The sequence below is a fragment of the Helianthus annuus genome, chromosome 16, assembly GCF_002127325.2.
Source record: "Helianthus annuus cultivar XRQ/B chromosome 16, HanXRQr2.0-SUNRISE, whole genome shotgun sequence".
Classification (NCBI taxonomy): Eukaryota; Viridiplantae; Streptophyta; class Magnoliopsida; order Asterales; family Asteraceae; genus Helianthus; species Helianthus annuus.
Window position 1 is genome coordinate 201,279,871 of NC_035448.2, and position 72,089 is coordinate 201,351,959.

Below are 72,089 nucleotides of genomic sequence, written 5' to 3' on the forward strand. Positions count from 1 at the left end.
ATTTGGACTCAAATGGTTAAAGAAAATGCTTATGGGGACTCAGGTCGTTAAACTTTTTGCTTTTGGACTCAACTAGTTAAAACCAATAAAACACAGGGACTCAAAAAGTAATTTACCCTTTTATTTTTATCTTTAAATAAAAATAATTATAAATAAAATATATATACATATACACACATTTATATATTTACACACTTATTTTTTTAATTTTCTTTTTAACTTTGAAATAAAAAATAATAATATATTAATGATGTTTGGTACGACGGGAGAGACTAGCGGTTGTGATGTTTGGTATGACGGGTCGACGAAGGGAAATGAGCTACGAGTGCCAAGATAGACGAGGTGATTGTGGCGGCGGTAGTTGTGGTGGTGGTGATGGAGGTGGAGATGGAGATGTAGAAGAGAGAATGATATAAAAGAAAGAGTGTGTATCGTGTGTATATACAATAGCGGAGCTTGAACAAAAACTCACTAGGAGTGGGGACTCTCAAAATCTAAATCAGTGGGGGCTGGACTCTTAAAAAATCCTATATTTTACACTATAACAAAAAAATTAGAAATTTTCTGTAACATTATCACTACGAACAAAAAACTGGCCTGGGGGTCGGGCTGCCCTCCGGCCAAAGACTCATAATTGACTAAAGTGGTAAAAGTGACCAAACCTCAGAAAAAATTAAATGGCAAAACATCATGTTTACTGTTTGATTAAATCAGTTTTAATATAATTTTAGGTTGAACCAATATCTACCATATTGAAAAATGAAAAACTAAATAGGTTTGGTTGGGAGGATCGGTTGGTTAAACGAACAGTTTTGATGGTTTAGCATGTAATATCCTTACTTTTTGTTCATTGTAATCTTGCGTTTTCATTTTAGATCTTATAATTGTTGATCTTTGAACCAATACAATTGTTTGGAACTAGTTATTTATTCCCGCGCGTTGTGGCGGAGACTTGTTTAATATTGCATTTCAATGCATTTGCTACGGCAAAAGAAAGAGAACCCAAACAATATATAGTTGTAATAAGGCTAAAAGGTATTGACATGTGTTTGGTTTATTGTTTCGTTACATGATAAAGGAAAAAAAAACCTTAAAATTACTATTATTTAAATTTATGTTATTTAAAATAATTAAAAAAAAACAAAACCAAAATATTTAGTGGTTCATAAATATAGTTATTGGTACCGAGTATTGCCTTGCAAAGCTACGGAAGAACCAAACAAACTAAGCTATAAGAACTGAACTGTTTTGTTTTTAGAAACAAAGCATAATTGAAATTTCCAGCTATATAATATAGAGTGATGTAACTCTACAACTTTAGTAAAAAAAAAAAAAAAAGATAAAGTGAAGGACCATGTTTCATTTGTGAAAAAACATTTTATTATCCTCATCTTTACCCTTTCTCCAGTCTCCACTATTTGTTTGTTTCTCGATCACCACTGCACCTCACCTCACCTCACCACCATCACCCAACGACAACCGATGCCACGACACAGTAGCCGCCACCACTCTCTTTAGAAACTGTAACTTTATTTTCTCTCTCTAAAGAACCCAAAGCCACAACCGTCCGTTCACACCTGCCAACCACCACCTGACCATCGCCACCGCCAACACAACTATTCACCAAGTTCAAATATTTCTTTTCAACTTCTCTATCTTCTCTCCCCCCCTAAGAAAAACCCTAACTTTTCTTTCTCTCTCTAAAAGACCCAAACGCGCAGTCTTAGATTCCGTTCAGATCTCAACCCGTCATCACCGATGGCGGTTGTAGTAGTACACAGTTGGTACAGTTATCGTCCGCCATCTGATCTCTACATTTGTGCTCATTGGGTAAAGAAGCATTGCTAACAATTTCCACTATTTGTTCAGAGTTATAGTTGAAAGGTTTGTTGATGAATTGTATATATGAGAAGAGATTGAATGAAGGATGAGTTTTGACTTTTCGGCAGTAAGCAAGAGTTTGAAAGAAGGGCAAAATTGTAATTTCGTCATTTACTGTAGCTAAGACATAAGCAAATTGTTATATATAGTAGAGTAAACTGCTAAATTCGTCCCTGAGGTTTGACTCAAATTGCTAGATCAGTCCAAAATCAAGTTTTGTTGCTAAAACAGTCCCTGAGCCTAGTTTCTGTTGCTATTTCAGTCCAATAAATTAACATTGTTAGAACCTCTGTTAATGAATGGGTAAAACTGCTAAATTCGTCCTTGAGGTTTGATTCAAGTTGCTAGATCAGTCCAAAATCAAGTTTTTTGAATTTGTTAATTATAAACTTATTTAGGTATATAATTTTTCTAGACTTGCATTAATTTTTTGAATTTGTTAATTATGAACTTATTTAGATTATAAACTTATTTAGGTATATAATTTGCAAGTCTAGAAAAATTATTTGTTAGTTATTTTGATTATTATTATTATTACTATTATTATTATTATTATCATTAAATGTTTACTAATTATATACTTAAGTATTTAAATAAGATAATACTTAATTTAAATAAAAATTAGTTTTAAAAATATAAATGTAGCTTTTTTGAAGAGCGCAATTTAACCGGCTCAGCCTTAAATACTGATTTTATTTTGATGTTGTTATTGTTGTTGTTGTTACCATGTAAATATTTAGTATTTATTTAAGGATTTAAATAAGACAACAGTTAATTTAAACAATATTTAGTTATGAAAAATACAAACATTATATGTAAATTTAAATATTAAGAAATTAACATAATTTTTATTTATTTTTATTTAAATCGTAATATTTAATGTTTAATATTTATCAATTATTTTAATTTAATATTTGTATTATAAAGTTCTTTTATTCATTTTTTCTACTTAATTAAGTGGTTTTGTATTTAATAATATTATCATTCAGGTGAGGTCAGACAACATGTCGTGTCAAACCAGTGTTTAAGACAGGTCAAATAAAATTGTGCTCTCCAAAAAAGCTACATTCTGTTTATATTTTTATAACTAAACACAAATTTAAATTATATATTTACGGTAGACTTGTAATTTATCTTAAATTTTAAGACATTTAAGAAAATATATAATGCATTTGGTACAAGTATTGATGCATTAAGAACCTGTCATTTACCATTTTTTTTCTCTTGTGATATTAATGATTTATTCAACGAATATAAATATAACTGGACCCGCCTTAAACTGTATTTGGGTATTATTATTGTTATAACTTTGTAAATATTTAGTAGTTATATACGTAAGTATCTAAATAAGATCACACTTAATCTAAATAGTATTGAGTTATAATTAACAAATTATATACCTAAATAAGTTTATAATCTAAATAAGTTTATAATTAACAAATTCAAAAAATTAATGCAAGTCTAGAAAAATTATATACCTAAATAAGTTTATAATCTAAATAAGTTTATAATTAACAAATTCAAAAAATTACAAGTCTAGAAAAATTATATACCTAAATAAGTTTATAATTAACAAATTCAAAAACTTGATTTTGGACTGATCTAGCAACTTGAATCAAACCTCAGGGACGAATTTAGCAGTTTTACCCATTCATTAACTGAGATTCTAACGGTGTTAATTTATTGGACTGAAATAGCAACAGAAACTAGGCTCAGGGACTGTTTTAGCAACAAAACTTGATTTTGGACTGATCTAGCAATTTAAGTCAAACCTCAGGGACGAATTTAGCAGTTTACTCTATATAGTAATAGTAATGTTTACATATTTTGTTTTAATGATTTTACATGCTTACATATGCATATAAATTCAAAAACGTGGTTAACTATGAGTTTTTAGTTTAAAATAACCATAAAATCAAACTGTAGGGGCCAAACTGAAACTTTCTTGATTTAGTTGTCGTCGCGCGTCAAGAAGGACATTCCTTTCTCCTTCGCGTGGCGCGGAGGCTACCCCTTTGACCAGTTGACTTTTGGATCCCCCGCGTGTAGCAGAGGAACCCTCTTTCCCCCTTGCGACGCGCGACAGAGCTTTGTTTCAGACTAGCTCGTTTCAGCAACGGGTTTCACCATTTTTGCACCAAAAATCTCAATAACTTATCTACTTGATTTTAACCATTTATCTTAACCCCAAACTTTTACCTAATGTCTAACCACTGCATTTAACACTAATTTTACCTGTTTTAATCTCCAACCACCCATTAATTGCAATCTCAGCCACATTTGGGCAGTCAGCCCATTTCAATTGACCCATCCATATCTCAGCCACTACTGCCTCATTCTATAAATTAAAGGCATCACCTCGTTCATTCCCTTTTTCCTCTACATTTCCCCTCAACATTTAAGCTCGATTATTCTTTGTACTTTGTGTATTTTGCGAAATCTTCACAGAAGGTTTGACTCGAGTTAGCCTTATTCTTCTTGCAAGATGTTAGATTTAGTGTAGAGAACAAAACCCATAATAGGGTTTTGGCTTACCCTACTGGAAGTTCTGACCTGAGCTCTCACGGTCTGACCTGAGCTCTCACGGTCTCGCAATTTAACCCAAAAGTCGAGCCGTCATCTCTCTGCTGAACGGAAGTTCTGACCTGAGCTCTCACGGTCTCGCAATTTAACCCCTTTACAGATATCATCTAGGTATACTCACCTGTAAGACTGAATATTGGGATCTGGATACGGGAGTATATTCTGAGGTGTGACACACGATTAAGTGTAAGTGCTTAAGACATTAATCTCGTATCTCGAAACAGTTGAACGTTGTGTGAGAATTTAAGTAGATCAGTATACTGACAATCTACGTGAATCGTTTAGAACTTAAAATGTTTAAAGCTTAACGGTGTTGGTGATCTGTCTCAAAAACTGATATGATCCTCTTACACAAACTCACAAAAATATTGTCTGTAAATAATTCTTTACTGCATTTCATATTATTCAAAAATCCAAAAAGATTTTATTTGTGTTTTAGCATAAATTTTGAAAAGAGTAAAATATCGGGATAGTCCCTGTGGTTTTGTAAAATAACAGCTATAATCCCCAACTTTTGGAAATTACATGGGTGCTCCCTGTGGTTTCACGAGTTGTTACTCGGATAGTCCCTAGAGTGGATGTCCGTTAGTTTTCTCCGTTAAGTTCATCTGAAATTACTTATTTACCCCTTTCGTTAAAAAATAAAAAATAAATATTATACACACTCATATTATTATATTGAAAGTGTGGGGCCCACAAAGTCTTTTGTCTTCTACAAAACAACCGGCCACCATCACTATAGCCATCAGCACCACCACCTGCCACCACCCCACACCACCACCCAACAATAACATGCTGTAAATGTGTAAACAACATCAATTAAAAATCATTATCCATATTAAAGACATGATTGTCCCCATCCCCCATTCAGTTTTACGTTACACACACACATACATCCCCTTCGTTCTCTCTCAATCAGCTCTAATGTTGAAACCCAAATCCATCAAGAATCACCCTCATTTTGTCCTCCTCTTCAACCTGAAAACCCCCCAAAAATCACTCTTCACACCTTCAACATACATCCTCTTATCGATCACTCTCGTACGCGCTTCAAATCCTGTGTTTTACGACAATCAATCCGTTCCTTATCAAGATCCACACATCTATACACTCACATCTGTGTGTCTGGTGTTGGGTATTTCTGCGGTGCCTGTCGGTGGAGCGAGAACGTGACCGGCGATGGTCAGGGGAACGGGTTCGTGATCTGGTGTGGTGGGAACGGTCATGAGCGACAACGTGACCGGCAATGGTCAGGGGAACGGCGGTGGTCTCTGTCTCGTTTTCTATCTCTGTCTCGATCTCGATCTCTGTCTCTTCGATCGGCCATAGTTAGGGCAAATATGTGTGTTGTTACAGAGGCGAATTACGGTTTCTATGAAGACTGCATTGTATATTTGTATGTATGTGTGTGATAATATGTTTTAATTTAATACTGAGGGCATTTTGGTCATTTTACATTGAGTTAACTGAGAAAACTAACGGACATCCACTCCAGGGACTATCCAAGTAACAACTCGTCAAACCACAAGGAGCACCGGTGTAATTTCCAAAAGTTGGAGACTATAGATGTTATTTTACAAAACCACAGGGACTATCCGGGCATTTTACTCAAATTAAAATCTAGAAATTAGAAAATTATGGAGTAAAAATCGAAAACACCTAGAATTGGCGGGGGCTTACTTTAGCACACGACACCCCGGATTACGTTAGACATCGCCGCTGCAAATTTCACACACAAAACCACGTAGTGTGTGTGAATGGAACTTCTTCACTGTCAACATCTAAACATGCGTCGTCGCTCTCAAACTCCTCTCACAAATCTTCTCTTCAACTCTTTCCCCAAATCCCATTTCATCTCCCAGTTCATCAACTCCCATAAATTTTCTAAAAAAAACTCGTTAATTTCTTCATACTTTAGTTCTGTACAGATTAACCCACCTGCAGCTGAATCTAATTCACCAATTAGAAAGAAAAATGGGTCTAAAAGGTGGGATAAAGAGAAGTTAAGATGGTTTTCTGGAAAGTTACGGGATTGTGCCGAAAATCGGTTTCTTGAAGAGGGTAAGATGGTCCATAAGGAGATTGTTGATAGTGGGATTGAATTGGATTCGCATTTGTGGGTGTCGTTGATTAACTTTTACGCGAAGTGTGGGTGTTTGAGCGTCGCGCGCCAGGTGTTTGATGAAATGCCTCAACGAGATGTTGTGTCGTGGACGGCTCTTATTAGTGGGTTTGTGGGTGAAGGGTCTGGGGCCGAGGGTATTCGGTTGTTTTGTGAGATGCATGAAGAAGGGGTTAACCCAAACGAGTTTACGTTGGCCACGGTTTTGAAAGCGTGCTGTTTGTGTTTGAATTTAGAGTTTGGTAAGCAGTTACACGGTGAGGTTGTTAAAGCTGGATTCTTTTCTGATGGGCATGTTGGTTCGGCTCTTGTTGACCTTTATGCTAAATGCGGTGAGTTAGAGTACGCGGAGAAGGTGTGCCTTTGCTTGCCGAAAGAAAACGCGGTTTCATGGAATTCGTTGCTTAATGGGTTCGCTTTGGCGGGTGATGATCAAAGGGTTTTGCGGTTATTTTGCAGAATGAAAGAAACCGAAATGAAGTTGAACAAGTATACATTGTGCACGGTTCTTAAAGGGTGTGCAAGTTCCGGAAATTTAAAAGCGGGACGGATTGTGCACGGTATGGCAATCGTAAGCGGGTCTGAAGACGAGGAGTTTTTGAGTTGCAGCCTTGTTGACATGTACTCAAAATGTGGCCGCGCAGACGACGCGTTAAAAGTGTTTCGGAAGTTAAAATCTCCCGATATTGTAACATGGAGCGCTATGATTTGTTGCCTTGAGCAACAAGGAAGAGAACAAGAAGCAGCCGAGCTATTTTCGATGATGATGTCATCAGGGTTAAGACCGAACCAGTTTACCCTTACGAGCATTGTCAGTGCAGCTAAAGAGCTAGGTGACCTACGTTATTCTCGGTGTCTACATGCTTGTGTTCATAAATATGGTTTCGCAGACGAAACTTTAGTCAATAACGCGTTAATCACAGTGTACATAAAGAATGGATCTTTTGACGATGGATACAAAATCTTTAATACGATGAGTCACCGGGATTTAGTTTCGTGGAATTCTCTTTTAGCGGGATTCCATGACAACAAAAGTAGTGACGGATTAAGAACTTTTAAGAAGATTCTAGAAAACGGTTTTAAACCGAATATGTTTACGTATATAAGTACTCTACGTTCTTGTACTAGTTCGTTAAATAGTGAAGTCGGTAAGCAAGTACATGGTCAAGTAATCAAACAAAGCCTTGATAGTGATTGTTACGTGGGAACCGCTCTGATTGACATGTATGTCAAGTCCAAATGTGTCAACGATGCAGAAAAAATCGTTAATCGGTTGAACGAAATCGACCTTTTCACTTGGACAGCGGTTATTTCTGGTTGTGCACAAGCTGACGAAGGTGAGAAATCGATTTTCTACTTCAAACAAATGCAGAAAGACGGGGTTAAACCGAATGAGTTCACTCTTGCCGGCTGTTTAAGAGGATGTTCTGCGATTACAAGCGTTAATAAGGGGAAACAACTGCATTCTTTCGTAATTAAAGATGGCCACGTTGACGATCCGTTTGTTGCAAGCGCACTTGTGGATATGTACGGCAAGTGCGGGTGCATTAAGGACGCTGAAACAATATTCGAGGCGGTCGAATCACACGATACGGTGTTGTGGAACACGATCATTAACCAATACGCGCAGCATGATCAAGGAGAGAAAGCTATCAAATGTTTCGAGAATATGTTAACTAAAAACGTCCCACCGGATGGCGTTACGTTCATTGGCATACTTTCGGCATGCAGCCGTTTGCGTTTGACGGAATTAGGAAAAAAATATTTTCACTCCATGACTGACGTTTACAACATTCCTCCGACCATCGAGCATTACGCTTGCATGGTTGATATTCTCGGTAGGGACGGAAAGTTTAACGAAGCCGAAAGCTTTATTAATCAAATGACATTGCCGCCTAATAATTTGATATGGGAGACGCTTCTTGGAGCGTGTAAAGTTCACGGAAACGTGGAACTTGGTCAACGAGTTGCGGAGAAACTTTTTCAGATCGAACCCGAAGTCGATTCTAATTATATAATGTTATCCAACATTTTCGCAGCCAATGGGATGTGGGACGATGTGGCTCGCGTTAGAGCGTTAATGTCGAGTCAGGGGGTTAAAAAGGAACCGGGGTGCAGTTGGGTTGAAGTTAACGGTCAAACACATGTCTTCTTGTCGCAAGATACTTCTCATTTGAGGATACTCGAAATCGATGAAAAGTTGCGAGAATTGGAGCGGAAACTTGTTTCGGTCGGGTATGTTCCAGATACGGAATATGTGCTTCGCAATGTATCCGACGTTGAAAAACGTGAAATTCTTTCGCATCATAGTGAAAGATTGGCTCTTTGCTTTTCTCTTATTAGTAAGGACTCGAATAATAAAACGGTTACGATATTTAAGAATCTTAGAATCTGTGGAGACTGCCACAATTACATGAAGCTGGTTTCGAGCGTCGTAAATAAGGATATTGTTATACGTGATGCCAAACGGTTCCACCATTTTAAAGAGGGTTCCTGCTCATGCCAAGATTATTGGTGAACAAGAAGCTTTGTTATTTGGAATGCGTGTCAGGTGAGTAAAATTTCATTAACTTTGGTTAACATTTTAATGTTTATATACCAATTAGTTAATGTAGTGCTTTGCTTACATTCATATATATACCCCAACATCAAAATGTCACTTAGTTGAAATTTGATGAAGTCTTAAAGTAATTTGATAATATGGAAATATATATATAGAGTAAACTGCCATTTTGGTCCCTGAGGTTTGGTTACTTTTGCCACTTTAGTCCAAAACTCAAACCTTTTGCATCTGGGTCCCTGTGGTTTCAGTTTTATTGCCATTTTGGTCCAAAAATGAAATCAGGTCGTACTTGTCTTATAAAATCCTGCAATTTTGTCATCTTCCTCAGGGGCAAATCAGGTCATATTTGTCTTATAAAATATGGTATTTATTTATAAAAAAGAAATGATCATTTTGCCCCTGCAGAAAATGACAAAATAACATGATTTTATAAGACAAATATGACCTGATTTCATTTTTGGACCAAAATGGCAATAAAACTGAAACCACAGGGACCCAGATGCAAAAAGTTTGAGTTTTGGACTAAAGTGGCAAAATTGACCAAACCACAGGGACCAAAATGGCAGTTTACTCATATATATATATATATATATATATATATATATATATATATATATATACATGAATCAGCCTCTCTATTCCTATGGAATAGAGGTAAGGTTGTCTACATCTTACCCTCCTTAGACCCTACCTTAGCTTTGCTATTGGTGGGATTTACTGTAATCACTTGCTAGTCGCCACTATACTCTCTACCTACCTATTACATTTACTGCATTAATCTTGTATACATACACTTAAAAGTTAAGAATGTTAAGAGGGTGGCATGATTCGGTGTTCAGGAAACCATGACCGACTCAACCCCATAGTCAGGACTCAGGGCGGACCCACCCGACGTATCATTGTTGCAACAAATATTGTCCATGCAAAACCCTAATTTGAATGCTGAAAAGTTTGTTGTCTTATAGTACAAGAGTAATATGATTATAGGATTAGGTTCAAGAGTGAACACTAGTGTAGCTTGCGAACTGAGTGAACTAATCCTGGCCATACACGTGTGTAGATCAGTGGCCAGGATTTGATGTTGAAATACACTAGTGTATTTTACGATTTGATGATGAGATCCTGGCCATACACGTGTGTAGATCAATGGCCAGGATTTGTTCACTCAGTTTGCAAATACACTAGCGAGTAAAGGTCAATATCTAGCAGAATTAGATTTAGGCAATTTGTTGCAAGCAGCAAGCGTTTCCATGAAGAATTTCTCCCAAAATTAGGTGATCTTTGTTTGAGGCATTGCTCATTCTGTCGCTTCAAAAGCTCGTTGTGTTGAGTCGCCCCATTTGAAGTTATTTTTGTGTTGAACCGTGTGATTGGTCTTTGTTCACGCCGTCATTGTCATACAAGTCAAAAAAATGTCATACATGTGGTGATGACAACAAACAGAAAGCACAAGAATAAATCACTGCATGCCGTTTGTTACGGAATCTTCATGACTTGTGCCAATTGATTCCAATTTTGCAGAGCCCGACTAACCAACTTTAGTTAATGCTGTGGAGGCGGCAATGGATGCTGTTGAGGGACGGTTTCCAGCCCAGCTCGATCGCGGTTGGGTTTCAGAAGCTACAAGCAAGCGGTAAGCTGCATGGTGGTGTTAAGGAACAAGGCAATGCTTATAGGTATGCACAGGCATTTGGTTGCCAGTCATCTTCAAGATCCATTAAAGGGTACTGATACATATAAATTGTGTATATCCACTTTTTGGTTTTGTTATTTCTCAGTTTTGGATTATGTTGTTAGATTCATGGGAAAGTATATATTCTTTTGAGTTAAATGTCATTTTACTCCCTGTGGTTTGAGCCATTTTGCCAGTTTAGTCCAAAGGTTTCATTTTTAACCTGTGGGTCCAAAAAGGTTTCACAGTTGCCATTTTAGTCCACTGGGTTAACTTCATTCATTTTTTCTGTTAATGAGAAGGCCAATTCGTTCATTTTATATGGCTGAATTGCCCTTTTAGTTAACATAATTACATACAAAATAACCAAATTGGCCTTCTCGTTAACAGAAAAAATGGACGAAGTTAACCAAGTGGACTAAAATGGCAACTGTGAAACCTTTTTGGACTCACAAGTTAAAAATGAAACCTTTGGACTAAACTGGCAAAATGGCCCAAACCACAGGGACTAAAATGGCATTTAACTCTTTTGTTTAAAAGTTGTCAACTTGAAATATTAAATACTCAACTAAAATTCCAAATCTTTAATGATTTCAAGTTCGTAACCTTACAAAATTCAACATATTGTAATACCATAGAGGGAGAGTACATGGTGTCAACTAATTCAAGTCGCATGCCAAAATTGTATTATTGTGTTAAAATGGATGCTAAATTATTAAAGTGAGATCAACTTACAACATAACATAAGTGGGTATGTTGAGTTTTAAGAATGTGTTAGTTTGTGCTTAGATGTGTAATTACAACAAAGCTAGTTATTCATGGAAAAAAATATGTTGTGTAATGTTCATTACTTCTCATAATAGAACAAAGCTAATTATTCATGGAGAAAAATATGTTATGTATGCCGTCCCCGAGAGCTCAAGGGCTCTCGAAGACCCTGTGCGAATAGAAAAAAATTGAAAAAAATGGTCCCTTGTATTTTTAAGTAATTACGTGTTGACTTTAATAACAAATAATATAAATTAATATAAAAAAATCAATTAAAACTAATAAAAAGAAATCAAATAAAAAACTTACAAATGAATATGAATAAACGAAACAAAAAAATAGGAGAAAATAGAATGTTGCCACTCTCGAACCAAGACCCCGTGTATTGACAAGTAAGCGCAAAGCCATTATAGAGAACACAATATTAATGTTTCATTTGAGACTATTAATATTTTATATATGTATAAAGAAAGAAAATTTTTTGGACCCCATAAATTTTGGGCCATGTTCGGTGACATATTCTGCACACCCTCTAAGACGGTCATGTTATGTAACGTTCATTATCTCTCATATCATCTAACAATATACATCTACTTCTACTATACATAATAAACAAAAATAATAGTTATGAGCTTATTATTATTTAACTTCGGTTACTAAAGGGCAAAGTCGATGTACCCATGGCATTATAGCCTAGTGGTATCTTGGGGGTGGGATAAGGCTTATGACCATTAGGTCATGGGTTCGATTCTCACAAAGGGGGTTTTCCCAGATTTATTGGGTTTCCTCCTGAATTGGTGTATAGGCATTATTGCCTAGTGGAGATGGATATGATCGGGTGGTTCTGCTGGTAGCACGATGATACTCTAGTGGTCCGTCAGTGATCCAAATTTGCCGTTCAAAAAAAAAAAAAATACAAGAAAACATACTGACCTAATGTGGAACAACTCTTCAATTTTATTAAGCCAGAAAACCACACAAAATACACAAGGAAACAAGACTCTAACCCTACTCTAGTTCCTACTAATAAGGAAACAAATAATAAACAAATGTGCAAACGATTATCTCTATATCTTTAGCGCATCTTCCTTTTGATTTATCTCTCCCCATAACCTTATTTTTTAACCCTTAACTTTCATGATTCACCCATATAGCCCATTCAATCAAGGTCACATACCACAACCGTAGCAATGTTCCAAAGTTCACCACTATCTAACTTTAATTGTTGCAATTGTTCAATCGAATAAATATATGACTACTTATTGCCTAATTTATTTGATGTATTTAAATAGTATATTTTGTTATTATAATTTTTTTTTTTTGCTTATTAGGTGTCACAAATCAAACGCACAATTTATGCATAATTGTATTTTTTTTTGGAGTTAATTACACAGATAGTCCCTGTGGTTTACTTAGAATAACACTTTTAGGAACTAACTTTTTTTTTTGTAGTAGGTTCAAGTTCTATGATTTCAATTTTATAACACGTTAAGATAATAAGACCAACTTCCACTAGATTTTCTGTTAAATTCGAGGAAACTGACTAAAATAGCCTTTTAGTTATAAAGTAAAAAATAACGAGGGGTTGTTATTGTAATATACTCAAATAGTCAAACTTAATTTCTTCTTCCTTACCAAGAAGCCTCACCACTTCACTGCAAATCCATCACCGGCAAACACCACCTTCCGATGTCAATCAAATAAAAAACAGAAATTCTAAAGTTCACCTTTGTCCAACCGCCCTCCAACCGTTCATTCCATCCTTTCAAATCGTGCACTTCTGTCCGGCCGCAGCACCGCCATCCCTATCGCCCCCCTCGCCTTTAATCACCATAACCTCGTGAAAACCCCACCTCATATTTGCATTACTTGTGGTGGTGGTCACCAAAGCCAGTGGTGTTCAATGTTATCGGACATCTGATTTCAGGTGGGGTGGGGGTTGTTTTGTTTTTATATTTTTTTAGTAATTTACACAAGTCCTGTGATTTAAAGACGATTTGTTAAATAAATGGTCCTCTGGTTATAAAAGGGTACTTTTTCATTTTATTCAAAGTTAACAGAAATGGACTTACTACTACCCTAAAGTGTTTGCAAAATTGAAATCATAGAACTTGAACAAGTTACGAAAAAACAAATTAGTACCTATAGAAACTAACTGTGTAATTAACCCTTTTTTATTATTTGTTTTGGGTGTATAAGCCATCAATATTAAATCCAAGAATCCATATGCCGTGCCCTATTTAAAGGGTAGGATATGGAAATTTAAAAAAAATCTAATAAATATAAAGAATATAGAGAACAAAAAGAAATCCAAATATGAATTACACACTTGAAGACATATGTTGGTCCCAGTTGGACTTAAAAACTTTCTTTTCTCGTAATATGGCAAGTGATTTTAATAGATGTGAAAATAGTGTGCGGAAATAGAAATCAAACTTTCAAGAAACAAGAACTACAGAATTTTCATGATTAATGTGACAACCCTCGTAATTTCATGTATCCGTACGATTATTTAATGATAATTAAAGTGCTTGGTGATTGTGTTGAATTACTTAACTGTTTCCTGATTTCTGTGTCATGTTTACATGTGTTTGTTAACCTACTAGTCATGTGCAGAAAATTTACTAAAATGTCCTGAATATTTTCCTAAGTGTTAGGAATTAATTGTGCTACAGAAATATATATATATATATATATATATATATATATATATATATATATATATATATATATATATATAAGACACCTTACGGAACAATTAAACAATTTAACGGAACAGTATCCGACCGAACAACCGGACATTACCCGGGACACCAAATACTTGTCAAACCCATTGTTTAATTATTTTTGGCTAGTCATGATCCCCGTATACCATAACACCCCCTAAATATCAACGTACTAATATAAGGAAGTATTAGACTTGGATTCTAACTAGTTCTTACCTACTAGTTGCAAAAACAAAAAAAGTTTCATTCAACCTCCCCCCCCCCAACCGAAAATTGGTCCCCTTGTGGACCCATAAATCATCCTCCATACTTCATATATTTGATTAGATTATATGCCAATTATTTTATAAGATTGGTTACTTACAAGACTTGCCAAAATATTAGAACTATCATTATAAGTATGGCACCCTTACAACATATCATTCCATAGATTCACCTCTCTCATTCCTCACTCTCTCTCTCATTTTCGGTCACCCCAAACCGCCCCCATCACCACCACTGAACCACCATCATTTTCCATTTATCAAGTTCCATTTAAGCTTCAAGGGTGATACAAGAAGGTTGCAACTTGTGGAAGCTTCAAAAGGACTTGGTTCTTGCTTGTTCATCATCATTCTCATCATCTTTTCACCATAGATTCTCCCCTAGCCTTGTGCTAGTTGTAAGTCTTGATCTACCTTAGTTTACTTGCATTTCGAGTAGGTTAAAAAGTGTAGTACGTTGTATTTTACTAGAACACTAAAAAGATGAACATAAAAGTTACATGAAGATCTACATGATGATGTTGTAGTGAACATGTTGTTGATTACTTGATGATTTACTTGCTAATGTTGATGTCAAATGTCGTTATTGATCTCTAAACATGTTAACGGAACCAATATAACTCGCATTTGAATATTAAAAAGCTGAAAACAGGGGTTGGTTGGTGTTTACAGCCAACTTCAGTTGGCTGTAACCAGACCGTAACTTAACGAAAAACTGATTTTCTGAAGCCTAGATTTATGTATTATGAAATACGGTTCTAATGGCACTGGAATCATAATTTTTGGACTTCGTTTACTATTTTTAAAGACCCGTTTTGTAACAGCAGCTCAAGCTGCATTTTTACTGCTGAAAATAAGCGTTCTGTTTTCCGTCATAACTTGTATTCCGTGTAGAGTCAGATCATGAAATTTGTACTGTAAATGACCACCGATGTATTTGTAATTCTCCCACTGGAATTTCGTAAATCGGACTTACGAGGAATTTTAAATAAATTATTCCGTGGACTGCAATCAGAAAAAGATGAATCTAATTGCAGTCCGGAAAATGATTTTTATAAAATATTGGTGATGAATTAGATCCCAATATTTTTACACAATAATATTGGATTGTTTAAGACCTTCTGTAAAAAGTTGGGAATTTTTGGAACAAGTTAACTATTTTATTAAAATCCCCGAAAACAGTCCGGTTTTGAAGATTAAAGCTGAAACGACATAAGTGGTGATTTGCGTGTCTAAATTTCGGGTAGGTTATCTGAGAATAATCTAACATGTTATATATCAATAAAAGTGTTATGTGCAATGTCGTATGCTTGCTTATGAACGGGAATAGATGGGAGGCTTATATGGGCATAAACTGTTAAAGTGATGCATGTTATGATGTAGATGCGTGTAGGAATTTCGTGCTTATTTGAAGTCACTAATAAACTAGGTGGTAATCATACTAGGACGTGATTGACCGACCTTGACTGTTAGCTATTTTTGAGAGTCAAACCAAGCAAACCAAGGTGAGTTCACACACTTTCTAAGGCATGGGATTCCCGGTAGTTGGGAATGGGTTAAAGAATTTAAAACGAAATCTACATATCCTCCTTGGGTAGGATATGTACGGCCAGCCTCCATAGGTAGGATGCCAATATTAATCCTGCGTATTCTCCTCGGGTAGAATACGTACGTTCGTCCTCCTTGGGTAGGACAACAACCTTAAAACTTACTAGACAAAACTCTATCATGAAGTCCCTCAATTTATATCGACTTAATCGCCGAGGCCAATGGCGAGCGGGTCATTAGTTAATAGCGCTATTAGGTTTAACAAACCTCACACCGTGTCAGTCGGACGGGCGTGTACTAATGGACTATGGCAAACTGTCAGTGATGATAGACACTGATGTAGGGCACAACTTATTTGCGTTAGTAGTCGATATGGTACGGTCTAGTGGTTCACATGGGGAAGCCCCCACTGATTAAAGATATGGTTTGGGTAATAAAAGGAACTGGTTAAACATACTTTCAACTATGGGGTAACCCCCACGACAAATAAGCCAACGAAAGCCAAACCACGTTTTTTCAGAAACAACTTAAAACTAACCAACTAAACGTGAACTCACTCAACTTTGTTGTTGACTCGTTGTTACATGCCTTATAGGTCGTTAAATGCTTAAGGAGCTTGCACGAGGAGGCGGTTGTTGTGGAATATGGATTGTTATGTTCCGTATTAAACATTTAATCCTTATGAACTTATTAAACATACGTTTTGGACTTTAAACTTATGAACTATGAACTTATGTTTTGGGTTTTACCTCTAATGCTTCCGCTGTTCAATTTGAACTTAGTTAACTAGCTTTGGTCACCAATTGTATTGTGGTCGATTTTATTTACTTAGTTACGTTGTTCAATATGATTGGTGGCTCGATCCTGGTCATGTCACGTCTCCAAGCGGTGATACTCCGCATGGTGGATTTTGGGGGTGTGACAATTAAGGTTTTTAGTCATATTTTTAACCAAATAAATCTTTGTTAATCATATCTTAATCAAGGTTAGATTTTATAAAAATTTTGCCATAGTTTCCCTTAAACTATGGACTTTTCTCATGTTTTAAAACATGATTTTTATACACTTTTCAACATCAACAATCTCAATTTTCTCATATTTAACATAAACTATAATTTAACACAACATTATGAACTTGTTTAGTAAACTTGTTTCTTTGTGAAAATAAATTTCATGCATGTTCATTCTTAGTTTATATAAAAATTTATGTAAACTTTTTTTACACAATTTTAAGACAATATTTTGTAACATGATTTTTATATAAAGCTATACTTTACATGCTTCATAAAGACATTTTTAAACATGAAAACAAATTCATAATATTCATGTTAGTAGATCTTGCTAGATCTAAACATACATGTGTTTAGATCTTACTTTTAAACATGAATAGGCAAGATCAAGATTTCTTCATCAAACTAATAACAAAACTACATAAAAAATCATCGTACAATACATTATATGTTAGATTTTTATTTGTTTTTGTTAAGGTTTTAGTAGTTTTTATGTGAGTTTCAAGATGAACACTTGTATTTTTAAGTTTAAACATAAAATTAGAATAAAAATACAAGAGTTTTGAAGCTTACTATATGCACTAATTTAAGATGAAAATGATGAAGAAAAAGTGAAGATTACAAGCTTCCACATCAAGATTTTTAAGCTCCAAGATGCTTCCTTCCTTGCAAATGTCTTCCTTGCAAATGTTTTAGATCTTCAATCCATAGTCATGCATGTAATAAAAATGGAACATTTTGAGATCAAAAGATGGGTGTTTGGGTGTTGGTTTGGCCGAAATCAAGGAGGAGTGTTGTGTTGTTCGTTATTGAAAATGAGAAGTGTGGTGTTGTCACACCCGACCAGCAGCAAAATGGTACGGGGCATGACTGATTGCTTAAGGCTTATAACAACTATTTGCTTAAGGCTTATAACAACTATTTAAAAGTTGTAGTATTTAAAGCATCAATATTAAAATGTCACACATAACATAGAATTCAAATATTATTACAAAGTTCCAAATTCAAATAAATAAAGGAAACATAACATAGTCGGTTCATTACTAAGGGTAAAAGAGTTTTTGGTCAACAAAAACGTTGGTGAATAGATTCGTTTTTTTAATTAAAAACGTTTTTGGTATAATTATTATTATTATTATTATTATTATTATTATTATTATTATTATTATTATTATTATTATTATTATTATTATTATTATTATTATTATTATACATGCATTCTCAAATGTGAAATTATGTCCTTGAGTATGGTGAGAATTCAACACATATATCATAATCAATACAAACATAACAATAATATAACCATAAACACATAGAGATTCAAGCCCCGAAAGACGAATATGCAAGACAATGATTACGATACCGAGTTCATCCCATGGTCATGGGGAACTGGTCAGCCAGGTGAATCCACACGAAACATGTGACACAAATCGAATAACACATAATCCCAATTACACTAAAATATCCAACAAATTAGGTATTTGAGTGCAAGGGCCATGTGCACTTTAAATCCAATAATATACTAAAAACCACATATGATAAATCACTTATATTTTATGTAGTGTATAAAATGTAATCAAAATTCAAAAGCAACAAGAGAAAACATATAATCATCTTACATATCACATTCAAAACAATACTTACAAGTGAATTATACGTATCTTACAATTTTGACATATATTATTGATTCCGAGATGAAGAAAGCTAGGTCAAATTCATTTAAATACGATTTTTTCATTATATATGCAAATTTCTCAAAACCAATAGGACCACACGGTTAACAGACTCGTGAAGACAACGCGGAATAGGTCAACTGTCAACAGTCCCACCCGACATCGTTAAAACCCGGGTTGACCCACCAACCGACCCGAATCATTTAACCATATTTGACGGGTACACCCACATCTCCATTGTCTTCTTCATGCAACTTCGTTCACAATCAGCCTTGATCACACGCCATATCTTTCTTTATACCTACTTTCTTTCTTAATCCAACAACAAAACCCTAAATTGGATCAACCATGAATCATCAAAACTCATCATCATCATCATATTACAATTATCACCAATCAGACTTCCAAAACCCTAATCCCCAATTCGATCATTTCACATCTGCAATCACCGCCTCTGCCCCTCCAGATCCTTCCATGTACTATTCACCCGATTATTCATCTAATTACTTCCCTACCGATCCTCACAATCCAACGCCTCATACTTCTGGTTTGAGTAATCCGAGTTACGATCCCAATTCGATAAGTTATTGGAATCAGAATCAGAATCAGATGGAGGTTAGGTTTGATGATTATGGAAGACCTATAAGTTCTTCTGCTGCTACTGCTGGAAATAATGATAGTGTTGATCATCATCAAGGTGGTTATGGTTATGGTTATAGTGGAGGTCATAATGTTGGGAATGATCGGTCTCCTGTGGTTCGGTTTGATGATTATGGGAGGCCTATAAGTTATGGTGATGAGAGCGGGAAGGAGCGGAGGGGTTCGGCGGATGGTGATAAGGTTTTGAAAGCTGCGGAGGCGAAAGAGGAGTGGAGTGGAGTGCAGAAGTTCAGAGTGGTTCTTCTTTCGGAAGGGGGTGGAGGAGATACGGATGTGCTATGTCAGGTTTGTTTGTTTGTTTGTTAAGTATGCATTGTTGGGTATTAATGGTTTCCGCTGTAGGGTAACAAATGTGAAATGTAGGATCTCGGTGCCTTGCTCGTTAGGTGAATTAATACTTTTTTAGCCTGCAAATGTTTGTGCGGTTACGAAAGGAATCATTGCAGCTTTTTTTTTAAGAAATATCAGGGTTTGTCAATCCAATTACCTTCAAATGCGTAAACCTTTTAAGGATTGCAGGATCAACTAAGGCCGGAGGGTATGGGGGCGCCTTCCCTCCACCTCAGCCATGTATAGCGCCACAGGGGCTCCATCACCCATACCGCCATTTTTATGGGGGGGGGGGGCAAGATGGTAACGGAAGAAAGGGGGGCTCCATCGATTCTGATTGGCTTTAAAGGGGGGCGCTATAGAGCCCCTAGCCACACCCTCCACACCCTTCAAGTTAAAGGAGGGGGCTTTAAAGCCCTTGTGTGACGTGGTGGTGACCATGGCGTTGAGGTGGCGGTGATAAAGCCCCTACCACACCCTCCAGCCTAATAACCTTATGTTCTTGTCTACAAAATTTGTAAGCAAGAAGTTAATTCACATACTAAGTTTTGTTTTTAGATGTAGGATGCAACGAAAACCAAACAATTGGATTTTGGTTAATGCAAGCTGAAGCACAATTAAAAGGCAATCAAATACTAGTAGATTTAGTCTCATTTTTTTTAGTAAGTGTGATGTGTAGCATCACAAAACCGAAAATGTTGCTCTTTTGGGGGATATAGGGATTGGGCAGAGCATGTCTTGATCTTACACATAGAGTTTATGTCAAATATGGTGTCTTTTATTTTATATTATTTTGTTTGTGAAGTGACTCTGGTATACTTAAATTTTTGTTCTATGTTTTCTCTGCAGATTGGTTTAGATGGTATTCAGATACTTGATCCCGCAACAAGTCGAACACTGAAAGTATATTCACTTGAGGCCGTAACAAAGTGGGAGGTAAATATATTGCATTAAACTAATTAAAAAACCTATGTTCCATGTTAAAGATTGATGTATGAAATATAACCTTTAATTCCATCTTGCCTTATAGGTATTGGATTCAAATATATTTGCTTTTTGGACCAAAAGTTCCGTTGACATCAATCCAAGACGTGTTAGATTAAAGTCCAACAGTTATACCACAACCAAAATTCTTGACACGGTGGCTGCTGCAAGCTTTCAGGTTCTGGATTCTCATATTCTCTATGGTTTATCTTACTTGTGGGAAAATTTACTTATAATTCTTTCCTGTTATCTTGACGCAGTTCAAGGAGATGGATGGAGTGACAATCTCCGAACAACAACCAGCCGAGAAGAAAAAAGGCTTCCCCGATTGGATAAACTTGATGAAGCCCACCAATGAGGAGAAAGATCATTGGGTTAGTTAAATCTTCAAATTCGAAGACGTGTCCAAAAGTTCTTTTACCATTGGCTCTTCTTTTCTAATGTAGGTTCCAGATGAAGCATCCACTAAGTGCACAGCATGCAGCGCGTATTTTGGAGCTTTTGTGCGACGGGTTAGTCTTTTAATTGCAATTCTTAATGAGGAATATCACTTGTTTTAATCATGTTTTATACTGTTTTGTGACCTTTTTGTATGACCTTGGTTTTATTATTTCAGCATCACTGTAGAAATTGTGGTGATATTTTTTGTGATAAGTGCACTCAAGGTAGAATTGCTCTCACGGCAGAAGAGAACGCTCAACAAGTTCGAGTTTGTGACCAATGCCTGGTACGCATTAAAAATAGTCTTTATATATCAAAGTCAAACCTCTTTATACACATATATATATATATATATATATAGGGTTGAGTCACAACAAAATAACCTAAAAAAACCTAACCCCCCCCCCCCAAGCTAAATGCTAGAAACTAAACCCCCAAAATAACCTAAAAGCACACAATTTTTTTTTAATATTTTTTACTTAAAAATCGCTACTTTTAGGAGCCAAAAAAAAAAAAAAATTTGATAACGAAATATAGCGAATTTTAAGTAAAAAATATTTTTAAAAAATTGTGTTTTTAGCTATTTTTAGGTATTTTTGGTTGTGTTCACATTGGTTCTTGCGGTTCTCGCAATAAAGGTGGTTTCTAACAGATCCTTCTCCTATATATATATATATATATATTAAAATGTTTCTTATTTTGTTTAAATTTGATGGTGTTTTCTTTTATCTACCTATTTATGGCCTTGTATTTTCCTTTTTTATCTTTTTGTAGGCGGAAGTTACTCAAAGGTTAAGTCATGTAAATGAGGTAGCTGGTAGATCTTCTGGCTTCAATAGACATGAGGATCTTGCAAAGAAACTTCAGGTATTAAATACTTTAAATTCCATGTTTTCACGCGTCAATTTCTCAACCATATAAACAACCTTCTTTTGTTAATGAAACTCAAGTCACAAGGCCGATAATTTTACAGATAGTTTTGTATATTCTCTTCAAAATTTGGTCTAGTATCATATTTACTCAAAAAGATCATAATATCAGATATACCCATTTTCAAATTTTTTTACCTTTATACCCCTCTCTCAAACCTTAAAACTTGTATTGCGATATGATAGTTTGGAGTGTTGAGGAGAAATAAAAGGGTATGATGATCATATTATAAATTGTATTTAATCAAATTTAAGGTATTTTGAACGGATACATATATTAACTTTCTGGTCGGGAAATAGGATATTATGCAAGTTATAAGGGGTGTATATAAAATTGCCCCTATTTTATATATTTGGGCCTCAACTTCCATTGGAAATGCGATTTACCTCATTTTGATTTTTTGGGCTTCACTGATTTTTTTTATTGTTTATTAATCGACAAACATGTGTTTGAAATCTTGTATCATTTTCTCGTTTGTTTGTGGATGACAGGAGGAGATGGAAAAGAAGCGCAAAACAACAGCGGGTATGTATATCTTTTTCTAGTGAAAAAGATACAGAATCGTTACCTTGAATTAGGTTGTTTGTATTTAGTTTCTAGGTTAATTTTGCTTGATTTATGGAATATTAAAGAAAATGAAGATGATAAAGGAGATTATATAAAAATGAGTTCAGTGACTGAATGTGAAAGTTAATTTTTTTAGTGGAAAAAACGGTAATAATTACAGTCTGGTGGCAGAAGTTGTACTTTAACCTTTTAATAATATTTAGTTATGTTGATTTAACTGTCGCTATAGCTCTTGTATTAGATAGCATATTTTATTAGCAGGAATTATTAAACTTAATTTATGATATGTATATGTATATGTATTCGTATGTTTATATGATAACTAGAACTCGGTACAAATGATAAGTCATGGTGGATATTATAAGCGGGTAATTTCAAACTGCCAATGACAGTTTTCCCGCTTGAATTAACCGCCAAGATTATCAAGTATATAAGGGGGTGCACCGGCAACATTAACCGGTACTAAGACTTTCAATTTCTTTCGATAATTGTCTGTCCATTTGATTCATTATTGTTTCGTTCAAGAATATCAAGTATGTCCGCTGCAAACAGAAGTTCATATCATCAGAATGATGATGATGTTCTGATTGAACCATGTTCAACCCCAACATATTTTAGTTACAATTCGACAAAATATATCAGTTAAGATTTGTTACGTAGATAAGATTTATTGCAGTTATTTTTCTCACGATTTGGAATTATGATTCGATTATGTTTCCTTTGGAATTATCGTCATTGTACTCTTATAAATAGTTGGATCGCTGATACACAATACTTTAAAGGTGTTTTTATCATATTATTTACTTTGCTTATCAGTTAAAACCATTATGGTTATTTCTTTACTAACCAAGATACTCGTACAGAATTGAACTCCAATGTGCCACGTCAGCAAATGAAAGATGTGGAATGTCCAACTTGTACAGTCCATTTGCAGGTTCGAGACTCTTGCCATTTTCTCTTATCACAGTATATAAAGGATTATGCAAAAAAATGATATTTTCTAAAATAAAATTAAAAAAAAAATATAAAGCTAGAGCGCATTTAGTTAAAGTGTGTTTGTTTCAGGTTGAAGTTCCTGCTAACGGATCAAAAACCATAGAATGCAGTGTTTGCCAGCATCCTTTCCTTGTGCGTGACTACTGAGCGTCTTTGCCCACTTCGGGTACGTTAAAAGAGGTTACTTTATATAGATTCATTCATACGGAATATGTTATCTTGGTGTGAATATAAACTTGTAATAACATTGTTTATTTGATCCTTTCATAGTAAAATCTATATTGTGTTTATTTGATCCTTTCTTGTGTTTATGCCCAAATGATGTTGCATGCTATTATACATGATTTACATTATATTGTGTATGTTGCATGCTATTATACATGATTTACATTATATTGTGTCACTCTGATCACTTTCTTGGTATGGGTGACTTCTTATTTCTATATTCTTTGACTTGGTGTGTTGGTATGATGTTCGTTTTCGAGCAGAGGGTCTCTCTTGAAGCAGCCTCTCTATCCCTATGAATAGAGGCAAGGTCTGTCTACATCCCACCCTCCCCAGACCCTATAAGTAGCTTTGCTATTTGTGGGATTTACTGGGTACGGTTGTTGTCGTTGTATATAGTAAAATCTATGTTTGTAATGTAATCATCTCTATTGGCATTGTAATTTATATACCCGGACCTCCTCAATCTATAGTCAAAATCTAATTGATTTGACGACATAGCTTTGCTACAGTTTCTAAACATATACATCAAAGCCTTGGTTTTTTTTTCATCCAGTTGCTTTAAGACCTTCATATGAGTTGAGTGTGTAGACTGTAGAGCCCTACAACTGTAATGCCAATTATGATGCTCCTTCATAAAGATGCGTGACAAAGAACTATTTGCATTGTGATCAAATGTGATGCAAACCACACGGATCCAGTCATTTGTTCCTTCAATCTTTAAAATATATGCCAAGTTTCACCCAATCTATCGTTCTTTATAAACATTCTTGTATTTGCACTAGGGATACTGAAGAAACACCAAACTAATCTGGTGATTAGTTTGTGGTTTGTGCCTCGACAAATAAGGTTAATCTTCTTTGGCTCGTCCAAGCTGTGATGCGATGATCCTGCAAAACACTAAACACACCGTTAAGCTTGTTACGAGGAGGGGAATAGGGGGGTTCTCCTCGTAACCACCCTCTGGCGTGAGAATAAGTATCTGTTTTGAGGATATAAGTGTGTGATTAAGAGTGAGAAAGCAAGGAAGCAGAAATCCTTAAACCTAGAGGTGAAGGTCACTATTTATAGCCAGAGTGGTGTAGAAGGAGATGGGATGATGGGCCTTGGGCCTGTAGTCGACAACAAGGAATATCCGTTTTGTCCCCTCTTCCACGACCGTTAGTGCTTCGAGAGGGAAGTTGGCGCACGCTGAATGGATCCACGTGGCCTGACCGTTGTCCTTCTGGTCTCGTCTGTCATCAGCGGCCAAGTGGAGATTGTGGAGCAGATGTCGGCGCACGCTGATTGGTGCCACGTATGCGGCCTTGTGTACCTTCTTGTCTGCTGTACGATTGTTAATTGTGGAGCATGATCGGATACAGCCTGTTGGACGCTCATTAGTCCACTGCTCTGCCACTTGTACCTTTGGTACTTGTCCTTGGATTACCTGCGCTTCTGTCCTCCGTGAGACCATTGGGGATATCCCGTGTAGCCGGTGCAGGGTCCAGGAAGTGATGGTTTTCATCCAAGGAGCTAAGTGTGAAATCTGGTCTTGTGTTTATCCTGACCCCGCGCGCGACCTAGGTTACACCTGATTGGCCGGCGCGAGGTTGGAAAAGATACCAAATTAGTCTGCTAAGGATATGGTCTCGCGCGCGACCTGATTGGTCGGCGCAGGATTTAGGACCATACCCTTTCAGATACTGTACCGACAACGAAATAAGTGAAAGCATCGTACCGTTGTTTTGTCTCATGCGGTTCTGTTAATCTGTTCACATGATTTTGTTCTTCAAAGTTCAATCCATTATGAATTCTGCTAATCTGCTTTCCTTATTCTGTGTGTTTCTTAATTAGTCATTGTTTCTGTTTGCCATTTTGAAATCTAACAACTATATATTTATAGAATTCCGGCAATAATCACCAATAGTCAAGACGGATGGTAATACATGCACTAATTATAACCCACATGATTTTTTTTTCTAATTATGAATTTTGACTATGCTTTTAGAGTTCTATTTTGGAATCGTTAGTTAATTGCAGGTTGCAACTAAGGACATAATAATATTGTGAGCTGTGAGATTAGATTAAAACATAAGTAAAGTTAAACTAAAGCTACAATCAAATTGAATTACTGATGTACATTATAGTTGTTAAAAACAAATCAAATTGAAGAATAAACTAAACCTATTGTCAATTAAAGCATAAATTTATTCCTAATTGTTTGTTTCATGTTTTTTCGTTTATTTAAATGAATGGACATAAACAAATGCAAATGAACAAAAATAAGCAAACGTTCACAATGTAAATAAACGAACAAAACATGTGTTTATGAATGTAAATGAACTTCTCGTCACGAATGGTTCATTGATTGTTCGGTTCATATAAAGAGCTAGTGTTGATTGAAAAAAAAAGAGTTAATGCTAAAATTGTATAAAGAGTTGATCGGTGAAATCAAAGAAATAAAAAATATTGGATATTGATTGAAAAAAATATAAATCATTAACAAGTAAAACAAATAGATACTTGATTAATTCTATAGAAGTATAAAAAAAAGTTTATATGTTGGTTAAAAAAAGAGAGAACAAATACAAAATAAACAAGGAACATTTTTTGATAAAGATTTTTAACACTATTTTGGGAAAAAAAAAAGACCTCCTTGTAAGGGACTCCAAGAGCATCCCTTCAAATAGGGATGCAAACGAGCCGAGCTACTCGTGAGCTACTCGAGCTCGTCTTGAAAAAAAATTCAAACGAGCCGAGCTTAAATGAGCTCGAGCCCGAGCCTAAAAACAAGCTCATTTAGTAAACGAGCCCGAGTTTCGCTTATCGAGTCTGCTCGCGAGCCTAAAAGAGCTTTATGTTTATATATTTTTTATTAATATATTAAATATATATTTATATAATAATAATTACCATTTATATAAATATAAAAACAACTAAATTATCTGTATAATAATAATTATAATTAATATAAATTAATTAACAAATACTAAACGAGTCGAGCCCGAGCCGAGCTCGAGCTTGAAAAATTACTTTCGAGCCGAGCTCGAGCTTTAGAAATAAAGCTTGAATTGAGCCGGGCTTGAGCTCGAGCTTTCATATGTTAAACGAGTCCGAGCTCGGGCTTGGCTCGGCTCGGCTCGTTTGCACCCCTACCTTCAAGAGATGCGTTAGAGATAGTCTTACAAATCCTTAAAAACCTCAATTTCATCTCCAACCTTACATATATTCTTACCCTCCTTAAATTTCTACTTCATCATCTACCAGTTATACACAATATTTAAATAAAATATTTTTCTTTTCTTTTTTACTTTAGGCCCATCTCATCCTATGAACTAAGGCAAATCCATACCCTTTGTAAGGACATCTCATCTAAGAGCTTGATCTCCACAGGCCCATTATATTTTGTTCAACAAAATAGGTACACGAAAATGTTTTGCGTATTTAATGGTTGTAGGGTTAAATCTCTATACTTAGAAAGAAATATTATGATGATACATGCATATAGGATATGTGAAAATGTTTATATATATTTTGAATATAAAGGTGAAAGTTTGTTTGACATGAAAGTGTACCTCAAATTTAGAAATATTCTATTCATTTATTTGTCAAGATATATGATTGAATTGAATTAGAATCCAAGGTCTATCACATGCTTATGCTGTGGGTATGCCAATATCCTAATTTCTCTGTGACTTCTAAAGTTATAGTTGATCAATTGCGTTTTTATATAATTTTCATAAATACATGTTCAACCCCTATATGCTTTCTCCTTCCTTTGTATACACCTACAAGTTTTTTGTAAGGACTTTCATTTCTTTTTTAGATTTTGAAACTATGAAAAAACACATAAGGATAGTGTGTACACATCATATGAGTGAAGTAAACTACCAAGTCTACCTATTGTGGTTCAGGTGAGCACTCAGATTTATCCTGTAATATTGTTTTATCTGACACTGACTGAATACTGACTAGGCACTGGATAAAGCAATTGCTAAAGCCACCTGACCCTGTTGTGGTCGAGGTGAGCAGTGGTTTCAACGAATTTTCTATCACATTAAAATAAAAAGAGTACAACCAACAAATAATACTACTCTAATACAAGATCATTAGGCTGTCTAGCCCACAAATGCTTGACCAACTCATGGTGAAGGTTTCCGTGTGTCTCACGGTTCTTGATATTCTGTATGTTTTGGAGTTTTTGTTCATCGGTGATTGTCGATTCACCTCGTTGGACATCACATTGGTAGTTTTGACAAATAGCCATATATTGGTCCTCCAGAATCATGTTATGTAGATTTAGATAAGTGTAGACGACGCCCATTATTTTCTCTCGTGTCATAAACCGTATTGGGTTGGCAATCAAATGAAATCTTTTCTTTAGAACTCCAAACGCTCTTTCAGTATCTTTTCTTGTTGATTCTTTCTTCTTTGTAAAGTACTTTCGTTTGTCATCGGTTCTAGATGAAAAAGCTTAAACAAATGTCGACCACTCGTTGTAAATATCGTTAACCTGGTAGTCAGCGTACTTGAAATGTTCCCCGTTTGCATAAAACGATTGTGCTGGCTCAATCCCATTAATAATGTCATCAAATATTGGGGATTGATCAATAACGTTTAGGTTGTTATTTGACCCAGCAACTCCAAAAAACGCATGCCAAAACCAAAGGAGTGATCACCTCGGTAGATATGACATCGCCAGGCCGTAGGACACATAGCCTATCCAACATGCATACAGTCGAGGCTACCGATCATTCCGGAAAAAACATATTATTCATCGTGAACCTCGTATATACGTTGAATATCAAACAATGTTGGTTTACGCAAATATTTTTGTGAGTAAATGGATATGATCCCTACGTAAAGATATATAATTTATACATACATTGTCAAATTTAAACTTAAATTTAAAAAAAAAATATAATTTAAGTAAAGATGTATATACCTTAACAAAAAAAAAAAAAAAGAAGCGAATTGTGGCAATTTTTTAGACATTTCTAGATATTCATCAGTTGCGTCTGACGAAATCCCACACGCTAGTTGTCATAGAGCGGCAATACATTTGTGTATGGAGGTGAAGCTGTATCTACCTCTCGCATCTTCCCTTTTTTGAAAAAAAAAGGATATTGCTCCGACAAATCATTCGCTTAACGTATAAATAATTTTCTATTCATTCGAAAATGTCGCCTAAAATGTTCTTCATCGTAAATGGGATCGAGGCTAAAATAGTGACTTATTAATGTTTTGTTAGCTCCCTCTCGATCACGATCTAGTAGTGGTTGTCTCGTTAGCCCCCGTCGCCTTTGAGACCGCTCAACCATTATCCTACCTAGGGGTGTGCAAAAACCGAATTAACCGAACCATAACCGAATTAACCGACAAAACCAAACCAAAAAAACCGAACCAAATAAAAAACCGATGGGTCGGTTAATGGTTCTTTTTGAAAACTGAAAGTAGCGGGTCGGTTAGGGTTATCAATGTTTCCATACCCACCATAATTGAACCGAATCGACATGTAATAAATCTTTGTATGATTTAGGACTTTTCATCATATTTTTAACATTTGATGTTTTTTATTGAAGATTTGTAGTATTTATGGGTTTTTCAAGTCGTTTTATGGTTTTGGTTGAATGTTTATTTGAATTTATAGAATCTATCATATCACTTTATTTGAATATTCAATAATAATTGGTATTAATATTATAAATTATATGTATTTTTTACTACCTCGGCGGTTGGGAGGACCGTGGAATATCCCCCCCCCCCTATACTACTATATACAAATATGCAATAACAATTTATTCAACGTTAAAAAAATTAAGCTATTTTTAGCTAGGCTAAATACACGGTTAACCACCCACAACCGACTTGCTATAACCATCAAGACCGATTAACCATAACCGCCATAACCGATCGGTTATGGTTTTAGGTCAAAACCGACCCATGCACAACCCTAATCCTACCCGCTTCAATAATGAGATTTTTCCGAGATTCTTCTTCAGAAGAATCGGATGAAGAAAATGCATTACATTCCATTTTTTTATGAGAGTAAGAGAGGTTCTTTTTTTTAAAAAATACGAGAGAAATGTGGGAGTTAGAGAGATTTTTTCTAAAAGAATATGGGAGAAATGTGGGTATTGAGGGTTATTTATAGAATTTTTATATTTTTTTTAATTCAAAACATATGGCTCGGAATCCCACACGCCCAACGGTCAAAAAGTCCCGCTACCACACTCACTTGTACTCGCTCGCGCCGGCACTCGCGTGACACCGTTGTGGTGTTTACGAGCCAGCTGGCCTTCAACGTGGCTAGCGCACCTGCTTGAAGGTTCCACAACATACATAGAGTCTAAGCAAGGTTATGATGTGACCAAACCTACGATCAAGAAGTTGTCACATTTCTTGTTTCAAGTTACGGATATCAAACTAGTTTGTTGCTTGTAATTAGCTATGTAAACTCACATTTCTTGTTTCAAGTACGGTCATACGGATATCAAACTAGTTTGTTGCTTGTAATTAGCTATGTAAAAACGCTTTCGTGGTTTAGCTCAACCTAATTTGGCTTGAGCTACTTGGCTCGTATAAACATTAGAGCCGAGTTCAAGACGACGGTAGCTTGCCTTGATAAGTTTTCATCTTTAATTTTTTGTATATTGGTAGTCTGGTAGTGTGCTTTTTATATAATATAATTTGAGATTATTAATTATTTTTTTATCTTTGACTTGTATGAAAATATATACAAAAAGATCACACATATTAAGTAAACAAGTCAGTTTACGGAGTCACAAGTTGAATATAAGCCAGATATGAGCTTGGTTTGTAGTTTATGTTGAAGATTGGGAGTTAAACTAACTAAACCTATATTATTATCAGCTCGAGTCCTAACTTTTTTTTAACGGCCAACTAATTTTATTCATTACTTAAAAGTTTACCTGGTAAGACACTAGGTAAACATATTACAGCCATCAAAAAACTATATCAAACCAAAGTGTTTGTGCGAACCCACACGAAACGAAAAGTTGTTCACAAGTTTCCGGCCATTCTCCACATAGAAAACATACATCAGAGTTAACTGGAATATTTCTTCGGATTAACGAATCTTTGGTAGGGAGTCGGTTCCTTGATGCTCGCAAAACTAGGATGGCCACTTTCAACAGCGCCCAATTGTTCTATTGAAAATGATAATCCGGAGCCGAATAAGTGTGAGCCATTAGCTACTCAGCTAGTGTTTAATACTTTTGACACTAAACTCACCCGCCTCATCCATCTCTCATTTCCACTTGTCCGGATCGGCCGAGACAGCTACTTGAGCGATTGATGCTTGTGGTTGGCCCAGTTCTTGAAATTCTTGTTGGCTCATTAACTGCCTTTTCCAATCCCAAATCCAATTCTGACCCGATACCGTGGACCCAATCCTATCCGCAACTACGGCCCATTTGTTTGATTCCAAGCTAAATAATAGTGGGTATTTTTCTGCTAAAGTTTCAACCCCGTTCCATATATCTATCCAAAAGAAAATAGATGTACCAGACCCAACCAAGCCTTTTATTGTTTTGGATACATCAACCCCCTTTCGTGCCAAGTCGCCCGAGATGTTTTTTATTTGTTTCCAAGGTCCCGGGATTGAAAGTTTTTAAGGGATATAATTCCAAGATCTTGTATTATGATGTATTTCTCAATAAACCTTTGTCTTCGACTTTGAACCTTCACCACCACTTAGCAAGCATTGCCAAGTTTGCGTCTCTAACTTACCCGAAGCCATATCACGTATTCGTTAAAAGCGAGCATTGCCAAGTTTGCGTCTCTAAGTGACCCGAAGCCATATCACGTATTCGTTAAAAGCGAGCATTGCCAAGTTTGTGTTTCTAAATGACCCGAAGCCATATCACGTATTCGTTAAACAGTCCTATTGTTGGAGGGACATCTACGAATGTATCATTGATCTACTTTTTTTATTATTAAAAAACAAACAATGTATCCAATAGAAAACATGCATGTCAATTATTATGTAATGCTGTTACCTAACATCATAATGTCCCAAGCGTCTCAATTATTCTTACTTTTTAATTTCACTTTTTGACGTAAAATATATCACAAACTTTCCACCCATGGGTTGGTGCCAAGCATCAATGACGAGACATGATTGGTATGGGTGTGGGGACGTTCCAGGGTCGTCGAGGCCCGTCGAAGAGCGTCCACACCGTCCCCCTTTGGTCCGTTCCCGTTCCCATCGTCTCTCCATTGACGCTTGCGACGGGCCCATTGATTTCTTATCCCCACAAACACATATACATACATACATACATATGTATATATAAAGGGGTTCATCACTACACCCTTGGCCCATCCCTTGGGGCTCATCCCCACACCCGATGACGTGGCCGTCTACGTGACGGATAGATTTGTGTGCTTTGGTGATCTAGTTTAAACTAAGGGGCTGTTTGGTAGCCTCTTAATGTCCATTCAGATGCTACCTCTTAATGGTTTAAAACCTCTGAATGAATAAGAGGTAACCTCAAGTCTGAATGGTTAAGAGGTAACATCTGAATGTTAAATCATCACATGTCACATTCTTCTACCTTCTCATTGGTAAAATTCTTAATGGTTCCATTAAGAGACAGCCTCTTAATGACCATTCAAAGGCTACCAAACAGCCCCTAAGCTTCGTGTAAAAGTTGGCATTCAGGAAAAAAAACATATTTAATAAAGTCTAAATATAATTAGAAGAAACTAACATTGTTAGTTTAACATTTTTTTCCGTTTATGAGCTACTCGAGATCAGCATACTAAAAACTTGAATCTCGTCAAACTAAAGCGAGTCTGGGGACGAGCTTGTATCTAAAAGTAAGTTTGTTTAATTAACGAGCACGAACCTCACTTATCAAGCTTGAGTAAGATCACGAGTCTAAACAACCCTATTATTTTAAAAAAAGTAATACATGTATGGTATAAAACATGTTTTTAACATTGTTAGTTTAACATTTTCTAGAAACCGGTTTTTACTTCCCAAAAAAAAAAAAAAAACCAGTTCGGCTTTTTTAACCAATTTGTACACATCTAATATATACTATATGTATATATAAATACCAAAACAATATATACTATGTTTATATAAATTAATAATTATAGGTATGTAAAAATAATTATAAATGTATATAAATTTATATAAAATAATGAACAGACTAGTTCGAGCTTGAAAAACTATTTACGACCTGAGAGCGAGTTTTAGAAATAGTGCTCAAAACAAGTTGAGCTTGAGCTCTTGTATGTTCAAACGAGCTGAGTTTAACTGTGTACGTAAATGAATATGAAACTCTATATTAAGAAGGTGAAGATGATTTTACACATCATATTTTTTTGTTTGTTTTAAGAATTAAGAAGGTGAAGACGATTTTACACATCATATTTTTTGTTTGTTTTAGTAAATCTGGTTATACCTGATCGATATTAAGAAGGTGAAGATGATTTTACACGTTTTTTTTTGTTTGTTTTAGCAAGTGTGGTTATATCTGATCGGTTGCGCAACTATGTTCAATAACCAAACTAGATAACTGATTAAATATGTTAATATCAGTGCTAAAATGAACAAAATCATTATATGAAAATAAAAACATGTTTCAAAAACTAGACGTAGTTCACTAGTTGATCAGCAATTTTAAAGAACCGACCGGGCCAATAAAGGAAGGAGACAAACATTAACAATTTTGACTGTCTATGCTTTGATTTTCATGGGTTGGGTTTGGGTTAAGATATAAACATATATTTGAACATTTTTATAAAAGAAAAACAAAAAGTGTCGAATAGTTTATTTTTAAAAAAATATTAAAAATTTTATTTTACATAATATATGTGTCCAATAAAAATGTAACATACAAATTTTGAACATTTTTTTTTAAAACTAGTAGACGCTTTTTACATTTTAAAAAAAAATGTTCAGATACATTTATTTTACATTCCCTGTTTTTTTTAGAAAAAAATAAAAATATTAAATAGGGTTTTCTTGAGTTTTCTCAACTCAAGTGGTTTTTTGTTTTATCTTTCACCTATATATATATATATATATATATATATATATATATATATATATATATATATATATATATATATATATATATATATATAGAGTGGGGATCCTACGGAAAGTGTGTTTTTCCTAAAAAGTGTAAAAAGTCATAAAACACAATAATTTTAGGCATAAAACACACCTAAAACTCACAAATAATAGAATGAATATTACTAAAACACCATATTCAAACTCTAATAGTCCATAAAAACTTCAAACACACCATCGTAGAACTATGAATATAAAACACACAATGCTAAACAACATAAAACACAATAATATTTGTCATTCCACAATCAGAGCCTTAACATCTAAAACACAACACAAAACCCACATACATGATGTTTTAGTAATCTTCATCATATTATTTGTGGGTTTTTGGTGTGTTTTATGGTTGACATTATGGTGTTTTATGACTTTTTACACTTTTTAGGAAATTTGGACTTTCTGGCCAACTCCTATCCTATATATATATATATATATATATATATATATAAATTCAATTGAGAAGAAAAAGAACAAATGGTACAATTGTAAAATATCAAATAGTTATTCTTTAATCTCATTTATTACAATCTTTAAGTAATTAATTACTCTTAAAGACTATTATTCTCTACATTAATTTTCATTACCTACACACATAAAAAGTTATCCTACACATTTCAAAAATTGTCCTACATATACGTAAATTTATCCTACCCAACTCGTAATTTATCCTACATACCTAGTAATTTGTCCTACAATCTAAACTTTTTTTTGTTTTTGAAAAATATATATTTTGAAAATAAGTACAAATTTAATGTAGTTAGATATTAAAAAGGAAGACTAGAAATTAATGATCTATGTAAGTTTACAAATATACCCTTACGTTAAAATTAAAAGCAAATATTAAATTATGTAAGATGAAACATTCTTATTAGTTGAAACTTATACTTTTTTCTTCTTACAAAAAATTTCTTCTCATTTGAACTTTCCACTAATATATAGTGGAGAGTTCAAATGGGAAGAAATTTTTTGTAAGAAGAAAATAGAAAAAATTTCAATCAATAAGAATGTTTTATTTTACTTCATTTAATATAAGTATTTAATGATACTATAAGGGTACATTGGTAAATGTACATAGATCATTAATTTGTAGTCTTCTTATTTAATAGCTAACTACATTAATTTTTTTGTAACTTATCTTCAAAATATATATTTTTTTCAAAAAAATAAAATAAAATAATTTAAAGTGTAGGATAAATTACGAGATGTATAGGATAAATTACGAGTTATGTAGGATAAATTTCAACGTGTAGGATAAATTTCGAAATATGTAGGATAACTTTTGATGTGTGTACGCAAAAAAAAAAAGTTAGTGTGGAGGATGATAGTCTTTATGACTACCTAATTAGTCAAAGATGATAGCAAATGGGATAAGTGAAAAAACTATTTAATGTTTTACAAAATTACCCTTTGTTCTTTTTCTTCTCAATAAAATTTTCTTCTCAAATGAACCTTCCCAATTTTTTGTAAGAAGAAAAAAGAAGAAATTTCAACCAATAACAATGCTTTATTTTACTTCATTTAATATAAGTATTTAATGTCAAAGATGAACGCACCCTTAAATCGAAAACTCGGTAGGTGTCTCAGATAGATTGTTATCATCATCGACTGGGTGGAAAAATATAAAAAAACCAACAACATCAAAACAATGTGTATCTCGAAAAAAAACTGGGTTTGGCTCAAATTTTCCGATAATCAGAGGCTGTAAAGTGGGGTTGCACGTTCAAAAACCTACCCCCCACCATCCTTGTCGCGCCATCGTCATCAAAATATGCGTTTTTTTTTTTGCATCATCATTGCCAAGAACGCAATCGCCAATATCAATTGTCGGCAAAAAAAGTTTCAGTCGGTACAACGGGGCACCACCGGCACTAGCGGACACCACAGGGCACCACCGGGCACCTGTAAAAACAGTCGACATCGAAGCCGGCCAACAGAAGCACACAAAAAGCATCTCTGATAAAAATACCTAACACCCATTTCATATAGAATACCAAAATCAAAGGAAAACTCAGCAAACAAAATCAAACAAACATAATCTTCAGACCCATCAAGCAAACAAAGTCAAACAAACATAATCTTCAGACCCATCAAGCATATCTACCAAAAAGCATCTCTAATAAAAACATCCAACATAATTTTTCTTTCTCCTCAGTGAGAGAGAGATGAGAGAGAGAGAGCATATCTTAATAGAGAGAGAAACAACCTTCAAAGTCATCCCACCGCCGGCATCCCACCACCGGTGTCCTCTTTCTCAGCCGAAGCTGCAACGCCACCGCCGCCGCTGCAACGCCACCGCCGCCGCTGCAACAGGGGTGGGTGATTCCGGTGGTGAACGAGTGTGAGAGAGAGAGAAACAAGGGTGGGTGATGGCAGCAACGAGTACATCGAGGGTGAAGAAGGAGGATATATCAGCGGGTGTGCGATGGAGAGGGTAAATTTTCATCTTCATCTTCATCACAGATGAAGAACAGGAGAGAAGATGGGGAACCTTCAAAAGCTCAGATTTTGTTTAAATGAAAAGAGAGAAAAAGAGATGATATATTAGAGAGGAGAAGAAAGTCAGATAACATTAATTGAAGAGAGAGATAGATTAGACATTTAAAGGAAATGACCAAAATACCCTTTGTTCTAATTGGTTGAGAGTGGTTCTCGCGGTTCTTACAACTGGGGATTGTTTCTATTTTAGCGGCTCCCTCTCTCTCTCTCTCTATATATATATATAGGGGAAGGTTCATTTGAGAACAAATTTAATGTGAGAAGAAAAAGAAGAAAGGGCATATTAGTAAAATGCTATTTCATTTATAACTAATGTCATTAATTTTTCTCTCTTTAATTAATTAGTCAACTAATCATTAATTATCCTACATATAATCCACAAAACCTACACATATAAAAATTTTCCTACATATACCCTACACATTATAGAATTTTATTCTACACACTCGAAATTTATCCTACACACCTCGAAATATATCCTACACAACTCGTAATTTATCCTACGCAACTATTAATTTATTCTACACTTTAAATTAAGTTGTTTTTTAATTTGGAAAGGTATATATTTTGAAAAGGAGTTACAAATTTAATTTAGCTAGTTATTAAAGGGGAAGAATACAAATTAATGATTTATGTAAGTTTAACAATATACCCTTATTTTAAAATTAACTACAAAAATTAAATGAAGTAAAATGAAGCATTCTTATTGGTTGAAACTTCTTCTTTTTTTCTTCTTACAAAAAAATTATTCTCATTTGAACCCTCCACTATATATATATATATATATAGGTTAATTATAAGGAGAAAACCCACTCCAGTTGACTAAACCCAAGAAACCCAATTGTGTGGACTAGAAACATCCACGCCATTTATGTCAAATATGAGATAAAGGACAATTTTGGAATTTTACACTAGACAAGGAGAAGCTTTTTTTGCTGACATCCCTTCATCACCATCACATCTCTACCTCATCCCACACACTTCTCTCTCTCTTTCTCTCTCTCTTTGAATATCTTTCTTCTTCAATACACCATTCTTTCTTTCTCTATTAACCAGATCTATCTTCTTCAACACACTTTCCACATTTTTTTTGAAAAACAATTTCTGCAACAAAGAATCAGAGTTGAAGATCCAGATCCACGATGTCTTTCTCTCTCTCTCTCTCTCTCTCTCTCTTCACAAGATCCAGATTCAGCAGCTTGAAGAAAATCGCACATGAATATGAATATGAATATGAATATGAAGATGATGATGATGAATAAGATACGAAGATGACGATGAATCAGATATGAATCTTGTTACTTTTTTTAAATTCTCTTTATATTTTTTATCTAAAATTACACATTTTTTGTAAGTGTTTTTAGTTGAATCAGGCATTTTAAGTTATGAAATGTGTAAAAATGTGTTATTTATGACTTTTCTCTCTCTCTCTCTCTCTCTCTCTTTATATCTTTATCTTCTATTTCATTTCTAGTTCTTAAAGATCTTCATCCAGATCTAAAAGTGATCTGAATCCAAAAGATGATCCAGTTCAGAAGATCATCATCCAGATGCTCCAACTTTTTTCTGGATATGTTTTTTTTTGTTCAAGAAGATAAATGTTTTTAATTTCTTGATTTATCAATTTTTGTGTAAATTTTGTTCAAGAAAAAATGCATGTTATATTTTTCCGTGTCACATAAATAATGTACGTTTACATAAAATAAAGTGAATTGTTACACTTTTTCAGATTATTGTAAAAATAAAATGTGTTGTTACATGCAACTTTTTTCTGGATATATATATATTTTTTTTTGTTCAAGAAGATGAATGTTTTTAATTTCTTGATTGATCAATTTTTTGTGTTAAATTTGTTCAAGAAAAAATGCATGTTACATTTTTCCATGTCACATAAATAATGTACGTTTACATAAAATAAAGTGCATTGTTACACTTTTTTAGATTATTGTAAAAATAAGTGTGTTGTTACATTTTTTTATGTTACAAAATAATAATCAGTTTCAGAGTTAACTAGGATCATACCAGGTCTTTTGAGGAACATCAACAACCTGCAAGTTGAACTGTTTACCCGTGAGCAAGAAATTCGGAAGAAGAAGAGGGTTATATGGTTACTGATATTAGCGTTAGTGATTGGCAGGTTACTTGTTAGCATTGTTTGTTGTGATTAAGAAATAGGTGGTACTTAGTTGGATTATCCTTGTTAGTATGTTAATGACATTTTCGGTAGTATGTACTTGTTGATGTTTGCTTGATTATGAGAATTCTCTATGTTATGGATTTTTTGGTTTTGTTTTTAACATGTTACATTTTTTTCCTTGAGATTTATGTAGACTTTTGATGTGTTGAATCTGAGAATTTTATATGTTATGGATTTTTTGGTTTTATTTTTACCATGTTACATTTTATTTTTGCCTCGGATTTTTGTACATTTTTGCTGTATCCGTGTTACATTTTTTTTTTCACTGAGATTTTTGTACATTTTTGCTCTGTGTGTGTTTGATCATGTGCTTTTGTTGATGGTTGCTTGAATATCTTTTTTTTATGACAACGTTGTATATTAATTAAGAAAATTAGTATATAGAAAAATAATTCACCATTTTGACGAGCATTTTCGGAAATTTTCTTTATACCAACAAATTAATAACAATAAATGACTGTTATTAATGACAATAAATGTGGTGATTGTAGTTAGCAAGATTGAGTTAATCAAAAATAATCACAACATAAAAGGAGGAATCGAACCCAGCCCTCATGCACAATAAACAAGCGCAATAACCAGTAAGCCAAACAAAATGGGTATAAAGGAAATATGAATTTGTACTTTTAACCTTTTTTTATATTATCTTACATTGGGAAATGACATCTTGAGAGAAATAATGTTGGTGTAGTGGTGTAAGTGATTATGAAGATATGGATCAAGATTTTTACAAACTTGAGTTTCAATAATGTTTGTAATTATTTACATATATTTGTTCAAGTTTTTATTATGTATATAATAAAAATAACAGATTGAATAAACGACTTTTGGGTTTCAACAATATTAAATTTGTGATAATGACCCAATTGACCAAGAATCTGCTGCTTTATTTTCTGTAAAAAATTTTTTAAAGAATTTTGAGAGATGAAGGATGATGGGATGAAGGGATGAAGAGAGAGAGAGAGAGAGAGAGAGAGAGAGAGAGAGAGAGAGAGAGAGAGAGAGAGAGAGAGAGAGAGGGAGAGAGAGATTGTTAAAAAAAATGGATGTAATAATGATCATGCAGACAACTGACAAAAGTTCCATTCTTCCAAGAAGAAAATTGTCACACATTATTCCCATTTTACCCCTTATGTGTACTATTAGTGATTAGAATATTAAAAAGTAATATATATTACACTAAAAGACATCACAACCATCCATCTTTTTTAATCAATGGTAGATCTTGGGTTTTCAGGGTGTAGTCAACTGGAGTGGGTTTTCGATTTATCCTTGCTCTATATATATATATATATATATATATATATATATATATATATATATATATATATATATATATATATATATATATATATATATATATATATATATATATATATATATATATATATATATAGGGGGCTGCTAAAATGAAAACCACCCCGAGTTGTAAGAACCGTGAGAACTACACCCCACGGAGCGCCGTTCGCCATGATTTTTTTTTACAAGTAGATGTGTGTATTACAAACACAGCCGTAAAAAATCATGGCGAACGGCGCTCCGAGGGGTGTAGTTTTTTACACCACAAGTTTGGTGTTTTTTAATTTTTTTTCTTTTTTTCTTTTTTTTTCACCAAACTTGTGGTGTAAAAAATTACACCCCACGGAGCGCCGTTCGCCATGATTTTTTACGGCTGTGTTTATAATATACATATCTACTTGTAAAAAAAAAATCATGGCGAACGGCGCTCCGTGGGGTGTAGTTCTCGCGGTTCTTACAACTCGAGGTGGTTTTCATTCTAGCGGCTCCCTATATATATATATATATATATATATAGGGGACCGCTAGAATGAGAACCACCCCGAGTTGTAAGAACCACGAGAACCGCGACCCGCGGGTGGCCGTTGACCACGAAATTTTTTTTACACCTAGATCCGTATATTTTAAGACCGGGTGTAAATTTTGGGTTCAAACGGCGCGCCCGAGGGGGTAGTTTTTTACGCCCAAAGTTTGGGTTTTTTTAATTTTTTTAATTTTTCTTTTTTTTTTAACCAAACTTTGGGCGTAAAAAACTACCCCCTCGGGTGCGCCGTTTGAACCCAAAATTTACACCCGGTCTTAAAATATACGGATCTAGGTGTAAAAAAAATTTCGTGGTCAACGGCCACCCGCGGGTCGCGGTTCTCGTGGTTCTTACAACTCGTGGTGGTTCTCATTCTAGCGGTCCCCTATATAAATACAACCAACCAATCAAAATAAACCTAAACACCACCCACTAATCACCTACCTCCACGTCACCCACCATTCTCCCCCATGCCATTGAAGAATACTACGTCGCTTCCACGCCACCCTACGGGGCGTTGTTTCGGCTTGAAGGAGGCTTTCGCACCATCTTACCGGTTGCCGCTCCCACATCATTTGGTCTTAAGCAAAAGCCCGCATTTACTTTCTTAATTAGTGCCATGAGAGAGACAATCTTATAAAAGTGGTTACATCATAGCATTCGAGAAATATATATTGCAACTCAATGCCTTTCAAAAAAAATGCAAGTCAAATCCATCGTCAATAATCCATCAAGCAAGCATTGTTGTATGGCCATAAATAACATAAATATGTTAATGTGCTTTGGTGGATAATGTGTATTTTAGGAATGTTTAACTTTTAAAATCAACAAAATCGAACTAACTATTAAGACATGAATATGTAAAGTCTACCTAATCATACCAAGACTATCAATCACAAAGAAAGATACAAATTTTTAGTAGTAGCTTATCATCACACTAGTCTAAATAAAAACTTCGTCTCAAATAAATTAAAGAAAAACAAATTGAAAACTATCAAAATAATTAGGGCCGTCACTGAGAATTCGTGTACCCTGTTCAAGATAAAAAAAAAAAGAGCCCTTAGGTCTTAACGAAATTAGATATTCGGTTCACTAAAGGTCTAAACCTAATACCAATGGTCTAAACCCCCAACACTGAAGCTGCAACCGAATTTCGGGACGAAATTCCAAACTAACGGGGGGATGATGTGACACCCCGTTGAAACACTCTCACTTATACTAGCTTGTCAGTGGCTGCCTTAACTTTCGGGACGAAAGTTCTAAAAACTTGGGGATAATGTGACACTCTAGGTTTTCCCGATCCAATATCGTGTAATAATATCATGTGTATATACGTTATTAAATGAAAGTTGCGTGTTACTTTGATGCACTATGTGTGATCCTTGTATATGGGTAGTATATGTATATATATTTGTATATATGTGTCAATGTGTGTATAATTACTGTGAACCGAGACCCCAAGGACCCGACTCGAGACCGCCCGGTCTAGAGTGAACAGTGAACGAATGGCCCGGTTGGGGCCGCAACCCACTTGAAAGCCCATTAGGGTGCACCGACTTGGGGATAGTATATATCTCATGAGAATGGCCAACCTTGCCACTTTTCACCATTTGCAACATCCTCTCACACTCACTCCCACACTCTTCTTCATCCTCTCAACAAAACCCTAGCAACATCACCCTCTCCTCTCTCTCTCTCGGATCCAACCGGTAGCATCAAGGTCTCGGATTAGCTCACACACACTGATTCGAAGCTTCATTCTGCACTACTCCACACTCTTGTACCCACACTTGAATCGGTTAGTTGTTCCTCTCACTATAGTTGGCAATGAATGATAAATGCGTGCTTGATAAATGATATACATACTCTAAAGTCGTAATGTGTGTTAAAAGTGCTTATTTGCGAGTGGTTTTTGGTGTTAACTAGGTGCTTCTTGAATGATAGGATGTAGACCAAATGATATGCATGACTATTGATCGATTTATGAATATGCACATGAATGTTCTTGATAAAAAGAATGAGATATTACATGTTATTACTCATGAAATGCATGATGTGCTTGTTGTAGTAGTGAAAGCTCATTTCGATATGCTTTAGGTTCATCTTGATGAATTTGAGAAGTGTAACTGTTGAAGATCATAAGAAATGTTTGAATGCATGATGAACTACTTGAAGATCATGAAAAATATTTGAATATGCCATGTTTGATCTGTTTTGGGTGAGAATTAGACAATAAAACATGTTTGTGAATTTCTATTGGATAGTACACCAAATCACGATTATGCAATTCTATTGGATAGTACAATTGGACAGGTTCTAGAAGGATTCTGGTGCACGTATCCGGGGTTGCGAGTCGAGACCCCCGGTTGCGACTCGAGACCACTTCATGACAACTCGAGACGGACTTCAGGGACTCGAGACCGGCAAGGTCTCGACTTGAGACTTCATGATCTCGACTCGAGACTGGACTCGAGACCTCTGAGGTTGCGACTCCTGGCCAGCACCACTCGAGACCAAAACGTGATCACTCGAGATCACCTGGTTGCGACTCGAGACCGCGTGTTCTCGAGTCGAGACCGCCTTGTCTCGACTGGGCTGCCTACTTTGGTTATTGGGCCACAATGTGTTGTTTGGGCTACCTGTTTGACTGGACTATGTGTTGCTGAAAATTCTGTATGACTGTGCAAATGTTAGGGCCGGCCCAATAACTTAATGTGTATTTGTATGCATCCTATGTGTTTAATACGAGTATGATATACGTGATTACTTGTACCCCAAACCTGACCTATACTGGTAACCATGCTAGGACGTGGTGACCAATGTGTTTAACCAAGTAAATAATCTACCGAGCAACCCAAGGTGAGTTCACAACCTAAAGCATGCGTTCCCGGTGGTTTGGGAAACGGAACTAAAAACAACACTCTCTCCTTATGAGGGATACAACTTACTTTTCTTCCCTTGTTATTAGGAACCTTTAGTTAATTACTGTTTATACGGATTGCAACAAACAGCACTAAACGAAACTCTATCACTCAAGTCCCTACTACATAATACCGATTAGTCGCCGGGGCCAGGCGAACGGGTTATTAGTTGATAGCGCTATTTAGGTTTTACCAGCCTCACACCGTGCCCGTGTATGGGATCGGGCGTGAACTAATGGACTCAGGCATCCGTCAATGATGATAGAACATTGACATCGGGGCATCCTGCGGAAACGCAACGGTTACCTAGTGTTCGGTATTGGAAAAACAGTTTAGTCGCTTACTTTTGGGGTAGCTCCCCATGGCATGTATAAACGGATAAATTAACTGGTGAAACAAGTTTTTGGTAATTAAAACTGGACAACTAGTGAACTCGCTCAACATTATTGTTGACACCTTACTGCATGCTTTGCAGGTAACCAGTGACTCAGGAGCTCGCAGCTTGGGAACGTGTAGTGGTCGTCAAAACCCGCGTGTTGGGTTTTAATTATCTTGAACTATGTACCTATCTTTAAAACTTTTGGATTATGCTTCCGCTGTTTATCTAAACTAATTATCGAACTTAAACTATGATGTTCACTAACTGCTTTGGTTGGTGAATATTTTACTATTAATCAATGCTTAGTATAATTGGTGGCTGGATCCTGGTCAGTCACGCCCTCAAGCGGATGATGCTCCGCAGGTGGAATTTTGGGGGTGTGACATGGAGTCATGAGGACAAAAACAAACTCTCCATCCTGTTACGTAGACGTCACATGAATCATGTAGGCTTTCCCCTCCACATAAAAAATGCAAAGGGTAGTCAGGGGCAAAGGCAAGGGCAAGGGTAAGATTGCAATAAAAAAACACGTGGGTCACGGTTTGAAAATGAAAAACACCCATAGAGATTCTATTTTGGAGAGAGGCAATGTGACAACCCGAAATCTAGAACTTTTCGTTGTGTCGTGATGTAACTTGTTTGTACATTATGTGACTAGTGACTGACTAAACTTAATGATAACGTGAATCTTTATGTGATATGTGCTTTGTTATGTGTGCATTGGTATGTATATATGTATGTGTTATATGTGAGCCGAGAACCCAACCCGAGAACAAGGAACCCGACTCGAGACCATGAGGTCTCGAGTGATTTGTGACCATGACTCGCAACCGGGCGGTTGCGAGTGGGCCTTTGGGCCGTAACCGGTTTGGGCCGAAACCCCAAGCCCAACCCGAAACATCCCTTGGTATATATACCCCATCTTTCCCCACTTTCCCTCATTTCATACACAACACACAAACACACTTCTACTATTTCTCTCAACTAGAAACCCTCAACAACACACCCCAATCCCTTTCAATTTTCGGTTCAAGCTAGGATCCCGGACAAGAAACTCGGTCATGACCATCACTCGGACACTCCATCTTCTTTCATTTTCTTCCTTTCTTTCGGCTCATCCTCCTTCTTCACAACCGGTTAGTGTTGTTACTATGTGCATGAGATTTATGTATGCTTATGAACTAAGAAATGCTTGGTTAGTAGTTTTTGTATGATTTTTAGGAGGATTTGTGAAACTTGACTATATGTGAAAACCCTTGTGAACAAAGCTTGATAACATGTTTAAATGACTAACAAATGGTAGTTCAAGAATGATTATGACTAACCATACTATGCTTCTTTATTCCTTGCAAATAATGATGTTAAACTTAAGATTCGGATATATAATGTATGTTTTGCATGTTGATCTTGCTAAAACATGTGATTTTGGTTCATAAATATATGATTATGTTGATATGAAAACCCTAGAAAATGATGAACATAAGATGAACTTGTTTGAATATGACTTGAAGATGTAAAAATGGCAAAGTTTGATCTATTTTCATTGCTGGTCAGTTTAGGAAAAGTGTTAAGTGGAACCTTATTGGCTGTTTCCTAATCTGGGTCTGTTTGCATAGTACTTATTGGACTGATAGATCTGCATCATCACGTGTACATGAAAAAGACAGCATACCGACTCGCAACCGCACCGTTTCGACTCGCAACCAAGGCAAGACAACTCGAGACCACGTAGTTGCGACTCGCAATCATAGCATGACAACTCGAAACCTCACGATTTCGACTCGAGACTATGACGGTTGCGACTCGCAACCACAGCATGATGACTCGAGATCACACGGTTGCGACTCGCAACCATAACGTGACGAGCCGAAACCACCTGGTTGCGACTCGAGACCAGCTGGTTGCGAGTGGGCTGTCCACTTTGGTTATTGGGCCATTATGTGTTATGGGCTATCTGTTGACTGGGTTATGTGTTACTGTTGACTGCTTAATTGTTTAGGCCGGCCCAATAACCCCATGACTGTTTACTTGTATGCATGTTACGTGCCAGTATGTGTTTTACGTGAATACTTGTATCTGACCTATACCGGTAACCATGTTAGGACGTGGTGACCAGCGTGTTTGACCAAGTAACCTAAACCTACCGAGCAACCCAAGGTGAGTTCACAACTTAAAAGCATGCGTCCCGGTGGTTTGGGACACGAGACTAACAACCCTATCCCCTGGTAAAAGGGGATACCATTTACATACCTTCCCTAGTTATTGGGAACAAAACTTACTTTTCCTTCCCTGGTATTGGGAAACCTTTTGGTTAATTACTGTTTATACGGATTGCAACTAACGGCACTAAACGAAACTCTATCACTCAAGTCCCTACTACAAATACCGATTAGTCGCCGGGTTAGGCGAACGGGTTATTAGTTGATAGCGCTATTTAGGTGTTTACCAGCCTCACACCGTGCCCTGGTTTGGGATCGGTCGTGAACTAATAGACTCAGAAATCCGTCAATGATGATAGAACATTGACATCGGGGCATCCTGCGGATACGCAACGGTTACCTAGTGTTCGGTATTGGAAAAACAGTTTAGTCGCTAACTTTTGGGGTAGCTCCCCAGGGCATGTATAAACGGGTAAATTAACCGGTGAAACAAGTTTTTGGTAATTAAAACTGGACAACTAGTGAACTCACTCAGCATTATTGTTGACCCCTTACTGCATGCTTTGCAGGTAGCCAATGATTCAGGAGCTGCTGCTTGGGGATGTGTAGTGTTCGTCAAACCCGTGTGTCGGGATAACTGTTTTGAACAATGAACTGTCTTTAAAACTATTTTGGTTTATGCTTCCGCTGTTTGTTAAACTAATTACCGAATCTAAACTCTAATGTTGCTAATTACTCCGGTTATTAAATATTTCTACTATTAATTAAAGGCTCAGTATAATTGGTGGCTGGATCCTGGTCAGTCACGCCCCCGAAGCGGGTGTTATCTGCAGGTGGATTTTGGGGGTGTGACAGATTGGTATCAGAGCCATTGGTTATAGTGAACTTGGTTTTAAAAAGGGGAAAAATCTTTTTGGAGAAAACCAGACTATAACCCGTGACTCGTGACGACACTACACTCCAAGTACAAGGCTCAACACTTTTGACCTCATAGCTCGGACCAGTGTTTACTTGTTTGCTTACTTTATGTTTCCTGTTTCGCTATACGTACTAGTATGCCTAACTAGTGAACGCCCCATACGATATTGCATGTGATTGCACGTTAGCACACCAATATGAATTCATGTACACTTTCTCGTATCATGTGATTGATAGGGTGGTAATTCCCTAAACCTCCATGACTTACACTACTTGATACTCTTTGAAATCTACTCGAGTGTGGGGAACCATTTGACATGAGTTAAGAGGAGCTGAGATGAACATGCAAATCACAATATTATTGTGGGTGCACACATAATAATATAGTGGGGTGGATGTGAGTCCCAGTGAGGCTTAACAAGTGAAAAAGGGGTTCCGTTTCGTTATTTGTATGATGAGAAACACAACAGTCCATAGGAGCCGTAGCAGTGATTGTCTCCTACTCGAACACGATCTTTTCACTTCTCCCTGCACCCCTTTCGAACCTCGATGCTATCGAGTATTACCTGAACACCCATATGAACGCCTAGCGAACTGTGTAGAACATTAGGTGCTTGTACGAACATCCCCGGGATGGATGTTGAAACGACAAAGATTGGTCTATATCCTTCTCACCTTTCTTCGCTTGCTGGAACTTAACGTGTTGACATCTTAAATGCGATCACTTCTGCAACGCTATCTCAACATACCGTGTATTACTCAGTCAAGAGGGTAGACGTAGTACCTTACTGGCTTCAGCATTTGAACGACCCTAGTCACCGACAACGAGCATCAGCGAATTGACTCCAATCGAACCCTTAACCCTAGTCAGCGGCTCATAGGAGCCAGCTCTTACGAATCAGTCGGGCCATAAGCGGTGACAGTTGACAATGGTGCGGAAACGCGTAACGGCCAGCTCAATAAGTACACCTTGGGACGCGGCACGGAAACGTGACAAGATGGACTTGTCAGTAAAGGATCGTAGCGCACCATTTCAAGCAACGACATCAGAAACAACAGTCGCGACAACATCAAGGTCAACAACCAGGGGAATGATGATAGTAATGGGAATCCTCGCAACCGTAACAACATTGGAAATAATGCTCGTGGAAGGGCATTTAGGATTGGCGCAGGCGACGCCAGGCATAGTAGCAACATGGTAGCTTGTATGAGTAGTTGTTTGCTTCATCTCTTTTCTGCTTGACCCTGATACTTCTTGAAACCGAACCAGATGTGGAATCGACTGATGGCAAGTCAAATAGAATCTCAAAAGTTCGTTAGGATGTAAACACGACCTTGTGGGACGAGTGTCCGATGTCGACCTTCCTTCTACCACACTCGATGGTTACAACGCAGTAGTTAGTGTGAATTGGATTACCCAGGAATCACGCGAATATACCCAGTGAGGAGAAAACTTTGTGTGGAGAATCGGCATTTGTTCTAAAGCATCAGAGTAGTTCAATAGTTAGCGCCATTTCAGCTGAGAAGGCCAGAAGTGTCTACAGAGGGATTACTCCGCTGTGTTAGCAACCGCTACGGATGTTAAGGCTAAGGAAAAGTGGATCGAGGATCCACCAGTTGTTCGTTGTTTCTCTCGGCGTGCTATCCGAGGAACATTCAGTTTTTCTTCCGAAAATTTGTTAGGCGGAATCTCAGTTTGATCTCACGTCTAAGGCAGCCCTGATTACTTGTACTTTTACCATTTTGCGCCAGGAAGGTCGCAAGATCTATCAAAACAACTATAGGAACCGTTGGACAGGAGTTTTGTAGGGTCTAGTTCTTCGCTTTGGGGGAGCCCCACTTATCCTAGGGAAGATGGACTTTTTTTTTTCGTGTGTACTGACTGTTAAGAACTCATCAAGGTGACAGCCCATAACCGTTCGTCTCGATCCTGTATTGACAACCTGTTGACCAGTTACATGGGTCATGCTCCTACGTGAAGATTGAGTAGCGAACGAACTAACATCAGATGGAAGTCCAAAGGGAGGATGTTCCTAAAACGGCATAGTGAACGCAATAAGGCCATTTCCAGGAAACACCGGATGAATTATTCCATGACCTTTTGGGGTGAATAACCCACCAGCTGCTTTATGGATCACACTGCAACTGTGTTTATCTAGTACGTTTTGAATCACTTCTAGGAGAAAGGGGCACCTTGAACAACACTTGTATTCCATTGTAGAGCTTCTAGGGGAGGAGCGTCTACGTGCGAAGTCTACCTAAGTATGACTTCAGGATTCGGGAAGTACACATTTTCTTTTTTTTATCAAACAACGAAGTGGGAATACACATGGATCTCGCTAAGATCCATTTTGTTAGGAACTGACCAACATCAAAGATCCCTTCGAGGATACAGGAGTTTCTTGGTCCCACTAGATACTATCGCAGCTTAATCACAAGATTTTCGATGGTCGCACAGCTTAAGTCTCGTTGGCACAGCAGGGTGTTGTGCTCGTGAAAGACCAAAACAGGAGGACGTCTTTTCAGCTTTCGAATCCCAACTTTGTAATGCACTGAGCATCGTCTTCACCCTAGGGTACGGGTGATCTAGCGGTATACCATGATGCTTCGAATTAGGATCCCAGTTACACACGAATGCAACGCGAGAAGGTTATTGCTTACGCCTCTCGACAACTTAGGACGCACGAAAGGAACTACACAACGCTTGATTTGGAACTGGGAGCAGTGATCTTCGCACTTAAGTTATGACGGCATTACCTATACGGAACCAAGTGCGCCATCTACACCGACCACAGAAGTTTAGAACACATATTCAAGAAGAAGGAACTGAATATGCGACAGCGACGATGGGTCGGACTGCTGAATGATTACGAGTGCTCTATCAGGTATCACCCGGGCAAGGCCAATGTAGTGGCAGACGCCCTCAGTCGGAAGGACACTACGCCTAAGCGCGTAAGAGCTTTACAACTCACGATCCATTCTAGTCTACCTTCGCAAATACGAGCTGCTCAGATAGAAGCACTGAAACCAGAGAACGTTAGAGCTGAAGCCCCACGCGGGTCAAGGCAACGCTTAGAACAGAAGGAAGACGGTGCTTATTATGTAACAGGACGCATTTGGGTCCCACTCTATGGCGACTTACGAGAACTTACGATGGATGAAGCGCACAAACCTCGCTACTCAGTACACCCTGGTTCGGACAAGATGTACCACGATATTAAGACTACGTATTGGTGGCCTAGCATGAAGGCCCACATAGCAACTTACGTCAGCAAGTGTTTGACTTGTGCGCGAGTCAAGACGGAATATCAGAAACCCTCAGGCCTACTCCAACAACCAGAGATACCACAATGGAAATGGGAGCAAATTTCCATGGATTTCGTTACTGGCCTACCTAGATCACAGCGCGGAAACGATACTATCTGGGTGATCGTGGATCGACTCACGAAATCCGCACACTTCTTGGCAATCAAAGACAACAGATAAATTCTCCACTCTGGCGAAGATATACCTCAAGGAAGTTGTTTCGAGGCACGGGGTGCCCACCTCTATCATCTCTGATCGAGATGTACGTTTTACTTCGGAACTGTGGCAAGCAATGCACAAGTCTTTTGGCTCACGTCTAGATATGAGCACAGCGTATCACCCACAGACGGACGGGCAGTCCGAGCGCACTATTCAAACATTAGAAGACATGCTTCGCGCTTGTGTAAACGACTTTGGCAACAGCTGGGAAAGGCATCTGCCACTCGTGGAATTCTCGTATAATAACAGCTACCACACCAGCATTAAAGCCGCTCCGTTTGAGGCATTGTACGGACGTAAATGCCGGTCACCTCTTTGTTGGACAGAGGTGGGGAATAGTCAAATCACTGGTCCAGAACATGTGGTAGACACTACTGAGCGGATTGCTCAAATACGACAACGCATGGCGGCCGCTCGTGACCGTCAGAAGGCCTACGCCGATAAGGGCAGGAAACCACTTGAGCTCCAGGTTGGGGAGCGGGTATCACTCAAAGTTTCACCCTGGAAGGGTGTGGTTCGTTTTGGTAAACGAGGCAAACTCAACCCACGGTACGTTGGACCTTTCGAAATCCTTGAGAAAATAGGCAAGGTGGCCTACAGACTGAACTTACCAGCAGAACTCGGTGCAGTTCATAACGTTTCCCATGTGTCGAATCTGAAGAAGTGTCTGTCAGATGAGACGCACGTAGTTCCTCTGAAGGAACTCACGATCGACGAACAGTTGAAATTCGTCGAAGAACCTGTCGAAATCACGGACCGGGATGTTAAGGTCCTCAAGAGCACTAGAATACCTCTTGTTCGAGTTCGTTGGAACTCACGGCGCGGCCCAGAGTTTACCTGGGAGCGCGAAGATCGGATGAAACAAAATATCCCCAACTGTTTGAGAACAGTACAAACGCTACTGAGGCTGAAGCTACGGAATTTCGGGACGAAATTCCAGATCAACGGGGGGTGGATGTGACACCCCAGGATAACCGGGAAAACCTTACAACTTGACTAGCTTCCTCAGTGAGTGCCATCAAATTTCGGGACGAAATTTCTTTCAACTTGGGGATGATGTGACAACCCGAAATCTAGAACTTTTCGTTGTGTCGTGATGTAACTTGTTTGTACATTATGTGACTAGTGACTGACTAAACTTAATGATAACGTGAATCTTTATGTGATATGTGCTTTGTTATGTGTGCATTGGTATGTATATATGTATGTGTTATATGTGAGCCGAGAACCCAACCCGAGAACAAGGAACCCGACTCGAGACCATGAGGTCTCGAGTGATTTGTGACCATGACTCGCAACCGGGCGGTTGCGAGTGGGCCTTTGGGCCGTAACCGGTTTGGGCCGAAACCCCAAGCCCAACCCGAAACATCCCTTGGTATATATACCCCATCTTTCCCCACTTTCCCTCATTTCATACACAACACACAAACACACTTCTACTATTTCTCTCAACTAGAAACCCTCAACAACACACCCCAATCCCTTTCAATTTTTGGTTCAAGCTAGGATCCCGGACAAGAAACTCGGTCATGACCATCACTCGGACACTCCATCTTCTTTCATTTTCTTCCTTTCTTTCGGCTCATCCTCCTTCTTCACAACCGGTTAGTGTTGTTACTATGTGCATGAGATTTATGTATGCTTATGAACTAAGAAATGCTTGGTTAGTAGTTTTTGTATGATTTTTAGGAGGATTTGTGAAACTTGACTATATGTGAAAACCCTTGTGAACAAAGCTTGATAACATGTTTAAATGACTAACAAATGGTAGTTCAAGAATGATTATGACTAACCATACTATGCTTCTTTATTCCTTGCAAATAATGATGTTAAACTTAAGATTCGGATATATAATGTATGTTTTGCATGTTGATCTTGCTAAAACATGTGATTTTGGTTCATAAATATATGATTATGTTGATATGAAAACCCTAGAAAATGATGAACATAAGATGAACTTGTTTGAATATGACTTGAAGATGTAAAAATGGCAAAGTTTGATCTATTTTCATTGCTGGTCAGTTTAGGAAAAGTGTTAAGTGGAACCTTATTGGCTGTTTCCTAATCTGGGTCTGTTTGCATAGTACTTATTGGACTGATAGATCTGCATCATCACGTGTACATGAAAAAGACAGCATACCGACTCGCAACCGCACCGTTTCGACTCGCAACCAAGGCAAGACAACTCGAGACCACGTAGTTGCGACTCGCAATCATAGCATGACAACTCGAAACCTCACGATTTCGACTCGAGACTATGACGGTTGCGACTCGCAACCACAGCATGATGACTCGAGATCACACGGTTGCGACTCGCAACCATAACGTGACGAGCCGAAACCACCTGGTTGCGACTCGAGACCAGCTGGTTGCGAGTGGGCTGTCCACTTTGGTTATTGGGCCATTATGTGTTATGGGCTATCTGTTGACTGGGTTATGTGTTACTGTTGACTGCTTAATTGTTTAGGCCGGCCCAATAACCCCATGACTGTTTACTTGTATGCATGTTACGTGCCAGTATGTGTTTTACGTGAATACTTGTATCTGACCTATACCGGTAACCATGTTAGGACGTGGTGACCAGCGTGTTTGACCAAGTAACCTAAACCTACCGAGCAACCCAAGGTGAGTTCACAACTTAAAAGCATGCGTCCCGGTGGTTTGGGACACGAGACTAACAACCCTATCCCCTGGTAAAAGGGGATACCATTTACATACCTTCCCTAGTTATTGGGAACAAAACTTACTTTTCCTTCCCTGGTATTGGGAAACCTTTTGGTTAATTACTGTTTATACGGATTGCAACTAACGGCACTAAACGAAACTCTATCACTCAAGTCCCTACTACAAATACCGATTAGTCGCCGGGTTAGGCGAACGGGTTATTAGTTGATAGCGCTATTTAGGTGTTTACCAGCCTCACACCGTGCCCTGGTTTGGGATCGGTCGTGAACTAATAGACTCAGAAATCCGTCAATGATGATAGAACATTGACATCGGGGCATCCTGCGGATACGCAACGGTTACCTAGTGTTCGGTATTGGAAAAACAGTTTAGTCGCTAACTTTTGGGGTAGCTCCCCAGGGCATGTATAAACGGGTAAATTAACCGGTGAAACAAGTTTTTGGTAATTAAAACTGGACAACTAGTGAACTCACTCAGCATTATTGTTGACCCCTTACTGCATGCTTTGCAGGTAGCCAATGATTCAGGAGCTGCTGCTTGGGGATGTGTAGTGTTCGTCAAACCCGTGTGTCGGGATAACTGTTTTGAACAATGAACTGTCTTTAAAACTATTTTGGTTTATGCTTCCGCTGTTTGTTAAACTAATTACCGAATCTAAACTCTAATGTTGCTAATTACTCCGGTTATTAAATATTTCTACTATTAATTAAAGGCTCAGTATAATTGGTGGCTGGATCCTGGTCAGTCACGCCCCCGAAGCGGGTGTTATCTGCAGGTGGATTTTGGGGGTGTGACAGGCAACACCCTAGTGGCATGAAGAGCGGGGTGGTGTAGTGGGCGTGGAAGAGCTATGCACTCTCTCTCCATACGGTGTGAGGTGTTTGGGTGACTAAGTGTCCTAATTATGCCCAATCATGATCCGAATTTACTGCCACTGTCCGAATTTAAGTGTCAGTCATTAAAATTTGACTCTCCCTTAACTGTTGCTATTAGTTCTGTTTGGCATCGAAAATCTTCAGTCACCGGATACTGCGCTTACAGACTCCCCCTTGACTGATGATGTCATGCCTGCTTTCTATTTTGGCTTAGACTTGATCTTTCCGACAGAGCACAACGATCTTCAACCCTTCTAATTAAAGACTTGTTGATGATCACTTAAATGGTCGCTTTGTGAAACCTGCAGCATCCAACATTAAACACTGTAAGAATATCACTCGAAACCTTAATCTTCAAACATAACCGGTAGCAGAAAGAAACATTGGATTTCCAATACCCAACCTTGAACACTTCAAACTTCATAAAGACAAAAAGTTCAATTTGATAAGTTAATAACAAACTGAACTTTGTAAAAGTACATCCACCATCTTTATCAAAATCTGCAATCCTTCATGTATGATCTCATCTCGTCATGAATCTTCATGAATCAATCTCCTATTTTTCATGAATCCACTAAATTCCTAATGGCTTTCATATTCAATCTTCTCTGTATCAAGAAGCACCACATTATTGTCACACCCCGAAATATCAGAGCTGGCGTGACTGGACTGGTATCTTCATTGCACAGCGGAAGCAAATAAGCTAAGACTTCTAGAAATTGAACGCCTGCTAAATACTCGAATTCCCATGGGTTCTCCTATTCCAACCGTTCCATAGTTTTGAAAATGCAACCTGAGAAAGAACATGCGAAAAAGTCAACATAAAGTTGAGCGAGTTCATAGTTTGTTTTGAAAAGATTTAAAAGAAATCTTTTTGATAACCGGTTTAAAAGTTGTTGAGAAAATATAGAAAAATCATTTTCTCGGCATGATATATGAGAACTGTGAGTCTAGCCCACGAGAGTGTTTGTGCATTGCACGAGATAGAATGGGCCGAGCCCAAACGAACCTTTGTAAGCAGGATCAGCGCTTCCTCTTACTTAGGTATAACTTGAAAAACGTTACCAAAGTTTGTAATTCATGTATTTGTGAGTTTCCATCAAATGAATCTTATGAATATATGAAAGTTTTAGTGTTGTAAATGGATATGTAAAGCGTCTATGAACAGCTTGATCGTCAATGTTTCGCGAGGACATTAACGTATGCAGCGACATAGGAAGTACTCAACCTGTGTAGACGGTTTTTAGTGTCGAATTCGACTGTGTCGAATCACCTCGACTGTGTGAATCACTTTGACTGTGTCGAATCACCTCGACAGTGTGAATCACCTCGAATGTGTCGAATCACCTAGACTGTGTCGCCCGTACCCATTAGAAAATCATGCAGGTTTCGTAAATATGCGCGTGTTTTGTGAAACCGGTATGTTTGATCGGAATCATTCGTAAACCATTTAAGTTCCTTGAAATTCATTCGCAACACGGTTTAGAAATATGAGTTTTCGTTCATCGAAAAGTTCTTTATTTTTGCAAAACTTGCATGTCTTTCCACCCCCGAAAACATTTATAAAAATGTAAAACAGTAAAAAGTGGGGGTTATGAACTCACCTTGACATTCATGTGCAATGCTAGCCTAGCGTGATTCCGTAGTGTCGTTCCAAGAACGTGTATTTAGCAAGCGTGCAACTATGACATTCCTACGAAAGAATACTTATGAGTGTCTAAACGAAACAACGTAGCTAAACTACGTGTCCGAGCTCTACCGAGTCGTAAATAAAACGACTCTACGAAGATGTTAATACTTTGTTTTGGAATAACCGAACTATGGTTATTTGATCCCATTGATAATCAAGATTAAGTAATTTTCGAAAACAACTTAGTTCTCGAGTGTTTTAAAAAAATATGTACATGTATGTATATAATCATATATATATATGTGTGTGTGTGTGTGTGTGTGTATGAAGTCGTGTTAGTCGTCGCGAATAGAAGGCGTAGATGAAATGGAATGTATTTGAAATATCGTATATGATACGGTAATGTACCGTTGTAATTTTCGTAGGACGGTAATAAATAAATATATACTAAAAAACTTGACGTGTGAAATAAATATTCAAATTCATGATATTTAAAATAAATATAAACTATTATACTTATTTTATAAATACGCTCGGATTATAGATGTTCGAAATAACATAACTAATTATAATAGTTTTAGAAAGGAAATTCCGCGTCTTTGTTATTTGAAAATAATTACGAATGATATTTATCTCGTAAAAACGTTTTCGAGTTTTATGCGTTTGAAATAAATAGAAATAATTATATTTATTTCAATTAAATATCGGTTTTTCGTTACTTATAAGGTCGTAAGAATAACTACGAATTTTTATTTATTCCATAAGAAAATTCGGATTTCAACAAGCGTCGTTTAAACAATAGAATTATGTTTTGTATTTTCGGATTTTTACGGAAAACGGACAGAGTTTCCTCTGTTTTTAGAATAACCTCGACATCCAAAGTGTCGATATTTTAGTCAAAACGCAACAATTTTCAGCAACAATCAAAGCAATTTATATCAAATTTTCGCCAAAGCGTTGTAATATATAATAAATCTTGTAAACTGCGCCAAAGTTAAAACAAAATAACTAAGATATCGGTCGAGCTCGATTCACATAGTCTAAACATCTAAAAACTATATCGATCTGAACTAAATCTCGCGTCAATAAAACTTTACCGGGTCGTGTGTCGACTGCTTGTTGACTGAGTTGACTCGGTTTGACCGAGTCAAACCAACCCGAAATCAGAACCGTGACCTGAACGTCCTCTGAATCAAACCCAAACCATAATCATTTAATGTTGTTGACCGGCTGACCCGTTTCACTGAGTTGACCCGCTGTTGACCCGAGTTTGACCGAGTCAACCGGAACCAAAGCTGAGGCCGACCAACCCACTTGACCCGAACCGAACCATTGACCGAATCTGACCCGAGCACTCATCTAACTTGAATCAAATCTGACATAACTGAACCCGAAGCCCCCGTTGACCAGCGTTGACCAGTCAACCTGACGTGTTGACTGGTTTGACTTTATTGACCGACTTGAACCTTTTGAACCCAACCAAGTCTCAAGTCACCGCATCGCCAAAAACTAAACCGGAAATCCAGAAACTCGAACCAAACTATACACACCTCCACTGCCGCCGTCACCGGTCGGCCTAGAGTCGTCGGCTGTGGCACTTCACTGCCATTCCTCATCGGCCAAGCACCACCGTCACCATTGACAACCCCCCCCCCCCCCCGCTACATCCTGAAACAACACAACAGCCGAAAAAAATGGGGATCGAACGGATCTGAGTTGGATTAGAGCAAGGAGACAACAAGAAAACTCACCGGAATCGTATGTTGGCGTCGGATCATCAACAGAACCACCGCCACGGTGGCGCCGTCGCCTGAATACCTCGCCGGAGTGTTGTCGTTCGCTGTTGAGACCCGCCGCCGCTACCGACGTCGTGACTCCTTCTCCGTTCTCCCTGATCCGTTGTCGCCGTACGCCACCACCAACCGGTGGTGGCCGGCCGTTCGTTTGAGAGGTGCAACTGGCGGGTATGTTGCAGAGGGTATACTCAGGAGTGGGGTGGGGTGGGGTGTTTGATTGGTAAGACAGTCAACCGGCAACCGGAGTTTGCGGTCGAAATTCACTCCGGTGATCGGAGTAATGGGCGAGAAGCAGGGAGTTGGTGTGGTGTCCTAGGGTTTCTTCAAGAAAAGAAGGCAGAGAAGGGAATTGTGTAGGGGGTGTCGGCTGAAACATTAGGAAACAAATGAGGGTTTTGAGTTTATAACAAGATATTTATACTAGGGTTTTTAAGTGGGCTTAGGCCCAAGGCCCACAAGCCCGCTTCTTATGTTTTGCGCAGCCCAATATGCTTCTGAAGCCCCTTTTTCAAACCCGATCGTCGTAATTTGTCGTAAAATAATGTTTTAGTGTCGAAACACTTAAAATTGTGTCGTATATCGTTATTAGACGCGTATTTTATCGGTTGCGTAAAAGCGCGTAAATTGCGTAGTTTGTCGTTTTTAATTCTGTTTCTAGACCCGATTTTGCATACCGATAAGAAAATTCGATTACAGAGCTAAATACGTCATAATATATCAGTTTTGAAGGCTAAGCATGATTCTGGTGCTTCCGTTTCGTTGTCGGTGCGTTCCTGCAGTCGCATTTTTCGTTCACGTTTGCGTGTTGTGACATCCGAAAGCGTGAAAATTTCGCAAACAAAATCCATAGATTTAATTTACACGTATAAAATTCGTATTTGTCGGCGTTGCCAGTATTTTGTACGGTGTCAGTTCGTTACCTTTTAACGTTCCGCAAATTTCTCGAAAATCGCCATACGCGCACTGTAATGTCAGATAAGCGCTCCTAGGCATTCCAATAGCCTAATTAAGTTAATTCGTGCCTTAAACACTATTTATTATCGACTTAAACGTTGGTTAATCGTGTAATTAGAAGCCGTTAATTACCGGTTGTCACATTCTCCCCCTGTTGCAGAAATTTCGTCCTCGAAATTTAGTCTATGTTATCTCCTCAAAGTTGTGTCGTTTCGCAGGTAAGTCCAAAAATTACCAAAGTGAGTGAGCGCGTAATCAAATCAAGACTTATACGGATTACGTGAGTGTAAAGACATTCTGCATTAATAAGAACCCAACGGTTCACTGAGTTTGTTCCAGAAATCGATGTCAAGTGAAAGAAGCATAGTGGTACTATCACCAATGTGATCAAGTTTATAGGGGTCCAACAAAAGGGGAATCTCGACCAATAGAATTCCAAATGAACGTTCGTAATATGCAAATAAATTTTGGAACAATCGAATTTCTATTAACGGAAACTTGCGTTGGTTGTTGTATGATTGAAAACTCGAATCAACAAGTTCAAATAGATAGAATCATGAAATGATTTGTCAACTATTGGACCAATAAATGAATAAGATAAAATCAATGTGTTGACATTGTTAAGTTGCAAGGATACATCGAAATGAAATACAACTGAACCTGGTGTATCATCGTCTTAATACATAGTTGCATCAAGACTACTTAAATGATGTGTCAAACGAAAAGCATATATAATTTCGCATGAGACGGCTGATCGTGATTAGCACAAGCTACAAGGTTATACCGACGCCACAAGGTGTCGTAGTGAATGAAATATTTCAACAATAGCGGTGACCGAAAAAATATCACCTGTGTTTTACATGAAACGCTCGATCATGATTAGCCCAAGCTACAAGTTTATACCGACACCACAAGGTGTCGTAGTTATTGAAATAATTCAATGATAGCGGTGATCGAACAAGTATCACCGTATTGAAATCAGACGAAAGGTTTAACGAAGTAATTATGAATATTTGCACCAAACAAATCCCATAGGATTTTCAATTGAAAATGAAACAAATAAGTAATGTTTTCGATCGAGGATGGAAAGCAATAAATACCATAGAATGTTCGATCGATGACGGAAGAACCGTTAAGAGGTACACCGAAATATTTAACACGAACTTGGGTACCATTATCTTAACACACAATCGCATTAAGACTGATTTAATACAATAAATCGAACAAGTGGATTTAATATCAATAAAAAAATAAATAATTAAATAATTAAATCCGTACATGAGGTGAGCAACGAGATTAGCGCAAGCTTCAAACTTGCGAAAACGTCACCACAAGGTGATCGTGATCAAGGAAATGATTCAATGAAGTCGAAGACCAAACAAGCCTGTTATGGTTCAACGCAATTGAAGGGCTCGTTGGGATTATTTTTAATATGATGGCCTCAATCCATCATATGGAATCTTGAATCGAATATATATTACGAGCAAGTTCAAACAATTGAACTTGGTTTAGTCACATTTCAACGATGAATGCATGTGTTGACAATAGAATTTCGAAATGGTTGCAATGAACAAACCATGTAATGTAACACAAAAGAAAAGAGTTTCAACTAGTTCGTTGACTCGATATCAAAAAGTCAACACTTCACAACAATGCGGGTCATCTAGATCACGATGCAAAGATCAAGTATAGCGAACGATATTTGAGCTTTGATAGAACGACAATTTGGAGTGAAGCCCTCTAATGGTCTTCACGGATCAACGAACCACATGCGCGACAAACAATGCATGCGTACATGTGAATTCAACAAAAATAAAAAATTGAGTGTTTGCTATCATGGAAGAAAATCTTTGTGGTGCAACGATCATTAGGGGGGGGGGAGTAGAAATGTAAAAAAAATCTACTCACTAGATGCAAAAGTCGGAATTTCAATAAAAGAAATTTAAGGACCTTACCTGGAATTTCGAACATAGCGTAACCGCCATTAATGAGGGAGGGGGTGCGAAGACATGTGACTTCTTTTGCAGCGCCAACAATTGTGCGTCTCATCGGATTAAGTACCATTTGTTGTGGAATCTTGTTTAAACGTGCCTCAGCGTGATTGGTGTTATTTGCAGGATCACGTGGTAATTTGCCGCATTTCGATCAGTAATTCTCTCGCTGACAGAATTAACATCATTGTTGTCGTGCCCAAGTGTGTTTTCCCCAAGGCCTTGCCTCGAAAGTCGTGTGTGATGTACGTCGACGTCCGTTGACGTATAGTTTAAGTTTCATGTATAGTTGCGCAATAGCATTTCATTCCACGTAGATTACCTGCTTGGGTAATTAAAATAGCACAGACGACAAAATATAATAGCGTTTGCCCGAGTTAATAATCGTGGTTCCTACGTGATGACCTTTAATGGATTTCAACATAAGTTTTCCAAAGGTCCTAGATGCATGTTATCAAAACTCTAAAGGTTTTGCTTACTGAATGGAATCATTTCGTGTACCGTGTATTCAACACAACACTTGTGTACGTTTAAAATCAAAACAGTTGACTCATTGCTTTTGGCAACGGTTGGAACCCATATTCGAGTCTTAGGCATTCTGTATGTGCTCAATTCTTGATATCTAAGTCCCAGAGGTAAGTGAGGTTAAAGCCTAGGTATCTCTAAAGAAACCTAATTCGCTGAAACCTATAGCTCTGATACCAATCTGTCACACCCCGAAATATCAGAGCTGGCGTGACTGGACTGGTATCTTCATTGCACAGCGGAAGCAAATAAGCTAAGACTTCTAGAAATTGAACGCCTGCTAAATACTCGAATTCCCATGGGTTCTCCGATTCCAACCGTTCCATAGTTTTGAAAATGCAACCTGAGAAAGAACATGCGAAAAAGTCAACATAAAGTTGAGCGAGTTCATAGTTTGTTTTGAAAAGATTTAAAAGAAATCTTTTTGATAACCGGTTTAAAAATTGTTGAGAAAATATAGAAAAATCATTTTCTCGGCATGATGTATGAGAACTGTGAGTCTAGCCCACGAGAGTGTTTGTGCATTGCATGAGAGAGAATGGGCCGAGCCCAAACGAACCTTTGTAAGCAGGATCAGCGCTTCCTCTTACTTAGGTATAACTTGAAAAACGTTACCAAAGTTTGTAATTCATGTATTTGTGAGTTTCCATCAAATGAATCTTATGAATATATGAAAGTTTTAGTGTTGTAAATGGGTATGTAAAACGTCTATGAACAGGTTGATCGTTAATGTTTCACGAGGACATTAAAGTATGCGGCGACATAGGAAGTACTCAACCTGTGTAGACGGTTTTTAGTGTCGAATTACCTCGATTGTGTCGAATCACCTCGACTGTGTGAATCACTTCGACTGTGTGGAATCACCTCGACTGTGTGAATCACCTCGACTGTGTCGAATCACCTCGACTGTGTCGAATCCCCTCGACTGTGTCGAATCACCTCGACTGTGTCGAATCACCTCGACTGTGTCGCCCATACCCATTAGAAAATCATGCACGTTTCGTAAATATGCGCGCGTTTTGTAAAACCGGTATGTTTGATCGAAATCATTCGTAAACCATTTAAGTTCCTTGAAATTCATTCGCAACACGGTTTAGAAATATGAGTTTTCGTTCATCGAAAAGTTGTTTATTTTTGCAAAACTTGCATGTCTTTCCACCCCCGAAAACATTTATAAAAATGTAAAACAGTAAAAGTGGGGGTTATGAACTCACCTTGACATTCCTGTGCAATGCTAGCCTAGCGTGATTCCGTAGTGTCGTTCCAAGAACGTGTATTTAGCTAGCGTGCAACTATGACATTCCTACGAAAGAATACATATGAGTGTCTAAACGAAACAATGTATCTAAACTACGTGTCCCAGCTCTACCGAGTCGTAAATAAAACGACTCTACGAAGATGTTAATACTTTGTTTTGGAATAACCACACTATGGTTATTTGATCCCATTGATAATCAAGATAAAAGTATTTTTCGAAAACAACTTAGTTCTCAAGTGTTTTAAAAAAATGTACATGTATGTATATAATCATATATATATATATATATATATATATATATATATATAGTAGGGTTCCTACGGAAAATGTGTTTTTCCTAGAAAGTCTAGGAAGCGATCTTGTCCATCCGATTGGTGTGTTTAAGGGTTGAGATTAAATCAATGGCAATCTTGTAATAATTAGCTATATTTAATATATTGTATTAAATGAGTAGGGGCAGTTTCGTCCTTATGTGTGTTTTAAACCAATCAAAAATAACCGTCAGAGATATCACATCTCCTTAATACACGCCAATTTCCCTCTCTCTCTCTTTCTCTCTCTAAACCCAAATTCAGAAACCCCCAAAGTCATACCAAAAATACCTAAAATCATGGATGAAGACAAGAGATTTTCCTTGTTCCATATATGTAAGATCAATCTTTCATTGTACTGCGTGTTTTACAAAGCGATTACGGGTGATTCTTGTTTGTAATTGACAGTATTTTGCTGGTTGCAGGGAAGAGATTCAAAAAACAGGAAACTTTGGAAAGGATAGATAGCAGCGGAACCGTTACCGGAAGCCGATCGAAAGCTGGGGCGAAATCTACTGATGTAAAACACATTTGTATGAATCTGCTTGCTGTTAAAACACAGCTGTATAAATCTGAATTGCTGTTAAAACACAGCTGTATGAATCTGAATGATAAAACACATTTGTATGAATATGCTTGCTGTTAAAACACAGCTGTATGAATCTGAATGATAAAACACATTTGTATGAATCTGCTTGCTGTTAAAACACAGTTATATGAATCTGAATGCTAAACCACAACTGTATGAATCTGCTTGCTGTTGAAACACAATTGTATGAATCTGCTTGCTGTTAAAACACACCTGTATGAATCTGAATGCTAAAACACAACTGTATGAATCTGCTTGCTGTTCAAACACAACTGTATGAATCTGAATGCTAAAACACAACTGTATGCATCTGCTTGCTGTTAAACACAACTGTTTGAATCTGAATGCTAAAACACAACTGTATGAATCTGCTTGCTGTTAAAACACAGCTGTATGAATCTGAATGCTAAAACACAACTGTATGAATCTGTTTGCTGTTAAAACACAACTGTATGAATCTGAATAATAAAACACAGCTGTATGAATCTGCTTGCTGTTAAAACACATCACCAAGAACAAACTGTTAAAACACAGTACCAAGAACATGCTGATAGATTCCAGCAAGAAAACGAAGGAATGATTGATATTACGTGAGATCAGAAATCGAAAACAAAAAATTCCGAAATTTATGTATAGTTAGTTATTGAAGATAATTTCCTAAAATAAAAATAGAGTGTGAAAGTACATAAATGCCCTTTTAGATAAAATCCTTCAATGCCACATGTCGTGTCCTTATTGCTTCCTAGACTTTCTAGGAAAAACACACTTTCCACCCAACTCCTACTCTATATATATATATATATATATATATATATATATATGTGTGTGTGTGTGTGTGTGTGTGTGTGTGTGTGTGTACGAAGTCGTGTTAGTCGTCGCGAATAGAAGGCGTAGATGAAATGGAATGTATTTGAAATACCGTATATGATACGGTAATATACCGTTGTAATTTTCGTAGGACGGTAATAAATAAATGTATACTCAAAAACTTGACATGTGAAATAAATATTCGAATTCACGATATTTAAAATAAATATAAACTATTATACTTATTTTATAACTACGCTCGGATTATAGATGTTCGAAATAACATAACTAATTATAATAGTTTTAAAAAGGAAATTCCGCGTCTTTGTTATTTGAAAATAATTACGAATGATATTTATCTCGTAAAAAGGTTTTCGAGTTTTATGCGTTTGAAATAAATAGAAATAATTATATTTATTTCAATTTAATATCGGTTTTTCGTTACTTATAAGGTCGTAAAAATAACTACGAATTTTTATTTATTCCATAAGAAAACTCGGATTTCAACAAGCGTCGTTTAAACAATAGAATTTTGTTTTGTATTTTCGGATTTTTACGGAAAACGGACAGAGTTTCCTCTGTTTTTAGAATAACCTCGACATTCAAAGTGTCGATATTTTAGTCAAAACGCAACAATTTTCAGCAACAATCCAAGCAATTTATATCAAATTTTCGCCAAAGCGTTGTAATATATAATAAATCTTGTAAAATACACCAAAGTTAAAACAAAATAACTAAGGTATCGGTCGAGCTCGATTCACATAGTCTAAACATCTAAAAACTATATCGATCTGAACTAAATCTCGCGTCAATAAAACTTTACCGGGTCGTGTGTCGACTGCTTGTTGACTGAGTTGACTCGGTTTGACCGAGTCAAACCAAGTTAAACCAACCCGAAATCAGAACCGTGACCCGAACGTCCTCTGAATCAAACCCAAACCATAATCATTTACTGTTGTTGACCGGCTGACCCGTTTGACTGAGTTAACCCGCTGTTGACCCGAGTTTGACCGAGTCGACTCGGTTTGACCCGGTCAACCGGAACCAAAGCTGAGATCGACCAACCCGCTTGACCCGAACCGAACGATAGACCGAATCTGACCCGAGCCATCATCTAACTTGAATCAAATCTGACATAACTGAACCCGAAGCCCCCGTTGACCAGCGTTGACCAGTCAACCTGACGTGTTGACTGGTTTGACTTTATTGCCCGACTTGAACCTGTTGAACCCAACCAAGTCTCGAGTCACCGTGTCGCCAAAAACTAAACCAGAAATCCAGAAACTCGAACCAAACTATACACACCTCCACTGCCGCCGTCACCGGTCGGCCTAGAGTCGTCGGCTGTGGCACTTCACTGCTACTCCTCATCGGCCAAGCACCACCGTCACCATTGACAACCCCCCACCCCCCCCCCCTCTGCTACATCCTGAAACAACACAACAGCCGAAAAAAATGGGGATCGAACGTATCTGAGTTGGATTAGAGCAAGGAGACAACAAGAAAACTCACCGGAATCGTATGTTGGCGTCGGATCATCAACAGAACCACCGCCACGGTGCGCCGTCGCCTGAATACCTCGCCGGAGTGTAATACCCTTGCTTGTTTAAATCAATATTTTATATAAGTTTCGTATAAATACATGTTTATACGATTACACGTACGTATGACAATACGAGTTTACTAAAACTTTTACAATTTAAAAATAGAACAACTTAATGTAATTGAATTCGTCGTTTAAAAGATACGATGAAACGCCGCACGAAAGCTTGTATTTTATCGTGTTCGGTTCCTCATCGAGCTTGATCTTCATCCGGGCACTCTTGACAATCACCTATGATCAAAACCAACTTAAAAGTTAGTTTTGATAGTTAAATAACAAGTTTAAACAAGTTATATGGCTCAAACAAACAAAATTAAACATTTTTCGGGTTCAGGGGGGGCTAGACGCCCCACCTAGCCCCCTTTTTGGTAGAAAGTTTCAGCTTTGCTGCTGCAGTTGCCCAGTTCCGTTTTCGACCGAAATTTTAACTTCAAAGCTTCATAACTTTTGATCTAGATGTCCGTTTTGCGCGATTCTTTTTCCTACGCGTCTGTAATTTAATTCTCCATCTAATGGAGTTAAAATCCAACATCCGGATTAACAAAATTTCTGAGTTTTAAGTCTTCGGCTTATTACCCTTTTTTCCCAATTTGACCCATTCGTGTATTTATCAAACAAACATGTTTGTTTGACTCCAATTTCTCATAAATTCTATAAAGTCATTGTTGTTTATCTTAAGAGATTCATTATCCCGGGTTTACATACATTCTTAAACCCGTTCTTACTTAAATGCTTATTTTGACCCGTTAAGGTATTTAAGCATTTATCCGCATAATTCATGCTTCTCCGCTTTTAGCATTCTATTTACATTATTTATCAATTGAACTTCCACCACGACTATAATTGAGGTGGATTTAATGTGGCGATCATTATATTCCGAGTTTTACCCTTCGAATCGTTATTTTACGGCAAAGACTCCTATAGAGTCTTTGACCAAGGATTTACATCTTTCGCTTCTTATACTTATTCTAAGTATTCATTTTGTCATAAAACTCATTTCCAAACAACCTTTAAAGGTCGTTAGCTCAATTTAGCTTACAAGGGCGTTTTGGGTCAATTTTAGTCCTTTTACGACGAAGGACTTTTAGATACTTGTTTGACCTAAAATCCGATCTTTTAACTATAAATATGTTTAGAAACCACTATGTTTCTAAAACACTACGATTATAACTTAAATTATTCGGTTTACATTTAAGATAACCAAATATCAAGTTTTGACCTTGTTCAACTCTTAGAGAACCCCAAGTTCTAAATGATGAGTTGAACCATTTTACATACTTGACTCGGATCAATGCATTAACCCGTTTTAATACCTTGATTTAGAAATCGCTAATTAATAGCGATCCAATATCCATTCTATATAGGCTCCTGAAATCATATAACTCAACGGTAATCATTAATCAATATTGTCAAAGGGTGATATCTTCACCTTTTGACCCGTTTGGTCTAAATATCCGTTTATCTTTGCAAGACGATATTTATTACCGTCTCATCTAATTGACTCACTACGTTTTACACCGTAGGGTCATTTACCTATAACCCATTGCTCAACTCCTTTGACCCATTATGGCTTATGCCATATGTGTCTTTCAAAAACTAATGTTAATTGTTAACGCATCACCAAATTACTGTTTTGCCTTATTATTCGTTTTGGCTTACCTTATAAGGTAACCATAAAATTTCATCTTTTTAATCGTTATTGTATAGACGATTAATCAATTTAATCCTTTTTAACCATCAATGTGGTTTCTTATCATTTTCATTTATATTGTTCCATACAACTATATGTTGGAAACATCACTTTTCTAATGTTTGTCTATCTTATCCGAAATCAATACAACAAGATATTTTCTAGGAATTAACAAGAGTGTAAGCTTTACTTACCTCGCATCCAAGCAACGTTTTCTTTTTCTTCGCATCCGATCCGTTTGACTCTTTTTTTCCCAAGCCTCAACCTAGCTTGTAGAGCGTCAAACTATTATCATAATCCGTAAGACGATTAGATTAGTCATCATTACTTATGACTATTTCATTTTACGGATTTCATGCCAAAACTACTATTCGACTTCATTATTGGTTATTGACTTTTAGAAGTCAACTACCTTTAATCATACCGTAGGCATAATTAAGTTAAATCATCGTTATGATTAGAATCCGTTTTAACCCATATTTCACGTAATTAGTCAAACTAGCCAATTATGCATGTCTCTCATAAAAATCTTCTTTTCAATATTCATTCAGGCATTTTAACAAACATCTTGTAGGCGCGATTTTGTACACATATTTTATCTAATTATGGTCATCATTTTAACCAAATTTTAGTATCAAAATCATGCCTCTATGTCTAGTGTACATGAACTACACCTAGAACTAGCATCACTACTTCAATGTTCATCCATTTAACACCTTAATTCACCTTAATAGTTATGTTTTTCATGTTTGTAACAAACCATTGTTTGAAAATATTATGTTACACATTCACCTTACATATATGTGATTAAAAAAGTTGTTACATGGTAAGTGTGACATGTGACCGGATGTTACAAAAAATGTGAAGCAAGTTACATTAATATTGTTCAAAAAATGTATATAACAACGTGTTGGCACGGGAATCTCAACTTATTAAGCAAGTTAACACCAAATTCGTAGAACCTCAGTGGTTAACACCATTTAACCCATATTTTTTAATGATTCAAACATATTGACAAGTTGTAAGAAGGTTATTGGTGTTAGGGGTCAATTTTAAAAACTCGGGATCCTGATGTCTTAAGCATACTCCGGTATTTGACATAGCTAAGGATCCTGAGTCCCGATATTACTAACCGTTACTTGGTCCTTTTCAAATAATATCCGCATGAATATTCCTAAATAATAGCTATAGGATGAGAAGACTCGGAATTATTATCAAATAGGTTGAAGGAAACGTGTGACATGACATGGGAAGTCTGGAAAATTTAAAAATGTAATAACTAAAAAAGTTTGTGTTTCTTGTTAGTTTGTTGACTTGTTTGTTGTGAACAAAGTTAAAATATATTGTGTTATGTTTTTTTCTGTTTTAATTTACATCCATGTCAAGAAAGAATCAATCGTTGTTACATATAAATCGGATGTCGATATAGGTATGTATGTAACTCATTTACGCATTTCTTTCCCAGTTTTATTTGTGTAACATATTTGTATGGTCGTATGGAAACCTTGTCGCATCCGTATTTGGCAAAAAATAGTGTAACTTATTAATATGTAGGCATGTATATTTTACATTAACTGTTGTCACGTAGTTGCACATCATTACCAATTTTAAAGGTGTGTAACACATTTTACATGTTACACTAAGTTTTTGGCAATATGCATGTATATGCTACATTAACTTTGCCACGGAATTATGAATGTGTTCAACAATTTTTTAAAAACGTATAGCAATTTTAAGATGTAAAATACAAAAGGTAACGGTGTTTAAGCAAGCTTATTTACATTTTCTTCTACACGGGGTGTATGAGTAAAGTTTCAAATGGAAATAAGGATGAAATCAATGAAGAAGGGGACAAAGATAGTAAAACAAATTGTCACACCCCAACCGATGGCGGAATCATCGGGGCATGGCAATGAGCGAAACAGATTGTCATGAAGTTTCCATAACAATTATCATTACTATTCAATTTATATAACACGTCCCATACCGTACTTCAAATAGCAAACAAATTATTACAGATAAAATCCAGTCAAATATTCTGTTCCGACAACTCAGATTTAAATATAAATATAAATATTGTTTATCTATGTCTAGAGACTCAAGCTGCAAGATCTACAGACAACTATACTCTAGACTTTTATTCTAGCTTCGCCTTCCTAGCAGATAAGCATCTTAAACACCTGTCACATATGTTAAAATAAAGTCAATACATAGAATGTAAAGGTGAGCATACAAGTTTGATAATAGCATATAGAGTTTGAAATAGTTTACGCATAACCAGCACGTACACAGAGGAAAACGAAGCATGTTAATTATCGACATAGATCTATCGATACCAATGACTGCGGGTTGACTGCCCGAGGCAGTTTGCAATACATGATTACCACCGTAATCCATGCAAGTAATTGTCCTTAACAACCCCCATGTGAACGGGTGCTGAGTCCAAACTATAGTACTATCGTCGTTAAGGCAGGTAGACAACATTCCACGTGTAAACATAACAACAAGCATTCATTTAGTTACGTAATACATGCGGTAACGGTTAGCGTTCAAATAATTGAGTAGTGTGTTCGATTGTGATTTAGAATAAGTAACGTATGTAACACCCAGAAGTGCTAAAGAAAAAAGGGGTTCGAGTATACTCACAGTGATTGATGGATTGAAGGGAGCGCTTGACAGTAGGGTTAGCCTGAATAGTTCGATAATATAACGATAAGCAACGCGTAAAACGGAAAACAAGTGTTGTAGGGTCGGACAGCTGGTCGATTGGACGGTAGTCCGATCGGACGGCTGACCGTTCGGTTTGACTATCCGTTCAGACAGCTGTCTGGTCGGTCGGTAGGCCGATCGGATGGCTGTTCGAGTGGATTGTTTCTTCCTCTGAGAAGGATGTGTTTGTGTATGATGGTTTGACTTTTGAAGTTTTCATTGTAGCATTTGAAAATATTGAAGTATCTTTACCTTTAAGGTTGATCGATCGAATGGGCGTTCGATCAGTCGGCTAGCCGATCGGTTAGGTACTTCAGTAAACAAGTTCTTAGCAAGGTGTCATCCGATCGGACGACTGTTCGATCGGGTGGCACTCCTAGTGCATAGAACATGTTGAAAATCGGTTTAGTGTTGAAGCATAGTATCTCATGATCCAAAGAGTAATCCGATCGGACGACAGTCCGATCGAACGGCAGTTCGTTCAATACTAGACTTCAAGGAACTGTTCAAGTGTGGGACCATGTGCTAGCCGATCGGTTGGCCTGGTCGATCGGCTGACTCATTCGATCGGCTGGCTGTCCGTTCAGACAGCAGTCCGATCGGTCAGCATTCTGACCTGATCAGCCTGTTCGTCTAACAATTGGTTGTTCTGATTGTTTGTCGTTATATCGAGGTGTTTTGACAACAAGTTAAACCATAGAGCCCTCGTTCTTACTTATTCCTCCTGATCGGACAGGAATCACCCAAATCCGGCCGGTGAACTATTCGGAACGGAGTTTAACGTTCAACCCGAAATCGGTGAACCTCGTGGATAGAATCCGAATCTGGAGTCATGCAACCACCGGAATGGTCTGCAAGTCGGCACAAGCTCCGTTTCTATCGGTTTTAAAGGCATTGAGTGTAGAAGAGTTGAAAGAAAGTTGGAAAACCATCTTTCAATCCTTTTCACCGTGTAAATGTTTAGATCTAGGAAAGATCCGTGTTTGTTTGTGTGGAAATCAGATAAATCCAAGTTATTCTTGGTGGATTGAAGCCAAAACATGAAGTTCTTCAAGAACACCATGATGACATCATCCTAGAACACTTGAATCTTGATGATTTCACGGTTAGAAATCAAGATTCGAAAGACAGAAAGGTGTAGGAGTGCGTGTAGATCAAGAAAGTACAAGATTTAGGATGAAATCTTACCAGAATCGAGAGAAATCTGAGAAAAGGAGGGGAGCGCGACCTGGTCGGTCAGAGCTTTCCAAAAATGGTAAGTATGACAATGACAGGGGGTATTTATAGGCTGCCAAAAGAGGAAAGGGCTGGCCGATCGGCCAGGCATCCCGATCGGGCAGCCTGTCCGATCGGACAGCAGTCCAATCGGCTGGGCCGTTCGATCGGCTGAGAGCCTGATCGTTCAGCTGCCTGATTCGAGCGTTCGGTGCGACGATTTTTGATATTTCGATTCCGATTACGATAGACGAGGATACGATGGAGTTACCTATTCAAATTACTTTTAATCCCAACCACTATATCTACATACAAGCATTCGTATCTCGCGCTGTCTTTTCGCCACCAATTATCGTAATTCGTTTTCGTCTGGGTTCGATTGAGTTTCGAGTTTCGATTCGATTGATCCACACATAACATAAGTAAACACGCACAAGTAACACATAAGGCCCACACACACGTATACTAACACCAAAATTCGTGTAATTCGAGTCTCGAGTTCGATGATGATTAGATTAGTTCGATTAACTTTATCGCATTGTTGCTTCCTGCTATTCAATGTCGTAAATCGATTCGCATTGATAAATAAGCTTCGATTAATTCGATTGTAATCAATTACTCCATATAATACAACTAACGTAAACATAAACATCAACTACATACAGTCAAAGTAGTCAAAACAGGGATTGGTCAAGGAGAGACAGATTGCAATTAGCAATCCTTTCTCCCTTTGACTTCAATCTTGACTTTGACTTTCGAAAACACGGGGTGTTACAGCCTCCCCTTGTTTAGGGAATTTCGTCCTGAAATTAGGTCGAGGTGTACAACTCCGTGAATCACGTTTAAGAACTCTCTCTCTAGACTTTCATTTAAACAACTGCAGGTACTTTGCCTTCATGTCGCTTTCGAGTTCCCAAGTGAACTCTGCGACTCGTTTGCCTTCCCACGGACTTTCATGATAGGAATGCGCAAGCGTCTGAGTTGCTTGGTTTTGCGATC

The 72,089-nt window shown here is 37.2% G+C and overlaps 2 protein-coding genes and 1 long non-coding RNA gene across 3 annotated transcripts; 2 read left to right on the top strand and 1 right to left on the bottom strand.

The window, feature by feature from the left end:
* Positions 1-6,110: 6,110 nt before the first annotated feature.
* On the top strand, positions 6,111-10,937 carry LOC110915479 (pentatricopeptide repeat-containing protein At3g24000, mitochondrial). The gene is made up of 2 exons (XM_022160188.2): positions 6,111-9,137; positions 10,671-10,937. The coding sequence occupies exon 1, from the start codon at positions 6,222-6,224 to the stop codon at positions 9,102-9,104; it is 2,883 nt and encodes a 960-aa protein (XP_022015880.1). The 5' UTR covers positions 6,111-6,221; the 3' UTR covers positions 9,105-9,137; positions 10,671-10,937.
* A 7,851-nt stretch (positions 10,938-18,788) lies between these two features.
* On the top strand, positions 18,789-24,079 carry LOC110915478 (protein FREE1). Its single transcript, XM_022160187.2, has 10 exons — positions 18,789-19,754; positions 20,649-20,735; positions 20,830-20,961; positions 21,044-21,157; positions 21,230-21,295; positions 21,400-21,510; positions 21,999-22,091; positions 22,646-22,679; positions 23,585-23,655; positions 23,787-24,079. The coding sequence occupies exons 1-10, from the start codon at positions 19,158-19,160 to the stop codon at positions 23,862-23,864; spliced, it is 1,383 nt and encodes a 460-aa protein (XP_022015879.1). The 5' UTR covers positions 18,789-19,157; the 3' UTR covers positions 23,865-24,079.
* A 30,700-nt stretch (positions 24,080-54,779) lies between these two features.
* On the bottom strand, positions 54,780-57,296 carry LOC110918189. The gene is made up of 3 exons (XR_002581124.2): positions 56,740-57,296; positions 55,617-55,705; positions 54,780-54,805 (listed from the first exon to the last, which is right to left on the bottom strand). It is a non-coding gene; the product is annotated as an uncharacterized LOC110918189 (long non-coding RNA).
* Between the last annotated feature and the right edge of the window lie 14,793 nt (positions 57,297-72,089).

Excerpts from the sequence above, each read along its gene's own strand:
- LOC110915479 (XM_022160188.2), top strand. The coding sequence starts at position 6,222 with ATGGAACTTCTTCACTGTCAACATCTAAACATGCGTCGTCGCTCTCAA.
- LOC110915478 (XM_022160187.2), top strand. The coding sequence starts at position 19,158 with ATGAATCATCAAAACTCATCATCATCATCATATTACAATTATCACCAA. Across the intron at positions 20,962-21,043 it reads TGGCTGCTGCAAGCTTTCAG|TTCAAGGAGATGGATGGAGT; the intron begins GTTCTGGATTCT and ends ATCTTGACGCAG. Across the intron at positions 22,680-23,584 it reads GAAGCGCAAAACAACAGCGG|AATTGAACTCCAATGTGCCA; the intron begins GTATGTATATCT and ends ATACTCGTACAG.